At 42.6% G+C, this 71,601-nt stretch overlaps 2 protein-coding genes and 2 pseudogenes across 4 annotated transcripts; 2 read left to right on the forward strand and 2 right to left on the reverse strand.

Annotated features, from left to right (window-relative positions):
* Window positions 1-286: 286 nt before the first annotated feature.
* On the reverse strand, window positions 287-11,100 carry AICDA (activation induced cytidine deaminase). Of its 3 annotated transcripts, none has more exon segments than NM_001071809.4 (5): window positions 287-2,453; window positions 2,898-3,013; window positions 3,292-3,562; window positions 4,942-5,089; window positions 10,814-10,921. In NM_001071809.4, coding segments are annotated over 5 exon segments (597 nt in total). In that variant the 5' UTR covers window positions 10,822-10,921; the 3' UTR covers window positions 287-2,399.
* An 18,757-nt stretch (window positions 11,101-29,857) lies between these two features.
* Window positions 29,858-33,196, forward strand: LOC465376 (trifunctional enzyme subunit alpha, mitochondrial-like; annotated as a pseudogene).
* An 8,913-nt stretch (window positions 33,197-42,109) lies between these two features.
* Window positions 42,110-58,999, reverse strand: MFAP5 (microfibril associated protein 5). The gene is made up of 10 exons (XM_001136544.4): window positions 58,800-58,999; window positions 58,220-58,279; window positions 57,019-57,054; window positions 51,931-51,975; window positions 51,558-51,590; window positions 50,585-50,629; window positions 47,832-47,861; window positions 46,670-46,757; window positions 45,669-45,742; window positions 42,110-44,371 (listed from the first exon to the last, which is right to left on the reverse strand). Exons 2-10 carry the CDS (start codon window positions 58,275-58,277, stop codon window positions 44,259-44,261), a joined length of 522 nt encoding a protein of 173 aa, XP_001136544.2. The 5' UTR covers window positions 58,278-58,279; window positions 58,800-58,999; the 3' UTR covers window positions 42,110-44,258.
* A 6,318-nt stretch (window positions 59,000-65,317) lies between these two features.
* LOC100614325 (Fanconi anemia core complex-associated protein 24-like) overlaps window positions 65,318-71,601 on the forward strand; it is a 10,532-nt pseudogene continuing 4,248 nt past the window's right edge.

The raw sequence follows: 71,601 nt of genomic DNA on the forward strand, positions 1-71,601 counted from the left end.
GATGTCATAATTAAGAAGCTGTTGCCTAATCTAAAGCCATAAACATTTTTACCTATGTTTCTCTCTAAGGTTTATAATTTAGTCTCTAATATTTAGGTATTTGATGAATTTTTAATTAATTTTTATATATGGTGTGTAGTAGAGACTCAAATTCATTCCTTTGCATGTAATATCCAATTAGCTCAGCACCATTTGTTGAGAAGATCATTTTTTCTCCATTGAATGGTCCTTACACCCTTGTGAGAAATTAGTTGATTACAGATGTATGGGATAACTTCTGGACTCTCAAGTTTATTCCATCATACTGATTTTTTATTTTAACTTCATATAAATCACTTTTATATTATTTTATTTGGTATTTTATCTTCACAGCTTCCAAAATTATTTATCATTTATTTAACTGATTGAAAGTGAGCCAGAAGCAAATTTGCTGTCATAAAAGTTTACTAAAAATCAAGAGAAATGGCTTTGTAGCACCATTACTGCAATGTTACAATTACATACATTGTTATTAGAATCATTTCTAAAGTTATAAATTTATGAAGCTTTGAGACTCCATTTCAATATATCAGAAAAGGAAATCATGTTAATAAAAAATCATTAGACGCAAAATAATATAAAATATAAATGAATACATGAAGTAACAATTTTTAACTCTTTTACAAACTTATGTACAATAAGATTAAAATAAGACAGTTGTGCATTCAAGTTTTCCTGTGGATCTGCTCATCTTCATTGCAAGGGTTGCTAGGTAATAACTGCACAGGGATATGGTTATTCTGAATATTTTTCTCACTATCAAAGACAGTTGTTAGGGACAAATAGACACCAAAAGAGACAAATAGGGATCCCTTATTGGCTCCTTACATTTTGTTGGATAAAGCACAATTTCCTTGCAATGCTTCCCCATCCTTCTCTCCCAAATATTGTTCTCTTTCTCTCTCTCTCTCTTTTTTTTTTTTTTTTTTTTTCTGAGACAGAGTCTTGCTCTTGTCGCCCAGGCTGGAGTGCAACGGCACAATCTCGGCTTACTGCAACCTCCACCTCCTGGGTTCAAGCGATTCTCCTGCCTCAGCCTCCCAAGTAGCTGGGATTACAGGTGCCTGCTACCACGCCTGGCTAATTTTTGTATTTTTAGTACAGACGGGGTTTTGCCATGTTGGCCAGGCTGGTCTCAAACTCCTGACCACAGGTGATCCGCCCGGCTCGGCCTCCCAAAGTGCTGGGATTACAGGCGTGAGCCACCACGCCCGGCCCTCTCTCTTTTTTTTTTTTTTTTAAGACAGGGTCTTGTTATGTTGCCCAGGCTGGCCTTGAACACCTGTGTTCAAGCCATCCTCCCTCCTCAACCTCCCAAGCAGCTAGAACTATAAGCGTGTGCCACAGTTCGCAGCTTTATCATTCTGTTTTGTCACAACTCTCTTATATAGTTAATATACCTTTGGGAGAAGCATCACACACATACAAAATGTAGCAAACCTTGACCTGATTGGCATTTCTGAGATGAAGAGACCCACGAGAGCCAATAGATTTTCCTCTTTCCAACATTCAAGCAACTTCCTTCCAATTGTTTGCTAATTATGATATGTGAAGTTTGTGGGTGTTTCTAAATTAGGGACTTCCTTAAAAGAGTTTGTGTTTCCAGAAGATTTGCTACTTCAGACATCAACCCATTATTAGGGTGTCTTGTTCACAGTCCTCCTGCCCATTTTAAGATCCTTTATTAAAGTAGCTTGAAGGTGACCATGCATGGTCTATACCTCCATCCCCACGCATAACAATCTTCTTTTGTACAAACATAAAAACATGCTTCTGCTGATTAAAACATACAGCGCATGATTGGATATTAATGCTTTGGAGAGATGGTTTGGGGTCACAATCACCCAGATACTCTCATTAGGAGGTCCTGTAGATCATGGCCTGATGGAAGAGTTTGTGTTACTTGAAAGTAAACGTCAAGGGAAAAGAATAGAAAAATCTATCACTAACACCACTGTTAACTCAAATGAATCAAATAATAAAGGATGTTGATATAAAAACATTTGATCCTCTCACCATGCTTTTTAGGATCTACCTTCTGCTCTCATCCTGCCTAAAAGTCATAGAAAAACGTTGACACTTTAGGATGCTCCCAGGTCCTGCAGTTCTGTTATTCCCAGTAGGGGACAATGTTGCATTCAAAACTGCACCAATTGCAGCACGTCCCTGGCCAGACCTGTGTTCCTTCTCTATTTTCAAGACATAGATCTTTTTAAAGAGTCGTATATAAATATTTTTTCGGTAAACTCTAAGAAAGTGAGAGTTGAAGAAGAAAAACAGAGAAGACTTGAAGGACTGTTTTTTATCCACTGTCTTCAGCAGAGATATTTCATCGTGTGTGACATTCCTGGAAGTTGCTATCAAAGTCCCAAAGTACGAAATGCGTCTCGTAAGTCATCAACCTCATACAGGGGCTGTAGAGAAAGAGAGAAGCAAATTGAGTGAATGGCTTCAAAACTGGGTTGGGGGTCGGTGGGGCCAGAGAGGCTTCTAAACTCAGTGGATGGCTTTGTAACATGTTGGAAGAAAGTAAATTGGGAAAGAGTTTTTTTGGGTTTTTTGTTTGTTTGTTTAAAAAAAAAAAAAGGAGAAAAGAATTCTGACCAGGAAGGAAACGCAACCCTGGGGAGAGACGGAAATTTAAAGATGCGAAACAACAAAAGAAAGAAAAGGGAGGGAAAAGGAACCTTAGCAGAGGGCTCTGAATGGTGAAACAGCAGAAGAAAAAGCTGATGTGGAGGAGAAATAAAGTTTTCATCAGATGAAAACTGAAGTGATTGAACAATAAGAAATATACGAAACTCCAAAAAAGACTGTAGAGAAAGAAAGAAAATTTAAAAAGCGAGGAAGCCCCTTACCAAAAGGATGCGCCGAAGCTGTCTGGAGAGACGAACTGAATTTTCATGCAGCCCTTCCCAGGCTTTGAAAGTCCTTTCATGGTTTTCTACAAAAGTATTCCAGCAGTAAAAATAATCTTCAAAAAAAAGAAAGGAAAAAAAGGCGGGGATATGGGGGTAGAAGACAGTTCAGGTTCCAAATCGAGGGGAAAGAAAGCAACCCTGGCCCCATTTTCTCATTTCCTCGGGGCATTCACTCTTTTCTCTGCTTCTAATCTTTAATTTCGGCTCCAGAGGTGACCCAGAATCCCCGCCCACTTCTTCCCCTCGCGCTTCCCCACTAACTCATTCATTCTGCATCGCAATCCCGAATGCGGGCTGCTGCACTGCGCCTGCGCGGAAGGCCCTTTCGCACCTTTGAAGGTCATGATGGCTATTTGCACCCCGGCGCGGTGCAGCCGCCGCAGCCCCTCGGGCTCAGCCTTGCGGTCCTCACAGAAGTAGAGGCGCGCGGTGAAGATCCTCAGACTGAGGTTGGGGTTCCCTCGCAGAAAGTCGGCCACATGTCGGGCACAGTCGTAGCAGGGGCTCCAGGAGGTGAACCAGGTGACGCGGTAGCAGCGGCCAGGGTCTAGGTCCCAGTCCGAGATGTAGCGGAGGAAGAGCAATTCCACGTGGCAGCCGTTCTGGAGAGACAGAGAGGACCACGCTAAAATTCACTGACTTTTATTGCGGCTCTGGTAGCCTTAGTCATTGTCTCCTACAATGATCTTTGGGGATGCTTGCAGCTATTGTCCTTGTGTTACAGAGAGGCTAAGCAACTTGCTCAAAAGAGCACACCAGTAGGTAGAGCTGAACCCTTGGCAGCACTAGTCCTGCAGAGTGAAGGAAGGCTATGGGTTTTTGTGGAATGAGGAAGATGAAGTGCGCTGAGTTGGGAGGAAGCAGCATCACACTACCTCACCGAAGATTTAATTTGTGTTTATGAAGTTGCTTTTTGCACCTTTTGAGAAGGAAAATGGCTAGAAGTGCCTGTTGATGTAACATTGTGGAAATATACCTGGACCACTAGGTGGAGGCAGGACAGTTTATAAGGACCATTTGGGAGGATCTGAAAAGGGGAAATAGATTTTGGTAAAGCAGACAGATGGGTATTGTAAGAGAAGTAATAGGCACTGCCATGAGAAGTAAATGAAAGTGCTTGATAAAATCAAAGCCTTCTGAAATAGAATGTGTCATGTCACCGAATAGGAAGGAGATTGGGATGTATTCAATACAAATGTAGGCAAAGAAAATTGCATGGTAATGTAACCATCAAACAATGAGCCAGACGATGACCTTCCACCCCATGGATGCTTCCCTGAGATTCCACCAAGCCCAGACGTCACAGCGTGTTAGGAGAGAGGAGATACCCGTGGGCAGAAGTTTATGTAAACCCATCTGGATTTTGGTGAAGAAGTCTCTTGGAAATGTAATTCTCTCGGGTAGCCGAAAGATCAATTTAATTAATCATCAGCCGAGGCTTCTCTGAGTTTTCTGGGGATAACCATGTTGAATGTATTCACTGGCCTATGACCCATGTGAGTAGGAGGGAAAAGAAATCATTTGGAAAACAGAATTGAGCCACCGTTAATTTTTTCCCAAATTCTTCTTCCTTAATTTTCAAAAATGCTTAAGACACAATTTGTTTTTCACATTTAAAATTTTTGCTTGGACAAGCTGATAATATTCTCCCATATAAAAATGCTTTTAGCTTAATTAATCTCAAAGGCAATTCAGATGCTGAGGAAAGCTGGTAAACAGTTTGGGAGCAGTTGTTCTTGGCACTGAAGGAAGGAGTGGCATTAGGGTGCCCAGCATTACTGGGGAGGAATTAAATCACATGTTTTGGGCCATGTCTAATATGGGTGCATGGACATGGAAAAAGAAAGAAAAAAAAGGATTTGAGGAATGTGATAGAGACACAAATGCCAAAAAAGGATGGAAGTAATACCATCAGCAGGTGGCTCTAAAAGCACTCACAGTTGACCATTAAACTGCTTGCAAAGCCGACTTTAATTGATACCTTATTGCGAAGATAACCAAAGTCCAGTGAAAAGGATGTAGCACTGTCCCGCCTCTTCACTACGTAGCACAGGTAGGTCTCACGCCGACCCTTAGCCCAGCGGACATTTTTGAATTGGTAAAGAAACTTCTTCCGGTTCATCAAGAGGCTGTGGGTGAGAGGAGGGAGAGAAAATGCAAGAGTACAGTTTATTATCTGGTCACTCTGGATTTTCCTTCAGCTTTTTAAGGAAGTCATTACTTGGGCTAAACCAAAGAAGATGCTCTGACTTCCTCTGCTGGCTGCCTGAGACCTCCTGAGCCCTGCTGAGCCTGGAATCCATCATAAACTCCTTTTCCTGTTTATATTTAAGGCCAATTGAGAGATACTCATCAAGGACCCCAAACCCTTACCCACAAGACAGTCACCTCCTGCCACTGTCTTCTAGATGCTGATGACTTGGGATTACAATTAAATTTGTTCTTCAACAAGAAAACGAAACAAAAAATAAAATAAACTTGTTCCTCAGTCCCATAATTGTATATTCAGATTTCCCCTCCAGTCTTTACCTAAGTGTCCAACTTGTACCTCAAACTCAAAATGATCAAAACAATATTCCTCAACTGCCCCTGTCCTAAACTGCCACTCCTCCCGACTTTGCCACCTCAGGTAAGCAGCCTAGCAGCCTGGAACCATCCTTGACTCATTTCTTCTTCCTCAGTCCTCATATTTAATTAATCATCTAAATGTGTTGATTCAAACCCCCCAATATTTCTTGAATTTGTACCTTCCCTGTTTACTCTTCTCTGCTTCGGTCCAAGCCCTCATCTTCTTCCTCCTTATCTGTTGTGCTGGCCTTTTAACCGGTCTGTCTGCCTCCAGTCCCTCCAAAATAACATTCCGCACACTGTCACCACCATGATCTCACAAAAACCCAGGTGCACCATGCCATTCCCATGCTGAAGACCCCCTGATGGTTCTCTTCTGCCTGCAGAATAAACTCCAAACTCTTTAATGTGGTGTTTAGGCCACTTTTTACAGTTGGATCTTGATCTAAATTTCTTTTCTTAATTTTTTTTTTTTTGTTACGGTCTCACTTTGTCGCCCAGGCTGAAGTATACTGGCATGATCTTGGCTTACTGTAGCCTCAACCTCCCAGGCTCAGGCAAATCTGCCAGGCTCAGCGGATCCTCCTGCCTCAGCCTCCTGAGTAGCTGGGATTATAGGCGCCCACCATCATGCCCAGGTAATGTTTGTATTTTTAATAGGGACGGGGTTTCACCATCTTGGCCAGGCTGGCCTTGGACTCCTGACCTCGGGTGTTCTGCCCGCCTTGGCTTCCCAAAGTACTGGGATTACAGGCGTGAGCCACTGCACCGGCCTATTTTTTAATGTATAAGAGCAATACCTGGCTGGGCGCAGTGGCTCACACCTGTTTTTTAATGTATAAGAGCAATACTTGGCCGGGTGCAGTGGCCTACACCTGTAATCCCAGCACTTTGGGAGGCTGAGGCAGGTGGATCCTCTGAGGTCAGGAGTTTGAGACCAGCCTGGCCAACATGGTGAAACCCCATCTCTACTAAAAATATAAACACTAGCCGAGTGTGGTCGTGGGCGCCTGTAATCCCATCTACCCGGGAGGCTGAGGTGACAGCTTTGCTTGAACCCAGGAGGTGGAGGTTGCAGTGAGCTACGGTCATGCCATTCCACTCCAGCATGGGCAACAAGACCAAAACTCCATCTCAAAAAAAAAAAAAAAAAAAAAAGAAGAAAGAGTAATACTTGATCATTGTCAAACTTGAATACTATGGAAAAATAGAAGAGCTCTAAATTTTAAAATATTAAAGATTTTTTAAATCTCAAATATCATAGTGTCTAATAATAATAATTAGACTTAGTGTCTAATGACAATGACTGTTAAGATTCTTGTGTTTATTCCTCTAGTCTTTCTACAGGCACATATTTACATGATTTGGATTATACTGATTGCATGTGTGATTTTGTACTCTGCTGCTTTTTTAACTAGTCAAAATGATCTAAATATCTTGCTATGTTGTTCCCACATAATGACTGATTTCTCCTCCTCTTTGTTTTCTGGCTCCTAGCACAGTGTCTTGCATATCATAAGCACTAATTTGAATAGCATTTGTGGAAATACTCTGGTAACCCAAGTTTCCTTAAAGAAATCAAGAGTCCCCATTGCAGCTGCAGACAGCAACACAAGCTGTACAGCGTGGTTGATATGAAAGCACGAGTGATGCCTGGATTTTGTCTCTAGTCTTTTCCAGAAATGCATTTATCCAATTTGTGGAGCTAGTGCTGTCACCTAATGGTACGAGGCAGAAGTGCAGAGAATTTGCGAAGTAAAGGGCTCAGGAATTTGAATAACGTTTGCTGGCAAGAGAATTGAAACTTTTCTTACACATTATTTTTTCTTACATTGAGGTATAATTTACATACAGTAAACTTCACCCATTTAAGATGCATAATTCTACGAATATTTTTGGATGTAAACACCCCAAACTGCTACCACAGTCAGGATACAGAACCTGAATCACCACCCTCACCCCACCAGAGCTGCTTCTTCCCCCTTTGCAGTCCTTACCCTCCCCACAGGACAACCACTGATTTGCTTTCTTTTTTTCCCATTTTTGTGGAGAATGGAGTTTCACTGTGTTGCCCAGGCTGGTCTTGAACTCCTGAGTTCTAGCAATCTTCCCACGTGGCCTCTCAAAGTGCTGGGATTACAGGTGTGAGCCTCTATGCCTGCCCTGATTTGCTTTCTGTAACTATAAGTTACTTTCATTTTCTAGAATTTCGTATGGCATACATTATCTCCTCCTTCATGTCTGACTCTTTCATTTAGCGTCATGACTTTGGGATTCATCCCCAAGTAGCTTCTTCCTTTGTACTGCAGGGTGGTATTCCATTGCATGGATATAGCACATTTTGTTTATTTGTTCACTTGTTGATGGATATTTGGATAGTCTCTACTTTGGGGTTTTGTGAATAAAGGTACTATGAACATTCACGTACCAGTCTTTGTGTGGATATACATTGAGAATTGATATTTTAATAATGTAGTGCAGGTGACAGACCCTGACTTTAAAAGTTAAATACCAAAATATCAGCCTAACTAAGTAGCTCATCTAGGACAACAGCTCTTTGTAGTTGTTTCCATTTATTTTTAATTTTTCTTCTTATTTTTTTGAGGCAAGGTCTGGTCCTGTCACCCAGGCTGGAGTGCAGTGGCGCAAGCACTGCTCAGTGCAGCCTTGACCTCCTGGGCTCCAACGATTCTCCTGCCTCAGCCCCCTAGTAGCTGGGACCACAGGCACATGCCACCATGCCCGGCTAATTTTTGTTATAGAAACAGGGTTTTGCCATGTTGCTCAGGCTGGTCTTGAACTCCAGGGCTCAAGCGATCCACCCACCTCAGCCTCCCAGAGTGCTGGGATTACAGGCGTGAGCCACCACACCCGGCTGTCTGTTTCACTTTAAATGTCTCCCCTCACATACATGAAGCTTATTGGAAAGCACTTTAAACCTTAGGCAGCAAACTAGATTTATTACCAGTATACACATTATATAAGGTAAAAATTAGCCATATTATTTTAAAATTTAAAATGCATATTTTAATCTAAATGGATCCTAGGCCAGATGCAGTGGCTCATGACTGTATCCCAACACTTTGGGAGGCCAAGGCAGGAGGATTGCTTGAGCCCAGGAGTTCAAGACTGCAGAAAGCTATGATTGCACCACTGCACTCCAGCCTGGGTAACAGGGTGAGATTGTCTTTTAAAAAATCAAAAACATAAAAAACATAAAATGAATACTAAAAAAGATCCAATAATTAATAGCTTTATTTTAAAAGGATAATAATTTTTATGGTAATTACCATAGTACCAACCACCATTACTATTACTATATTAGCATATAATAACCCTTTGTATATATAAGCTCAACACATAATAGGTGCTTAATAAGTACAGAAGAAAAGAAATTCTCTCTTTGAGGCCCAGTGTTAAACAGATTAAGCATCATCTCTTACCAATAAATTCCTTTTATATTAACTTACCCTCCTGGGCTGTGTAGATGAGAAAGGCAGAGGAATCTACATCTTTTTACATGCACCTTGGTTGGCGGGGTGTGTGTTTGTGTGTGTGTGTGTGTGGAGAGAGAGAGAGCCTTATCATAAGGAAGAAAAAGTGTCCTGGAAGTATAGATAAGAAGGATGTGGCATAGATAAAGGACTTTGGGTGGATTTTTGGGTCCTACTCTACATGAAAATACAATAAGCCTACACTGTTTCTGTCACATGTTACCAGTCAGAGTGAAATGAATTGCATGATCCTGACCTGCTAGTTAACTTTGTTGATCCATTACTTCCCTTCTCTGGTTAGGGACCTGTTTCCAGCTCCCTGTTCTCGTCATTTCTGTCCTGAGTAGGAAGGACTTTACCGAGGGAGTGTTTCAGGCTTGCAGGCTGACAGCTGCTCTGGACAGCTGTGCTCCCTGAGGCAGAACCCTAGCTGCATCCCCAGCCGTGCAAACCAGAAACAAGCGGGTTAAAAATAATCCTGACCAAGTCATTTTGCCATCACTAATGAGCTCTACAGATACTGTCCTCCTTGATGATAATATATTTCCCTTCTGTCCTGTTGAATTTCATCTTTTCTCCTTTTCTGTCTTTCTCTGAATTTCAACTGCTGATTTTACCTTTGCTTTCCATTTTACTTTGAACAAGTATTTCCAATGGACCCTTCACAAGGACCTATGGCTCAGACTTGTTTTCAAAATCTCAGTGTAAACTGAGGAGACATTTGACATTGTCTGACCTCAAGAAAATTTTCTGAAGAACATTAAATCCTCCATTAAAAATCTTTATTCTGTATATTGGATGTGATGGCTCATGTCTATAATTCCAGCACTTTAGGAGGCCCAGGCAGGAGGATTGCTTGGGCCAGGACTTAGAGACCAGCCTGGGCTGGGCTAAGACCCTGTCTCTACAAAAAAATATATTTTTAAAAAATCTTTATTCTGTAATGTAAGTTCTTTATAAAGGAGTTAAATTGAGGTAAAGTATAAGGATTAGGTGTTATTCTCATACATCCATAGTAATCATAAATGTAGGAATAGAATAAGTTCTATGAGAATAACTTATCAAAAACTGCACATAAAGACATTATGAGGACCTTAACCAAATTCACACCTAAGAGGTAAGTTAAGCTACGTCTGAACAAATGGAAAGATTAGTTAATAGTAAAAGTGCCATTAACTGCCTAACAATTGGGCCTTTAACATTAAATAACTTGCTTGAATGAATTTTTCTCCTTATAATGGACACAATCATAGTGACTTTCAAGCAAGTAATTTAGAATGCTTGGCATTTCTAAAATTACAAATTTTCTTACTATAGCTAAATTATTTCAGTAACGTCTCCCTAGGAAAGTGTGTCTTCAAGTTGTTTTACTGTTGAATATTTACAAAATTATTACAAAAATTAACACTACCATTTTTAGTACAGTACTGCTATTACCTTTTCATGATTTGAGTCTCTAAAGATTTGCTATGTTAATATTATTACCATAAATTAGTTTCAACCATGGTACAAATCTCAGGACGAATCAGTACATTGTACGCACTACTTCTTTTGCCACATGAAAAAGAGAGAAATCGAGAGAAGTCTGAAACAGAAAGAATTGGGCTGACAGCGTATAAGATCTGAATAGAAGAAAAGGAGACAGATAAAAAATATATATGCATATTGATCAAGCTGATCTTATCAGTCAGACAGTTACATGAGAGAAAGGGATAGCTACCAGTCTCATTACTCAGATTTGCTCTGAGAGGAAGGCCAGTGCAATCACCTACGAGGAGACTGCCTCTTTACCTGTCCATAGTGGTGTCCAGAGTGTCTTCTTGCCTCCCTGCAAGTCTCAGGCCAGAAAAATCTCACTTCAATTAATGATGGTTCTCTGTCTCAGTCTGACAGTGCATTGGCCCTTCACATTCAAATTTGAGCTTGCCCTTTTGGGCTCCTCCCCTGACAGCATCACCCCCACCAGGTACCCCAACGGCCTTGCTCCTGATTTGGATCCAGTGAAGATGGGTGGGTGGGGCTGTCATAGGCAGAGTCACACAGGTTAAACCATTGAGGGCAGCTCTGCTTTAATGTTTAGGTTCCTTTGGGGCTGCTGCTGTAAAAGCCCAGTCCATGCTCCATAGCTAGCAAAGATCAGGAGGCAGTAACAGTAGACACTTCAATTATAATCATGATAACACAAAATAAAAGCACAATGAGAATAGTAATATTTATGTAAATACCTTAAAGAGCATTTAAATAGCTTCTTGGGTTATTGTGTTGAAGAGCCTCAGATAGCCTCTAATTCCCCCATATTCCCACAGTCTCTCTGAACCTCAGTACAGACAGGCACTAGCAGCTCCTGCTTTGCAGTTAAGCAAATGAACTCAGTTGTATAGAATTTAGAACACAAAAATTTTGCCTCCCAAACCATGGATTTTTTTCTTTCTGATTGCATTACAAGAATTGCTTGAAGACTAGATATTTACACCAAAGAGTGATTTTTGCATGAGCCATCTTTTTTAGAAAAAAAAAAAAAAATCCTTAATTTGGAGTCAGAAGCAGCAGCAGTCCCCCAAAATACAAAAATGCTTGTTTCACCAGACAGAATCAGTGTCTAACTGGCTGCATTGAATTTGGAAAACAGGCTAAGATCTTCAAATAAAAGACTTTAATTTTGTGCTCTCATAGAACTTGGTCTATTAAAGATTTTATTTCTCTCTCCTACTGTAGCCCATATGCATTCTATTTATTCACTGAGTAGATACTTCATGCCTACTGTTAATGGAAACTATGCCAGGTGCTAGGGATGCAATGGTAAGCAATGCAGCTAGGGTCTCTGCTCTCTTCCTGCCTCAAGCCTTTGATACCATCTATACCTTGATGATTTTCAAATCAATAGCCCTAGCTTGGACCATGTATTCGTCTGTTCTCACACTGCTAATAAAGACATGCCTGAGACGGGGTAATTTATAAAGGAAAGAGGTTTAGTTGACTCACAGTTCCACATGGCTGGGGAGGCCTCACAATCATGGCAGAAGAGCAAGGGACATCTTACATGGTGGTAGGCAAGAGAGAGCTCATGCAGGAGGAAATCCCTTTATAAAACCATCAGATCTTGTGAGACTTATTCACTATCATGAGAACAGCATGGGAAAGACCCACCCCCATGGTTCAACTACCTCCCACTGGGTCCCTCCCATGACATGTGGGAATTGTGGGAACTACAATTCAAGATGAGATTTGGGTGGGGACACAGGCAAATCTATCAGACCGCTTCTTTAAACTCAAGACAAGTGTGTCCAGCTTCCCTCTCAGAATCTCCATTTGGATGTCTGAGCACCTCCAGCCTGTCTAAAACAGAACCCCTGTTCTCTGCCTTACCTGCTCTTCTTGCCGTCTTTCCCATCTCAATAAACAGCAGTATTCTTCCAATTGCTTGGCAAAACCTGGGCAGAGTGTCTCTCAGCTCCTCTCTTTCTTTTAAATTCCATGCACACTCCATTAGCAAATCCTGTTATCTCTGCTTCCAGAATATAGCCACAAACTGACCACTTCTCACTACCTCCAGGTCCAAGCAACCTGGATTATTGCATTTTGCTTCCCAACTGGCCTTCCTGCCTCCCCCTTCTTCGATTACAGTCTGTTCTCCACATGGCAACTAGAGTATTCCTTCTGGAATATTTAAGGTCATGTCACTCCCCTGTCATAACCCTCCATGGCTTCCCATTCTCTCAGTATAGGCCAGCAGCCTGAGATGGCCCACAAGCCCCTCTACCATCTGCTCTGCTTCACCCCTCTGGCTGCATCTCCTTCCACTCTCTCCCTTGCTCACGCAAAGAGTGCATACTCCTTCCTCTGCCCTTGAGGTCCCTCTGCTGAAATGTTATTTTTTGTGTATGGCTGTGGCTTACACCATCATATATTTTATGTCCTTATTCAAATACTCTCCGGTATTTGAGATTTGTCCTAGTCACCATATCTAAAATGTCAACAAAATCTCACCATTCTGACACTCCCTTGCCTCCATCCCCTAAATTATTTTTCTCTTTAGCACTTATCACTTAAAATACACTCCTAAGTAAACTAAAGACAAGTAAAATAATCTGTTTAAATTATTTTTTAATTAGCCATGAGATTCAAAATAATAATTATAATTATTTCTAATAATTATGTAATAATAATTATTATTATTTTGAGGAGGGTCTCTCTCTGTCACCCAGGCTGGACTACAGTGACATGAACATGGCTCACTGCAGGCCTTGACCTCCTGGGCTCAAGTGACACTCCTGCCTCAGCCTCCCGAGGAGCTGAGACTACAGGAATGTGCCACCACACCCAGCTCATTTTTGTATTTTTCTTTAGAGACGAGGCCTTTCCATGTTGACCAGGCTGGTGTCGACTTCCTGGGGTCAAGTGATCTGCCCGCATCAGCCTTCCAAAGTGCTGGGATTACAGGCGTGAGCCACTGCACCTGGCCTTGTCTAAATTATTATTGCTGAAAAAATTCCTCAGGGCACCAGCAAGATAGTAGACGGTAGTTGCCTTTGGCACTCTCAGTTTTATAGGACAGTTGGTCAAGGAGCAGAATGGAGACTCCTAATTCATCTGCAGCGTCAACTGGAAGGTGCAGGAATTTGAAATCTAATCCCTTTAAGTTGTATCCTCAGATGCGAGCTGGGCTTTTATCATATTTTCACCCATTTGTCAAGAGAATAACACACAGGTACACACAATTGGGTTGTTTTATTGTTTTAAATAAAAACGGCACATATTTAAGGTGCATAACATGGTGTTTTGATATCTGTAATGAAATGATTACTACAGTCAAGCTAATTAACTTATCCATCTCCTCACATAGTAACCTCGTATGGATATGTGTGTGTGGTGACCGCGTCTGAAATCTACTGTCTTAGAAAATTTCCAGTATACAATTTTTTTTTTTTTTTTTTTTGAGACAGAGTCTCACTCTGTTGCCTAGGCTGGTGTGCAGTGGCACGATCTTGGCTCACTGCAGCCTTGACCTCCTGGGCTCAAACAATCCTCCCACCTCAGCCTCCCGAGTAGCTGGGACCACAGCTGCACGCTACCACACTGGGCTAATTTTTTTGTTTGTTTTTTTGTACAGGCAGGATCTCACTATGTTGCTCAGTTAGGTCTTGAACTCCTGGGCTCAAACAATCCTCCCATCTCAGCCAAAGTGCTGTGATTACAGGTGTGAGCCACTGTACCTGGCCCAATACAATATTTTTTAACTGTAGTCATCATGCTGTACAATAGAGCTCTAGACTTATTAATCCTGTATAACTGCAACTTTGTACCATTTGAGCAACATCTTCCCATTTTCCCTACCTCCCCAGGCCTGCTAACCACCATTTTACTTTCTTTCTTATTTTTTTTTTTTTTTTTTTGAGATGGAGTCTCACTCTGTTGCCCAGGCTGGAGTGCAATGGTGTGATCTCAGCTCACTGCAACCTCCGCCTCCTGGGTTCAAACGATTCTCCTGCCTCAGCCTCCCAATTAGCTGGAATTCCAAGCATGTGCCACCATGCCCAGCTGATTTTTGTATTTTTAGTAGAGACGGGGGTTTCACCATGTTGGCCAGGCTGGTCTCGAACTCCTGGCCTCAAGTGATCCACCCACCTCGGCCTCCCAAAGTGCTGAGATTACAGGCGTGAGCCACTGTGGCTGGCTCACCATTTTACTTTCTGCTTCTATGTGTTCAACTTTTTAAGATTCCACATATAAGTGAGATTATGCAGTATTTTTCTTTCTGTGTCTGGCTTATTTCACCAAGCATAATGTCCTCCAGATTTATCAATGTTGTTGCAAATGGCAAGATCTCCTTTCTTAAGGCTGAATGATATTCTTATTCTGATATATATATACATGCCACATTTTCTTGATCCATTCATCTGTCGACAGACACGTAGGTTGTCTCCATATCTTGGCTATTGTGAATAGCGCAGCAGTGGACATGGAGTTATCTCTTCAAGGCACTGATTTCGTTTTCTTTGGGTATTTACCCAGAAGCAGGATTGCTCAATATGGTAGTTCTGTATTAAAATTTTTGAGGATCATATAGTAGTTCTAGTTTTAGTGTTTTTTTTTGGAGAAACCTCCATACTGTTCCCTATAACGGCTGTGCCAATTTACATTCCCACCAACAGCGTACAAAGTTTCCTTTCGCTTCTCATTCTCACCAACGCTTGTTTTCTTTTGTCTTTATGGTAATAGCCATTCTAACAGCTGTGAGGTTAAGAGATAGGAAAAACTAAAAATTTAAAATGCAAACCCAATAATAGGGGCCAGGCGCGGTGGCTCACGCCTGTAATCCCAGCACTTTGGAAGGCCGAGGCAGGCAGATCACCTGAGGTCAGGAGTTCGAGATCAGCCTGGCCAACATGGTGAAAGCCCGTCTCTACTGAAAAAAAAAAAAATACAAAAATTAGCCAGGTGTGGTGGCAGGCAACTGTAATCCCAACTACTCGGGAGGCTGAGGCAGGATAATTGCTTGAACCCGGGAGGCGGAGGTTGCAGTGAGCAGAGATCGTGCCACTGCACTCCAGCCTGGGAGACAGAGTGAGACTCCGTCTTAAAAAAAAAAAAAAAAAAAGAAAGAAAGTATATAATAGGAAGAACTGACTATTTTTTCTTCCACATTCACACACCACTCAACACAGCCCTTCTGACACCAGATGTGTGCCGGTCTTTTCCCATACACCAAGCAGTTTTCCAGTGGACATCAACTGGGTGTTCTATAATTTAATTCAATTCTGGCATTATCTACCTGGAGATAGCATCAGACCTCACAGATTGTGGGTCAGTCCCACAAGATGGCCCCCACTTCAGATGCCAATCTCAAATTTCAGGCTGTGACCTGTACTTCTGATCAACTGGCTTAGAGGTTCCTACAACCCATGCCTTGGGTTCCATTAATTTGCTAAGCTGGCTTAGCAAACTCGGGGAAACACTTACTTAACTTTTAGCAGTTTATTATGCTAATGAAGGATATAATAAAGCATACAAGCCAGGTGCGGTGGCGCATGCCTGTAATCCCAGCACTCCGGAAGGCCAAGGTGGGCAGATCACTTCGGGCCAGGAGTTTGAGACCAGCCTGGCCAGCATGATGAAACTTCCATCTCTACTAAAAAAATACAAAAATTAGTTCGGCATGGTGGCTCACACCTGTAGTCCCAGCTACTCAGGATGCTGAAGCATGAGAATCGCTTGAACTCAGGAGGCAGAGGTTGCAGTAGCTGAGATCGCACCACTGCACTCCAGCCTGGGTGACAGAGCGAGATTCTGTCTCAAAAAAAAAAAAAAAAAAAAAAGATACGTATGAACAGCCAGATGAAAGTACAGAGGGTAAGAACTGGAGGGGTCTGAGCACAGAAGCTTCTGTCCCCTGGAGTTGGGGTGTGCCACCCTCCTGCTACACAGATATATTTACCAACTCAGAAGCTCTTTGAACTCCATACTTCAGGGATTTTTATGGAGACTTGATCATGTAGGCACGATTAATTATTTACTCTATTCCCAGCCCCTCTCTTCTCTCGGGAGAATGGGGAGTGGGGCTGAAAATTCCAAGCTTCTAGTCATGACTTGGTCTTTCTGGGGACTGGCACCTCTCCTAGAGCCTACCAGGAGTCATCTCATTAGAAGAAAACAAACTCCTGTCATCCAGAAATTCCAAGCTATTCGAAAGCTCTGTGTCAGATGCTCTTATCACTCAGGAAATTCTCAGGGCTTTAGGAACTCTGTGCCAGGAACCAGGGGCAGAGACCAAATATATATTATTCTTATTATTTCACAGAGATGATATCTCATTGTGATTTTGATTTGTATTTCCCTCACGATTACTGTGTTAAGCACATTTTCATACACTTGTTGGACAATTGTATGTCTTCTTTTGAGAAATGTCTATTCAGGTCCTTTGTCCATTTTTAATTGGGTTATCTATGTGAGAATAAATATGATTTAAAAGCTGTTTGTGGACCAGGCGCGGTGGCTCACGCCTATAATCTCAGCACCTTGGGAAGCTGAGGTGGGCAGATCACTTGAGGTCAGGAGTTCTAGACCAGCCTGACCAACATGGTGAAACCTCATCTCTACTAAACATACAAAAATTAGCTGGGTGTGGTGGCGCGTACCTGTAATCCCAGTTACTCGAGAGGCTGCGGCAGAATTGCTTGAACCCAGGAGGCGGAGGTTGCAGTATGCTGAGATCACACCATTATACTCCAGCCTGGGCGACAAGAGTGAAACTCCATCTCAAAAAAATTTTAAAAAGCTGTTGGAACCCCAGAAACACTGTAAGCCTTGAGAGAGATGTGACTGTGATCTGAGTCACATATGGTTGCAACATCTGCTTCTCAAGTTATAGACTAACCCACTTCCTTATTTTTCTTGTCCTGTACAGTAACTAGAGAAAATTAAATGACGTCAAGGACAAAAACCTCCTGCCTTGTTAATTAATGACCCTTATCATAGATTAACTTCTCCTTTGTCGTCTTGCTTTGCCTAGACCAGATGACAGAAAACATATGACTATTACACCATCTGCAAAAGATGCAATATGTACCCTTCCCAAAAAGAAACACTGCCTATAATCAATCAAATTGTTATAACTATGCACCAACCTTGTATGAAAAATGCTGTAATTGTGCATAAACTCCTGTGTCTCTGCCTATATAAATGATACTTTAACTTCCCTAGTTCAGAACACTGACTCCATTTCCTTGGAGTTGGTGTTTCTGAATGGACTGTCTTCAAACTTTGTCCTTGAATAAACTTTATTTAAATTAGATTCTGACCCTTTTGATTATTTTAGGTTGACATTTTTTTTTTGGTACTAAGTTGTATGAATTCCTTATATATTTTGGATATTAAACCCCTGTCTACCTTTTTTTCCTTTTTGAAACAGGGTCTCGCTCTGTCACCCAGGCTGGAGTCCAGTGATGCAATCACAGCTCACTGCAGCCTTGACCTCCCAGGCTCAAACAATCCTCCTGCCTCAGCCCCCCGAGTAGCTGGGACTACAGACACAAGCCACCAGGCCCAGATGATTTTTATACTTTTTTGTAGGAATAGAGGCCTCACTTTGTTGCCCAGGCTGACCTTAAACTCCTTGGCTCAAGTGATCCTCCTGCCTCAGCTTCCCAAAGTTCTGGGATTATATGGCATTAGCCACTGCACCTAGCCGGACATTAACCCCTTCATCAGATATATGATTAGCAAATATTTTCTTCTAACCTACAGGTTGCCTTTTCATGTTGATGATTGTTTTCTTTGCTGTGTAGAAGCTTTTCAGTTTGATTTAGTCCCACTTTTTATTTATGCTTTTGTTGCCTATTCTTTTGGTGTCATAGCCAAAAACATCATTGCCAAGGCCAACGTCAAGAAGCTGCCCATTCCCACTCCCATTTTCTTCTAGTAGTTTTACGGTTTCAGGCCTTATTTAAGTCCTTAATCCATTTTAGTTGATTTTTGTGTATGGTGTAAGACAAGGGTCCAATTTCATTCTTTTGCATGTGGATATCCAGTTTTCCTAACACAATTTATTGAAGAGACTATCCTTTCCCTACTGTGTATTCTTGGTACCCCTGTTGAAAATTAGTTGACTTGTGGGGTGTGGTGGCTCACGTCTGTATTTCCAACACTTTGGGAGGCTGAGGTGGGTGGATCACTTGAGGTCAGGAGTTCAAGACCAGCTTGGCCAACATGGTGAAACCCTGTCTCTACTAAAAATATAAAAATTAGTCAGGTGTGGTGGCTCATGCCTGTAATCCCAGCTACTTGGGAAGCTGAGGCAGGAGAATCACTGAACCTGGGAGGTGGAGGTTGCAGTGAGCTGAGATCATGCCACTGCACTCCAGGCCGGGCAACAGAGACTCTGTCTCAAACACATACACACACACACACAAAGAAAATTAGTTGACTTTGTATGCTGGAGTTTATTAGGGAGTTTTCTATTCTCTTAGTCTACATGTCTGTTTTTATGCCAGTACCATACAGTTTTGACTACCATGGTTTTGTGCTATAATTTGAAATCAGAAAGTATACTGCCTGTAACTTTGTCCTTCTTTCTCAAGATTGATTTGTGTATTCAGGGTCTTTTGTTCCATACAAATTTAAAATTGTTTATTTCTTTGAAAAATGGAATTTTGATGGGAATTGTGTTTAATCATTTAATCTCTATGTCCCTTTATTTAGTATAAACTTTTTTTTTTTTTTGAAGGAGTGGAGTGCAGGCTGGAGTGCAGTGGCACGATCATGGCTCACTACAGCCTCGATTTCCCAGGCTCAGGTGATCCTCCCACCTCAGCCTCCTGAGTAGCTGGGACTACAGGTATGTGCTATCATGCCCAGCTAATTTTTGTATTTTTTGTAGAGATGGGGTTTTGCCATGTTGCTCGGGCTGGTCTCGAACTCCTGGGCTCATATGATCTGTCTGCCTTGGCCTCCCAAAGTGTTGCGATTATAGGCGTGAGCCACTGTGCCAGGCCAATATAGACATTTTAACAATATTAACTCTTCTAATCCATGAACACAGGATATCTTTCCACTTATTTGTCATCTTCTTCAACTTCTTTCATCAATGTTTTATAAGTTTCAGTGTATATATCTCTTACCTCCTTGGTTAAGTTTATTCTTAACTATTGTATTCTTTTTGATGCTATCATAAATGAAATTATTTTCTTGATATCCTTTTCGGGTAGATATTTGTTCTTGTAAATAAATGCAACTACTTTTTGTATGTTGGTTTTTTAATCCTGCAACTTTACTGAATTTATTAGTTCTAATCGTTTTTTTGTGTGTGTACTTCTTAGTTTTCTACATACAGAATTATGTCATCTACAAAGAGAAATAATTTTACTTCTTACTCTCAAATTTGGATGCCTCTTATTTTTCTTGTGTGATTGTTCTTGCTAGCACTTCCAGCATTATGTTGAATAGAAGTGGCAACAATGGGCATCCTCGTCTTGTACCAGATCTTAGAGAAAAAGTTTTCAGCTTTTCCATTAATTTTGATATTAGCTGTGTGCTTTTCATAAATGGCTATTATTGTGCGGAGGAATTTCCTTCTATACCTATTTCGATGCGTTTTTTTTTTCTCTGCCATGAATGAGTATTGAAGTTTGTCAAATGCTTCTGCATCTCTTGATATGATCATGTGGTTTTTAATATGACATAGCACATTGATTGATTTGTATGTGTTAAACCACTCCAAAGGGATAAATCCCACTTAGTTATGGTGTAGAATCTTTCTGATGTGTTGTTGAATTTGGTTTGTTACTATTTTATTGAGGATTTTTGTATCTATCACATATTTCTTTTTCCTTTTTTTTTTCTTTTCTTTTCTTTTTTTTTTTTTGAAACAGAGTCTTGCTCTGTCACCCAGGCTGGAGTGCAATGGCGGGATCTCAGCTCACTGCAACCTCTGCCTCCCGGGTTCAAGCAATTCTCCTGCCTCAGCCTCCTGAGTAGCTGGGATTACAGGCGCCCGCCACCAAGCCAGGCTAATTTTTGCATTTTAGTAATGATGGGGTTTCACCATGTTAGTCAGGCTGGTCTCCAACTTCTGACCTCAAGTGATCCACCCACCTCAGCCTCCCAAAGTGCTGGGATTACAGGCACGAACCACCACACTCGGCCAATTTTTTTGTATTTTCAGTAGAGACGGGGTTTCACCATGTTGGCCAGCCTGGTCTCAAACTCTTGACCTCAGGTGATCTGCCCACCTCGACCTCTCAAAGTGCTAGGATAACAAGGCATGAGCCACCACGCCCAGCCTATCACGTATTTCTTAATGGCACCTCCTTTAAACACATACAATCACATCCTTACTGAAACTGAAATTATTTTTTAAAGCCCAATAACTTCCGTGACAAGGGCCCTCTTTTTTCCTGCTCAGCGTCTGACTGGGGAGTGATCCCATTCTCTACACAAAACGTCATTATCTAACAAGTTCAGCCAACAGCTAGAAAGCAGAAAAGCTGGGACTGAGATTTGAAAGCATCAGCCTTACTCCAAAGCCCATGCAATACTGTCAAGCTGGTAAAATCAATCCTACAGACCTTAATCTATTTGACCATATCAATTTAGAAACCTTCATCAGAGCTACGGAGAAAGATCCCCCTGCCGCCGCCACATAACTATATCATTTAGAATTGGTATATGTCAGGCAAACTCAATAAATGGCTTATGCAAGAAAGACTTTGTCTTCCACCCAAAAATGTAGACAGTTGACTTAGCAAGTATTAAATCTAAATCTAATTGAAACGTGGACCTTTACTTCCTTGGAGCTCCTTGCTTTATCAAAAGAGGCTCTGTTGGCAGAATTATCTGTGGATATTTGTTTATTCTATTTTATAAAATATATTTGATATAGTGTTGGCAAAACCTAATAAACACAACACAAAATACAGTCTACATTCCTGTATAATGTCTCCTTCTGTTTTGAAAATCTTTTCAGTGTATAGACTGCAAAAAAGATTCTCTCTAACATATATCAATCGGTTTTAGATATTCAGCATTTGAAAATAAAGTTCCTGGAGAGAAACAAATATTCTGTTTGTTTTGATGTTCTACCCCTTTGGGGGCAATTTAAAAAAGTGATTTTATGACAAATTTATGAAGATTACCTTTGAAAGCTGAAATTCATTCATCTAATTAATATTTATTAAAGGCCTATTATGAGAGAGCATAAGGGGAACATCGAAGGTGAATACTGGTGTGCATTATAGTTCTTCAAGCAGTTTATAATGTTGTTAAAAGCTTTAAAAATAGACATAATACTTAAAGGCAGGCATGGTGGCTCATGCCTATAATCCCAGCACTTTGGGAGACCCCGGCGGGCAGATTACCTGAGGTCAGGAGTTTGAGACCAGCCTGGCCAACATGATGAAACCTTGTCTCTACTAAAAACACAAAAATTAGCCGGGTGTGGTGGTGCATGCCTGTAATCACAACTACCCGGGAGGATGAGGCAGCAGAATCCTTTGAACCCGGGAGGCAGAAGTTGCAGTGAGCCGAGATTGTGTCATGGCACTCCAGCCTGGGTGACAGAGCGAGATTCTGCCAAAAAAAAAAAAAAAGACAAAATGCTTAAATGACTGATGATATTAAAATAAATAGCTATAAAAGACAAATCTAAAAATTACTGAATCATGACATCTCAAAGTTGAAGGAACTTTAGGTTTCTCTACCCTATGCTTTTCAAAATGGGACATGCATATCTGGAGATATGCTTATTTTTTGAGGGTGCAGCAATCGATCAAGGATAAGTCGAAGCCACAGGATGGATATGCCGTGCTTTCCTGGAACCTAAAGGTTTCCCAAAAATTAGAGGAAAACATTTTTATTTAAAAAATTATTTAGAGAAGAATGTAATATGCACATTAATTTCCTTATACTTATGTCTTTTCCCTATTTTTTTTTTCTTTTTTTGGGACAGAATCTCACTCTGCCACCCAGGCTGGAGTGCAGTGGTACAATCTTGGCTCACTGCAACCACCATCTCCTGGGCTATCCCACCTCAGCCTTTCAAGTAGCTGGGACCACAGGCACCCGCCACCACACCTGGCTAATTTTTGTATTTTTTGTAAAGATGGGGTTATGCCACGTTGTCCAGGCTGGTCTCGAACTCCTGGACTCAAGACATCCGCCTGACTGGGCCTCCCAAAGTGCTCGGGTTACAAATGTGAGCTACCGCACCCGGCCTTTCTTTTCCCCATGTTATCTTCTGCTCTCATGAGAAAAGGAAAAGGCCTCAAGACACGGAAGACTTCAACAATTTTTATTTTCCCCTGTCTGCAAAGTAAACCCACATGTAGCAGGCCTACCAGTGTGGTTGCTAATATAGCATCATGAAACTTTTAAAGATAAAACATAGATTCCAAGTAAGCTGAGTGATTTGCAATTATACCCTCAGATGCTCAGCATTTCTTAGTTTACTCTTCTTTATAGACAGTTTAATGGGGAAAAAACTGAGAAACAATGATTCTCTAATGCTCTGTAAAAAGCATGAATTCTTGCTAAAACTTTCCAAATTGTGGTCTCCTACCTTTTTTTTTTTTTTTTTTTTAGACAAGTTCTTGCTTTGTTGCTTTGTTGCCCAGGCTGGAGTGCAGTGGCACAATCTCAGCTCACTGCAGCCTCAACCTCCTGGGCTCAAATGATCCTCCCACCTCAGCCTCCCGAGCAACTAGGACCACAAGCATGTGCCACCACTCTCGGCTAATTTTTAAATTTTTTACAGTGACAGGATTTCACTATGTTGCCCAGGCTAGTCTTGCACTCCTGGGCTCAGGCAATCCTCCTGCCTCAGCCTCCCAAAATGCTGGGATTACAGGCATGAGCCACTGCACCTGGCCTCTCTTACTCTCTTGTACAAACCCAGCATAGTTGACCTTCTATATCTGTGAGTTCCAAAGGCTTGGATTGAAAATAATTGAAAAACAAACAAACAAAATAACAATTAAAAATAATATGAATTTTAAAAACAATATGGTATAGCAACTATTTACATAGCATTTACATTGTATTAGGTATTATAAGTAGTCTAGAGATGACTGAAAGTATACAGGAGTATGTGTGTAGCTTATATGCAAATACTATGCCGTTTTATATAAAGGACTTGAGTGTCCTCGGATTTTGGTATCTGAGGAGGGTCCTGGAACCAATCAATCCCTCGTGATTCCCAAAGGACAGCTGTACCAGGATATGCATCATCCACTTGGTGGCATGAGTTCAGAGGAAGAAGAAAATCATGGTAGATAGAAGCTATAATAATCAAAATAATTGAAATAATCAAAAGCTTCATGATAGGCAGTGCTTGATTGAGACTTTGATGAATAGATAGGATTTGCACATTTATTTATCATTTGAATAGTGAAATGCATAAAAAATATTTGACTCTTCATTTATCTTCATTGATGATGGGGCAGAGAATTCTGGGAATAGAGTATAGTGTAATGAAACCAGCATGGTCTTTGAAGACAGAGAGACTTGGGCCCAAGATCTGTCCCTTTTTTTTTTTTCTTTGAGGCAGGGTCTCACCCTGTCACCTAGGCTGGAGTGCACTGGTGCAATCATAGGTCTCTGCAGCCTCCAGCTCCTCAAGCAATCCTCCCACCTCAACCTCCTGAGTAGCTGGGACTACTAACGTGTGCCACCACACCCAGCTAATTTTTGTATTTTTTGTAGAGACAAGGTTTCGCCATGTTTGCCCAAGCTAGTCTCAAACTCCTGGGTTTAATTAATCTGCCTGCCTTGGCCTCCCAAAGTGCTGGGATTACAGGAGTGAGCCACCGCGCCCAGCAGATCTGGCACTGTCACTTAGGAAATGCATGGCATTGGGAAAGAATTCCTTCCTCACAAAGTCATCCTGATGGTTTTCTTAGCTACTGTGTGTGAATATGAAAGCATGGCATCTGGGATATGTAAAATATGCTTGATAAAATTTCTCATCTCTCCAGGTGACAGGAACAGCATGAGCTTGTTGTCCTCACAACCTTGCTGTCATCTTCTCTCCAGGCAACAGGAACAGCAGGGTTGTGAGGACTTGCTTCTGATATTTTAGCAACTGCTTGAGCTCAGTCTGGTTTGAGTGAAGGCTCATAGTAAAGCTATGATTACATAAAATTGAGATGTTATTCATATTTTACATAATCTTCTTAAGTAAAACTCTAATAAAATCCAGAGTTAACTAATTTACATGTAACCATAAAGTTCTTTATGTTAAGGCAACATGATTTGTCCAGCATAAGAAAATACTTTATTTCTTAGAAAGCAATATTCCTTGTTCACCTTGCTTCTTCTAAGGGAAGAAAAATTATATCTCTTATAATTACAGAATCATTTTCTGTTTTGGGGGATTTGGAGTTAGTGAGACTAAAAAACAATTTTGTGGGGTTTCATTCAGCTATTAGTTATTTTCCTTACAAACTACTGTCTCCCCTCACCAACTTCTATTGAAAAACCACAGCACAACCTGGCTAGTCCATTTTTAACAAAAATAACATGACTTGGAAATTGTGCTGCTGGTGCACATCTGGACTTCACCACTTAATCCTCACCATGAGAAGCACAAGGTGAGGTTTCATTATGGCCACTGTGTGAAGCTAAAATGGGGACTTCCCCTGGGAGTCTCCAGGGTGTACATTCCTATGTCTGAGGCCAGCATGCTCCGGCAGTGACTCCCCAGGCCACTATTTTTGGACACCAGCTAGATTGTTCAATATGATACTTTGTTGTTTTTAAAAAGAGCCCAAAAAGGAGTCTGTGTGGGTGAAAGTGTGATTTTTGGAGTGCTTCTACTTCTGCATTCCCCGATTTTTGTTTTTCTCAGTTTACTGCCAGCCATATTATAGAACTTCTCTGGGGTATGAAGAAGTTGAATGACAGGCCTTTATGCATATACAGGAATTACTCATTCAACTTCTGCTGTGCAGCTGCCCAGGACTCTTCAAGGATGAGAGAACAGTAAACAAGAATGTATCAAAAATCTAGGACTGGGCAAAGGGCTAAAACAAAAGAATTATTTTTAATGGGAAAATGAACTAAGGAACCTCCTCTGATCACGCACATATAAGACATAGAGTAGTGGGAAAAGTTAGGTTTTGTAATCTAGCACGTAGAGATTTGAATTCTGTCTCCACCATTTCCTATCCATCCTCCTGCTCCATATTTCTTTGAATGTGTTACCTAATGTCATATGTTTCAGTTCTTCCATGTATAAAATGTGATCAAATAATAGTGATAATAGCTAACATTTATTGTGTACTTACTTTATGGAAGATTCTGTGCTAAGCACATTGCACATAGTATCTCATTTAAATCCAAGAGGTAGGAACTATTATTATTCCTATGTTCAGGCATAAATACTGAGGTGGCTTAGAGGAGAAACAAGTATTTTACAGGATAGCTAAAGATATCGTAGGCCAGGCATGGAGGCTCACGACTGTAATCCCAGCACTTTGGGAAGCTGAGGCTGGTGGATCACTTGAGGTCAGGAGTTTGAGATCAGCCTGGGCTACATAGTGAGACCTTGTCTTGAAAAAAATAATAATAATAACATAAACAAGTGTCTCAGCATGTTGCACAGAAGTTACTCTATAAATAATAACTGTTTTTATAAAATATTATCTTACGATAACTGCCATATTTAATAATGGTATATTAGAAGATGAGATATTTCAACACCACACATCTACAACCATTTGATCGTTGACAAACCTGACAAACACAAGCAAGGGGGAAAGGATTCCCTATTTAATAAATGGTGCTGGGAAAACTGGCTAGCCATATGCAGAAAACAGAAAACTGGACCACTTCCTTACATCTTATACAAAAATTAACTCAAGATGGATTAAATACTTACATGTAAAACCCAAAATCATAAAAACTCTAGAAGAAAACCTAGGCAATACCATTCAGGACATAGGGATGGGCAAAGACTTCATGACTAAAACACCAAAAGCAATTGCAACAAAAGCCAAAATTGACAAATGGGATCTAATTAAACTAAAGAGCTTCTGCACAGCAAAAGAAACTCATCAGAGTGAACAGGCAACCTACAGAATGGGAGAAAAATTTTGCAATCTAACCATCTGACAAAGATCTAATATCCAGAATCTACAAGGAACTTAAACAAATTTACAAGAAAAAAAACAAACAACCCCAACAAAAAGTGGGCAAAGGATATGAACAGACACTTCTCAGAAGAAGACATTCATGTGACCAACAAACATGAAAAAAGCTCATCATCACTCGTCATTAGAGAAATCCAAATCAAAACCACAATGAGATACCATCTCATGCCAGTTAGAATGGTGATTATTAAGTTAGGAAACAACAGATGCTGGCAAGGCTGTGGAGAAATAGGAATGCTTTTACACTGTTGGTGGGAGTGTAAATTAGTTGAACCATTGTGGAAGACGGTGTGACAATTCCTCAAGGATCTAGAACCAGAAATACCACTTGACCCAGCAATCCCATTACTGGGTATATACCCAAAGGGTTATAAATCATTCTACTATAAAGACACATGCACATGTATGTTTATTGCAGCACTATTGACAATAGCAAAGAGTTGGAACCAACCCAAATGCCCATCAGTGATAGACTGGATAAAGAAAATGTGGCACATTTATGCCATGGAATACTATGCAGCCATAAAAAGAATGAGTTCATGTCCTTTGCAGGAACATGGATGAAGCTGGAAGCCATCATTCTCACCAAACACAGGAACAGAAAACCAAACACCGCATGTTCTCACTCATAAGTGGGAGTTGCACAATGAGAACACATGGACACAGGGAGGGGAACATCACACACCAGGGCCTGTTGGGGGATGGGGGGCAAGGGGACAGAGAGCATTAGGACAGATACGTAATGCATGCAGGGCTTAAAACCTAGATGATGGGTTGACAGGTGCAGCAAACCACCATGGCACATGTATACCTATGCAACAAACCTGCACGTTCTGCACATGTATCCCAGAACTCAAAGTAAAATTTAAAAAAAAAAAAAGAATAACCAAAATTTCGTCTTTCTACTTCAAAGCTTCCCTTAAAAAAACATAGAAGACGAGATATTTCAAAAATATAAGTTGTCACCATCAACAAGTTATCTGCACCCATAGTTCAAAGTTTTCTGATTAGTTATGAAATATGAGTAGATTTATGGTTCTCACATTTTGGTGTGAGTGAGTGAGTGCATAAAATTGCAGATTCTACAAATTTCGATTTCATGCATCCCAGGGCTCTGCCGTTTTGAAAAACATGCCAATAATTCATTCCAAATCTGGTGGTCAGTTTGGAGCCAAACTTTGATAAATATTGGCCTAGAAGATCTCCAAAGTCTCATCCAGCTCTAAAACGACAATATATATATTTTTAAACTGTCATGGGGTTATGGGGAAAAGGAGGTCGCTTTTCAACAAATTGAAATGCCAGGGAGAATTAGAGGTCCTCCAAATCACATGGAACTCTTCACAGGGTTTTTTTTCTTTGTGGGTAGATACAGTCCAAAGACCAAATTCCATATTAGTTGTTTGCTCAGAGATGCAATGTAAAGACTGATATGATTCCAAAGACTAGTAGAATAAATCTTGACCCAATTAGCTCTAAAATGGATGAGGGACAGTTCCTAAGGAAATTATAGCATATTAGAAACAACATGTTTTCTGTAGAATTGCCATTTTCATCTCTAAAGATATTTCTTTCTAGAGAGTCTCGAAGTCCTGGAACCATGTTGGTAAATTCTTCCTCCTTGGTTCTCTTTTTCTTTTAGGGTCTGCACGGGTGATTGCCTTTCTACTAATTAAATCACAACCCCTCTTGATTTCATTAAAATCAGTGTCCTTAATGAGATTTGAGAAGCAAACGAATTGACATCAGCAGCTCCAAATTCTTTTTTTTTTTTTTTTTAGACGGAGTCTCGCTTTGTCGCTCAGGCTGGGGTGCAGTGGCGCGATCTCGGCTCACTGCAAGCTCCGCCTCCCAGGTTCACGCCATTCTCCTGCCTCAGCCTCCCGAGTAGCTGGGACTACAGGCGCCCACCACGCCCGGCTATTTTTTTCTATTTTTTAGTAGAGACGGGGTTTCACCGTGTTAGCCAGGATCGTCTCGATCTCCTGACCTCGTGATCTGCCCGCCTCGGCCTCCCAAAGTGCTGGGATTACAGGCGTGAGCCACCGCGCCCGGCCAGCAGCTCCAAATTCTTTAGTTCACACTGCAGCCGGTTTCCCCCTCCCCACAACCCCTCACCCTTCTTACCCACCCGTCACCGATCCACACACTCCCCGCCCATATCCACACATTGGCTAAAATTACCAATCAATGAGGGCCTTTTCACTTTGTTACCAGAGGAGGAAAGGAAGAGTCAACCATCTCAGTATGGTTAGAAAACAACACTACTAACTCAGTACATGCCAGCACTTTGGGTAATTTATTCAGCCTGCCCCTACCTCCGTGCATTCAGGTTAATTTAGACCTCCATCCATAGGTTCCCTAAAGGAGGTATGGCCACAGCAAAAAATAAGTAAAATCAAAATTCTCCTATTGAGACAATTTTCCTGGATGTGCTCTGTAATTAGTTATTTACGCTCCAAGCAAATAATCCTAAAATCTTGATTAAGACAGACTAGAAAAGTCACATTGTGCATGATTTCATTTATATGGAAGTATTTAATTTATATGAAAATATATCCGGGATAGGTAAATCCCTAGAGGCAGAAAGCAGACTGGTAGTTGCCCAGGGGCTAGAGAGGAGACTAGGGAGTGGCTACTTAAGGAATATGAGGTTTTCTTTTGGGGATAGGAAAACGTTTTGAAAATAGAGGTGGTTGGGCCGGGCGCGGTGGCTCACGCCTGTAATCCCAGCACTTTGGGAGGCCGAGGCGGGGCAGATCACGAGGTCAGGAGATCAAGACCAACCTGGCTAACACGGTGAAACCCCGTCTCTACTAAAAATACAAAAAAAAAATTAGCCGGGCGTGGGGGCGGGCGCCTGTAGTCCCAGCTACTCGGGAGGCTGAGGCAGGAGAATGGCGTGAACCCGGGAGGCGGAGCTTGCAGTGAGCCGAGATCGCGCCACTGCACTCCAGCCTGGGCGACAGAGCGAGACTCCGTCTCAAAAAAAAAAAAGAGAGAAAGAAAGAAAATAGAGGTGGTAGTTACTCAAGTCTGTATGTACCAAACGCCACTCAATTGTACACTTTAAAATGCTTAATATTGTGTTATGTCAATTTCACCTTAATTTTTAAAAATCCTGATTAAGAGGAAAAGTCCTCCGCTCAGGCGGCCCTGCTAAAGTGCTCTTCACTGCTGTCCTCTTCAGCTCAACATGGTGGCCTACCGGGCGATTGGCATCCTCAGCCGCTTCTCTGACTTCAGGATCCTCTGATCCTAAGGTTATAGACGCCGCAATTTTACAGAGTCTTCTGCTTTGCTGACCAGAACCCATATTAACTATGGAGTCAAAGGGGATGTGGCAGTTATTCGAATTAAATCTTCCACTTCAAAGGTAAATACACTGAGTAAAGAGCTGCATTCAGAGTTCATGGAAGTTATGAATGAAGTCTGGGCTACTAATCAAATCAGAAATGCTGTCCTTATTTCATCAAAGCCAGGCCGCTTTATTGCAGGTGCTGATATAAATATGTTAGCCACTTGCAAGACCCCTCAAGAAGTAACACAGGTATCACAAGAAGCACAGAGAACATTTGAGAAACTTGAAAAGGCCACAAAGCCTGTTATAGCTGCCATCAGTGGATCCTGCCTGGGAGGAGGGCTTGAGCTTGCCATTTCATGCCAATATAGAATAGCAACAAAAGATGGAAAAACAATATTAGGTGCCCCTGAAGTCTTGCTGGGGATCTTACCAGGAGCAGGAGGCACACAAAGGCTGCCCGAAATGGTGGGTGTGCCTGCTCTTTTTGACATGATGCTGACTAGTAGAAACATTCATGCAGATAGCGCAAAGAAAATGGGACTGGTTGACCAATTGGTAGAACCCCTGGGACCGGGAATAAAACCTCCAGAGGAATGGACAATCGAATACCTGGAAGCAGTTGCAATTACTTTTGCCAAAGGACTAGCTGATAAGAAGATCTCTCCAAAGAGAGACAAGGGATTGGTGGAAAAATTGACAGCGTACACCATGACTATTCCATTTGTCAGGCAACAGGTTTACAAAAAAGTGGAAGAAAAAGTGCAAAAGGAGACTAAAGGCCTTTATCCTGCACCTCTGAAAATAATTGACGTGGTAAAGACTGGAATTGAGCGAGGGAGTGATGCTGGTTATCTCTCTGAATCTCAGAAATTTGGATCACTTGCAATGATCAGTGAATCAAAGGCCTTGATGGGTCTCTACCATGGTCAGGTCTTGTGCAAGAAGAATAAATTTGGAGCACCACAGAAGGATGTTAAGCGTCTGGCTATTCTTGGTGAAGGGCTGAAGGGAGCAGGCATCACCCAAGTCTCTGTGGATAAGAGGCTAAAGACTATACTTAAAGATGCCACACTCACTAGGCTAGGCCAAGGACAGCAACAAGTGTTCAAAGGATTGAATGATAAAGTGAATAAGAAAGCTCTAACATCATTTGAAAGGGATTCCATCTTCAGCAACTTGACTGGGTGTGGGGAAAAGAGAGATCAGACTGTTACTGTGTCTACGTGGAAAGAAGTAGACATAGGAGACTCCATTTTGTTCTGTACTAAGAAAAATTCTTCCGCCTTGAGATGCTGTTAATCTGTAACCCTACCCCCAACCCTGTGCTTGCGGAAACATGTGCTGTGTCGACTCAAGGTTTAATGGATTAAGGGCTGTGCAGGATGTGCTTTGTTAAACAGATGCTCGAAGGCAGCATGCTGATTAAGAGTCATCACCACTCCCTAATCTCAAGTACCCAGGGACACAAAACACTGCGGAAGGCCGCAGGGACCTCTGCCTAGGAAAGCCAGGTATTGTCCAAGGTTTCTCCCCATGTGATAGTCTGAAATATGGCCTCGTGGAAAGGGAAAGACCTGACCGTCCCCCAGCCCAACACCCGTAAAGGGTCTGTGCTGAGGAGGATTAGAAAAAGAGGAAAGCCTCTTTGCAGTTGAGATAAGAGGAAGGCATCTGTCTCCTGCTCATCCCTGGGCAATGGAATGTCTCGGTGTAAAACCCGATTGTATATTCCATCTACTGAGATAGGAGAAAGGCATCTGTCTCCTGCTCATCCCTGGGCAATGGAATGTCTCGGTGTAAAACCCGATTGTATATTCCATCTACTGAGATAGGAGAAAACCGCCTTAGGGCTGGAGATGAGACATGGTGGCAGCAATACTGCTCTTTAATGCATTGAGATGTTTATGTATGTGCACATCAAAGCACAGCACCTTTTTCTTTACTTTGTTTATGATGCAGAGACATTTGTTCACGTTTTCCTGCTGACCCTCTCCCCACTATTACCCTATTGTCCTGCCACATTCCCCTCTCCGAGATGGCAGAGATAATGATCAATAAATGCTGAGGGAACTCAGAGACCGGTGCCGGCGCCGGTCCCCTGGGCCCACTTTTCTTTCTCTATACTTTGTCTCTGTGTCTCTTTCTTTTCTCAGTCTCTCGTCCCACCCGACGAGAAACACCCACAGATGTGGAGGGGCAGGCCACCCCTTCAACTGGGCAGCTTGATTAGCAACGTTTTAAAGGTCGACATGGTGATTGAAGCTGTGTTTGAGGACCTTAGTCTTAAGCACAGAGTGCTAAAGGAAGTAGAAGCGGTGATTCCAGATCACTGTGTCTTTGCCAGTAACACATCTGCTTTCCCAATCAGTGAAATCGCTGCTGTCAGCAAAAGACCTGAGAAGGTGATTGGCATGCACTACTTCTCTCCCATGGACAAGATGCAGCTGCTGGAGATGATCACAACCGAGAAAACTTCCAAAGACACTCAGTGCTTCAGCTGTAGCAGTCAGTCTCAAGCAGGGGAAGGTCATCATTGTGGTTATGGATGGACCTGGCTTCTATACCACCAGGTGTCTTGCACCCATGATGTCTGAAGTCATCCGAATCCTCCAGGAAGGAGTTGACCTGGAGAAGCTGGATTCCCTGACCACAAGCTTTGGCTTTCCTGTGGGTGCCGCCACACTGGTGGATGAAGTTGGCGTGGATGTAGCGAAACATGTGGCGGAAGATCTGCGCAAAGCCCTTGGGGAGCGGTTTGGAGGTGGAAACCCAGAACTGCTGACACAGATGGTGTCCAAGGGCTTCCTAGGTCGCAAGTCTGGGAAGGGCTTTTACATCTATCAGGAGAGTGTGAAGAGTAAGAATTTGAATTCTGATGTGGATAGTATCTTAGTGAGTCTAAAGATGCCTCCTAAGTCTGAAGTCTCCCCAGGTGAAGACATCCAGTTCCGCCTGGTGACAAGATTTGTGAATGAGGCAGTGATGTGCCTGCGAGAGGGGATCTTGGCCACACCTGCAGAGGGAGACATCACAGCTGTCTTTGGGCTTGGCTTCCCGCCTTGTTTTGGAGGGCCTTTCTGCTTTGTGGCTCTGTATGGCCCCCAGAAGATAGTGGACCGGCTCAAGAAGTATGAGGCCGCCTATGGAAAACAGTTCACTCCATGCTAGCTGCTAGCTGACCATGCTAATAGCCCTAACGAGAAGTTGTACCAGTGAGCAGGTCTCATGCTTCGCTCAGTCAGTGCACTAACCCTAGCTTTGGGCAGTGCTGGTTTTCCAACAGAGTGGCATCTAGACTTATCAGAGTAACGAGAAGGAAGACAAACCCTGGCACTGGGTTTGCTCCCTGATTAAAGTGCCTTCAGCCAAGACCATCTCTCCCTCCTGGTGAAGTCTGACTGTGAATTAGAGTTTGCACTTCCTATCGGAAGGTGGAACCCGCTGTGCTCATTGTATAAGCCCTGAGGCCTAGAGTGGCAGCCAAGAGCCATCTGGAGCCATCTCTGCCTGTTCTTCCCAGGAGGCCAGGGTGGCCAGGGGTGGTGAGGGCAATTCTGCACCCAGCCAAACACATAACAGTAAAAACCGAACTCTGTGTCAGCGTCTCTGCCTCTCTGCCTGGTTGTTCCTTTTTCTTCTGTCTTTGTCCTTCTGGTTTAAATGCCTCCTTCGAAAAGCAAGCTGGAAGAAAGCCCTGTGCTTTGGGAGTAAGAATGTTCGTGCAGAATTCTAGGCAGCACCTTAGGGAGGGACTGTGATGAGACAAAGTGGGACCTGGTGGGCTCAAAACCACACACACCTGCCTGTGTAGATGCTTTGCCTGGGCTTCTGCTCACCATGGTGTACCAGGATATTAAAGCTCTTTCCCCAGAAGAAAAAAAAACTGATTAAACTCAGAGACTTCTAGGGACTGAATAGCCAGAAAAAAGAAACAAGCAATGACTGGGCTATTCTCTCTTTAGGGATGCTATTAGTTTGTACAATCGAGGAGAAAGTCCATAAATAAGGGGTGCAGAGATGACAAGTGCTCTGGGACTGAGGAGAAGAAAGAATAGATATGGGAATGGGAGGAAAGAGCCCAGGATATCAGTGGAAAGTTCACTTGGCCAAAACTAGGCAGCAGATGTGTAGAGGAGAACTAAAGGCAGTGAGCAGATGTATGCCTTCTCTGAACAGGAGGACACATGATAAATTTATAGTATAATTTAAAGCATTACTTTATTTTTTATTATCAAAAATGATAAAAACCTGAAAAGAAAACAAGACAATGAATGTCATTGTAGGAGGCAAAAGGTGTTATTAAAAACAGAAAGAAACAACTTGAGCAATAAAGAAGTGACTCTAGGCCGGCCGCGGTGGCTCACGCCTGTAATCCCAGCACTGTGGGAGGCTGAGGCGGGAGGATCATGAGGTCAGGATTTCAAGACCAGCCTGACCAACAAGGTGAAACCCCGTCTTTACTAAAAATACAAAAATTAGCCGGGCGTGGTGGTGCACGCCTGTAATCCCAGCTACTCAGGAGGCTGAGGCAGGAGAACTGCTTGAACCCAGGAGGCAGAGGTTGCAGTGAGCCGTGATTGTGCCATTGCACTCCAGCCTGGGTGACACAGCATCTCAAAAAAAAAAAAAGAAGTGACTCTAATTTAATCTTCAAATGCAGAGGCCATGTCTTAGTTAACTTTGCATCCCAGCACTGCCCTGGGCACTTGGTGTTCAAAAGTTGTTTGTTGACTAAAGGATAATGACTCACATTTACATAGGGCCTATGTGCCTGTGCTACCCTAAACCACTTAATTCATTTAATCTCACAGTAGCCTTAAGGGTTTTGTATCACTGATCTCTTTTACAGATAAGAAAAGTGAGGCATAGAATGGTTTGAATCATAACGGTGGGGCGGAGGCTAAAGTAACTCCATCTTGGCTGCTAAAACACCACGTTGACTTCTGATTAACCCCCAGTTCCAGTAATACCTCTAAGATCTCTACTTTATCTACTGTTAAGAACACATATTTACCATAAATCTAGCCCCTAGATTAAAACAACCTTGACGTTATCATAAACAGGCACTTACTATGAATCCTGCCCTTAAGCAAATTATAGGCTATGATTCAGGTAGCATTCTTGCCTTTCCCTGAGGGGTGGCCTTCAATTGTCCTACACATCCCTTCTGAAGCATGGATGCCCTTTCCCTATGGTATGTAAGCCCTGGGTCTGGGTTGGGGTAACAGCAAGGGGATCCATCATCTTGCAGATGTCTGGGACATGGCTTCTGCTTTTAAGTTCTTATTAAATGCTTTTTTTGCTGAGAAACTGGGCATGTCTGCCTCTTTATCTGGCCTTTCAGCTCCCTCAGCCTTTGGGGGTAGGTTTGCATAGGCCTCCTCCCCGTAGAAGAGGTGGAGTCAGGATTTGCACCCATATAGTCTAGCTCCAGAGTATGTGCTCTGACACATAGGCTATCCTTCCTGAAGGAGTCAGTCAAAGAAATCAGGATAAAGAGAAAGACTGATGAGCCAGTAAACACACTGATTCTCTACCCTTCCGAGAAGAGGAAAAATCGGAACCTCTTTGGCCTTTTCCAGGTTCTTGTTTCTGGCCAGATTCATAGCTAACAGCCACTGGCTGAGTCTCCACAGAATTCCTGGGGAGTGTATGTGATGTGTGAAAACAAAAGAGACACCTGTGCTCTGACTCAACTTGTTTTTTTGTTTGTTTGCTTGTGAGACAAGGCTCTCACACCTTTTGTTGCCCAGGGTGGCCTTGAACTCCTGGGCTCAAGGAGTCTTCCTGCTTCAGCCTGTGGAGTAGCTGGGATTATAGGCAGGAACCACCACACTAAGTTTCTCTGCCTCAGTTCTGAATAAGAGAGCACTTCACATCCAGTGGACATGAAAGCATTCTGCACCTTGAGGTAAGCAAGAAAACAAATAAGCAGGGCCATAGCCTCTAGTTCTAGTTTCCAAAATAAATAAAATCTTCAAGTCTCCTCCATAAGTTACTGACTCTGTCATGCAAACAACTGCACTCTGACTTTGCCAATGGCAATCTCTGAAGGTGGGTAATAATCTTTGAGGATATGAGAACCATATACAAAAAAAAAAAATCGGACAGGTTGTGGTGGCTTATGCCTGTAATCCTAGCACTTTGGGAGGCCAAGGCAGGAGGATCACTTGAGGCCAGGAGTTTGAGATCAGCCTGGCCAGAATAACGAAACCCCAAAATACAAAAACAATGAGCTGGGCGTGGCGGTGCATGCCTGTAATCCCAGCTATTCAGGAGGCTGAAGCGTAAGAATCCCTTGAACCTGGGAGGCGGAGGTTGCAGTAAGCCAAGATCACACCACTGCACCCCAGCCTGGGCCAGAGTAAGACTCTGTCTCAAAAAATTAAAAAATAAAAAATAAAAAATCCCACCACGAACAGATAAACAGTAAGTCTAGTGACTTTAGGAATCTAATTTGTTTCTCTTTCAGTAGGTTGTATTTTTCATTCCAGTTTTTCTAAGGTGTAGCCTCCCAAACAAGCCTTTGGCAAGCAAGTAAACTACTCCTTTGTCTTGGAGTCTTCCTTCTGCAACTGAATTAACTTTCAGAACTTTTAGATCTTTGAGAAGTTTTAGAGTTTTAGAATTCAGGCATGGGTCTGCTGCACCAAAACTGTGTGAACTTGGTCAGGTCTTATTAAACCTTTTTCTCTGTCTGAAAAATATGAATAATAATACTTCTGCTTCCCACCACACAGGGAATATGATGTTTGTTTAAAAAAAAAAGCACAGAACACTTTATTAAAAAGTTGTTGTTATTGTTGTTGTTGTTTTAGTCTATTTTGTGTTATTGAGTCTGTCACCAACTGAGTAATTTATAAAGAAAAGAAATTTATTTCTCACAGTTCTGGAGGCTGAGAAGTCCAAGAACATGGTGCCATCATCTGATGAGAGTCATCCCATGGTGGAAGGACAGCAAGTGCAAGCAAACTGGTGAGGCAGAGAGAAGAAATCGGGCAAAACTCCCTTTTATTATAAACCCAGTCTCGTGATAACTAACCTACCCCTGCAATAACAGCAGCAGTAATCCATTTATGATTGATTTGCCATCACCTAATCACCTCTTTTCTTTTCTTTTTTTTTTTTTTTGAGATGGAGTCTTGCTCTGTCACCCAGGCTGGAGTACAGTGGTGCGATCTCGGCTCACTGCAAGCTCCGCCTCCCAGGTTCAAGCAATTCTCATGGCTCAGCCTCCTGAGTAGCTGGGATTACAGGCATCCGCCACCACACCTAGCTAATTTTTGTATTTTCAGGAGAGACGGGGTTTCACCATATTGGCTGGAGTTGGCTGGTCTTGAACTCCTTACCTCAAGTGATCTTCCTGCCTCAGCCTCCCAAAGTGTCGGGATTACAGATGTGAGCCACTGCTCCCGGCCCTAATCATTTCTTCTTTTTTTTTTTAAGATAGAGTTTCGCTCTTGTTGCCCAGGGTGGAGTGCAATGGCACAATCGTGGCTCACTGCAGCCTCCACCTCCTGGGTTCAAGCGATTCTCCTGCCTCAGCCTCCCAAGTAGCTGGAATATAGGCACCCACCCCTACGCCTGGCTAATTTTTTGTATTTTTAGTAGAGACAGGTTTCGCCATGTTGGCCAGATTGGTCTCGAACTCCTGACCTCAGATTATCCCCCTGCCTCGGCCTCCCAAAGTGCTGGGATTATAGCATGCCCGACCCCTAATCACCTCTTAAAGACCTCACATCAATTAAAACTCAACATGAGTTTGGGAGGGGACAAACATTCAAACCATAACAATGCTGTCCTAGAGTTCCAAAGACCACATTTGGAATAATTCCACTTTTAAAAAAGGTTTACTTTTAAAAAATTGTTTTACAGACAGGATCTCACTCTGTCACCCAGGCTGTTGTACAGTGATACCATCATAGCTCACTGTAACCTCGGCCTCGTGGGCTCAAGCAATCCTCCTGCCTCAGCATCCCCAGTAGCTGGGACTACAGGGGCAGCTACCACGCCTGGCTAGTATTTTAATTTTTTGTAGAGAAAGTCTTGCTATGTTTCTCAGGCTAGCCTTGATCTCCTGCCTTGGTCTCCCAAAGCATTGGGATTACAGATGTGAGCTACTGAGTCTGGCCAAAAAAAAAATTTTAATTACATTTAAATTAGGACGAGGAACAGTGGCTCATTCTTGTGATCTCAACACTTTGGGAGGCCGAGGTGGGAGAATCACTTGAGGCTGGGAGTTCAAGACTAGTCTGGGCAACATAGCCAGACCCCCATCTGTATGAGGGGAAAAAAAAGGTACATTTAAACACACTTTAAACAGTAGAGAAACTAGTATTTGTGGTATTGCACATTTTTTGCAAGTTTCCTACTCATTGGCTAGCCAGCAAGATTCATCTATTTTGTTACAAGGGAAAGAATGGAAAAGCCAACCTACTCAAGAACAGTTTAACAGAAACCAATCAGCTTAGGTAGAAAAAACAAATCCTATAGTCTTATTATATACTTAATAGTCTTACTAAACCTTTGAACACATAATCTTGTTAATTCACGGAACCACCCCTAAGGCAGGTATGTTGCCACCAATTTACAGCTGAGAAGCTACTTGCTTAGCATCATGCCACTAGTGAGTGCCAAGTCTGGACTGGCACTGAAACAAATACCAATTATTTGAAATTAAAATGAACAGGATGATATAAGTGTCACTTTTATTGTACCTAGAACCATGTTGATTTGGGGATCTAGACATCCCATGTATCAATGATGTAATAATTTTTTTTAGTTTCTACATGACAAGAGAGAAATTACTGCTACTACGTCCAGCTGATTTTTGTGTTTCTAGTAGAGATGGGGTTTCGCCATGTTGGCCAGGCTGGTTTCAAACTTCTGACCTCAGGTGATCTGCCTGCCTCACCCTCCCAAAGTGCTGGGATTACAGGTGTGAGCCACCGCGCCTGGCCTGCTTATTTGTATTACTACTACTTCATTCTCCGTTCCCCTAAAATCTCATCCATTTTCAAGAATAGATGGATTTATAGACGTAATTTTATACAAATGGAAGAAATGTTTCTTTGTACAATTCTCATTACCCTTCATTATAACTCCTTGTGTTTGATCATTTGGGACAGAACCACATATTAGGAAATGGTATACAGTGACGCAGTTGATACCTTAACACGCATCAATCTCTTCAATATAATACAGATTATTTTCCATAAAATGAATTTCCTTATACTTGCTCAAAACTTATCTATTCTGGTTTGGTTTGGGGTTTTTGTTTGTTTGTTTGTCTGGTGGAGGAGGGAAGACAAGGTGAATCTCCCACAAATTTATGAGATCATCTTGAATCCCTATGGATTGTTACATAAATTTAACCAAACACTCCATAAAGCTACACAGTACAGATGTATAGCCAGGTAAGTACCCAGGAGAAAGGAAAAGGGAGAGGAAAGGGAAAAATACCAGAGGTAGAGAAAAGAACTGCAAGACCCAAGGGTTAGGAATAAACTAGAACCTTACTCTAAGTGATTGGACAAGTTGAAAAATAACACCAAATCATAATCAGCTATTAAAAAAAAAATGAGGGTTTGAGGTAAAGTGAAGTTCGATTTGTCAACAGGAAGCTGTGGGCTCTGCACCTCTATTTATATAAACATTTGCTTTTTCCATCTTGGGTTCTGCCCAGAATTTGTCGTCTGACTGCTGCTTCTGGGTCTGCTTGACTGGTTTTTAGAGAAAAAAAGAAAGAAAGAAAGAAAGAAAACAAAACTGTGGCCACCTGTTCCTCTCCTTACCGCAGTCTTAACAAGTCACTTTCCCTGATGTTTGGTTGGTGAAAATGCTCAAAGATACAAGGGCTTCCGTTTTTATCAGAGTATTGCTTTATTAAGTAAGGCCTCCCTGAGCTGACAAAGCTACAAGGACAGTCCTCCCTCTCCTCCACTGTGCTCCTGATGTCTTTCTGTTTTACCCTAAGTTTCCAGATCTCCCAGGACCCCTTCCCCACTTCTCAAATTCCCTTTGAATTTGGAATTTGACAGTTTCCATCTTTTAGCTTCCTGGCTCCCCAACCCTGGTGTCAGCCTGTTGTCACTCTCTCATCTGGCTATCCCCTGGTCTGGCGCTCTTCCATCTTTGTTCCCACTTCTTTTAGGATTCTTTTCCTTCTTCATTGTGTTACAGCTGCTTCAGTACAAAAGGAAGAGGGATCTTAGAGGTTGTTTGTGCCTTCTCACCAGGTGTAAAGTGGTTAGTTAAACATCTAACTTTGGCCACAAGTACCCTGAAGCAGAGAAGGGAGGAGCTTGTGTCTAGCAACATATACTGCTGTATATGTCATCAAAGTAAGACTCAGAAATTGGGAAACCAGCTGCGGTTTGCACTCTCTGCCATGAGTCAAAACAATACTGAGTGTGCATAGAACTGTATTTAGTGAGTAGAAGACACACTCGAATTTCCAGAATGTATTCATTTGAGGAGAAAGTAGAATTTTCTTGAATCGTAAGCATGGAATATGGAAAAAGCCTCAGAGTAGAATCAACTCAATTAGAGAAGGGAAAATAAAAGTGAATCTTTATGAATAGGTAGATGAGGCTGCTATCTATTCAGGATACCAGGAGGGCATTCAATATCTAATGATATTTTTACCAAATTCCTTCATTCTAACATTAAAGATCCATTATTTTGGTTTAAAAAATGGCTTTTCATTGAAAGCCATTGCTTAGCAAGGTTGTCATTTGGGCTCACCAGGAAAAAAAACATATTAACACCTTAATGAGTAAAAACTTTCTTCTGAATCTTCTTTTATTTTTTGAGACGGAGTTTCACTGTTGTTTCCCAGGCTGGAGTGCAGTGGCATGATCTTGGCTTATTGCAATCTCCACCTCCCTGATTCAAGCGATTCTCTTGCCTCAGCCTCCCGAGTAGCTGGGATTACAGGCACCTGCCACCATGCCTGGGTAATTTTTTTGTATCTTTCTTAGAGACAGGGTTTTATCATGTTGGCCAGGCTGGTCTCAAACTCCTGACCTCAGGTGATCCACCTGCCTCGGCCTCCCAAATTGCTGGGATTACAGGCGTGAGCCACCACGCCTGACCCTGAATCTTCTTCTTCAAAAAAAAAAAAGGACAACGAGTAAAAGGTTTCCAAATTCTTGGAAACAAGATTATCAGGGACCTGAGAGGGGATGGGGTAAACATCAACAACAACTAAGGGAGGTAATGGAATTTCCGCCAGTGGGGAGGGGAGGGAGTGAAGTAGCTGGGACCGAAAACAACCACCTGAAACTTGACCTGGGACCTTTCTCAGGGGAAAGTCAGAGGGGGAAATAAGACTTTATAAGGATGTGGAAAGAAAGCATGGAAAGCAGGTTAGAAATTTGTTTTACATAGTAAGAAGAGTTTAAAAGTGTAGAGAACATAAGAACAATGAGAAACGGCAACATACAGGAATTTGATCATGTAGAAGAGACGTGAGTATAGCATGAAACTTCACCGAGCAAGACTGTCAGACTTGCAGGGGACAGAAAAGAAAAAGGGGACCACATTTGGAGGAGTATAAATACATTTGGAGTGTTGGGGAACTGATTGTAAAGTTATGGAGTGAAGGAAAGAATAGAAGATAGCAGAAGAGAGACATTTGAGCAATATTGCTATATATATATATGTCTATATATATGTCTACATATATGTCTATATATGTCTATATATATGTCTATATATATGTCTATATATGTCTATATATATGTCTATATATGTCTATATATATATGTCTATATATATGCTTTTTTTTTGAGACAGTCTTGCACTGTCACCCAGGCTGGAGTACAGTGGCATGATCTCGGCTCACTGCAACCTCCGCCTCCCAGGTTCAAGCAATTCTCCTGCCTCAGTCTCCCAAGTAGCTGGGATTACAGGCACCCACCACCACGCCTGGCTAATTTTTGTATTTTTAGTAGAGACAGGGTTTCACCATGTTAGCCAGGCTGGTCTCGAACTCCTGACCTCAGGTGATCCGCCCACCTCAGCCTCCAAAAGTGCTGGGATTACAGGCGTGAGCCACCATGCCCGGCCGATACACATTTTTTAAAGTGGAATAAAAGTTCATAAATTCAGGCCTTTTTCGTAAACAGAGAAGAGAAAAAGAACCAGAACAAAAGACATTTTATTTTGAGAAATAAATTGGAAAAAAAATATTTTAAAATGTTTAATTTGCAATATACATAATACTGGAATTGAAATGCTGTCTGATGGAAATGTTGCAATGTGGAGTAGGAGGGTCAAGTTCGTGAAGATATTCTTAAAATTAATCTTGGAAACTCTGTGCCTATGAGGTTTCTCTAAAGTGGCTAAAATATGCATTGAATATGTCGTCTAAATGAGTACACTTAATTCTAGAGACTGTAAGGAGTAGACATTATATGCTTTGGGGCTTTTTGTAGCATTTTTTTTAAATCAGTTGTACAGATCCCATTAAACTAAATTGTTTCTTAACAGCAAGAATCTGATCATTTAACTAGTTTTCTCAGCAATATAAAAGGAATACAACCTCCACTGTCATATATAACTTGTTGTCTCCTAGCTCCTATTTGAATTCCATTGGCTTTTATAGAAAGTTATTGAGTTAGTCAGACAGAAGGATTCATGATATATAATTTGTCATTTGTTATAATGGGATTTTCTTCTATTCCATTGTGGACTGCTATCCTCACCTAGGATAAAGCAGATATGGTTGCTGTGAATTAGACTGTATCTAAGCTTCAAGAAATATGAATAATGCATTTAAATCCAGAGAATCATAGAATTAAAGGAAATCTTAGAACTAAGAATATATATAATATATATATATATTTCTTAAGATGGACTTTTGCTTTTGTCACCCAGGCTGGAGTGCAATGGCGCCATCTCGGCTCACTGCAACCTCTGCCTCCCAGGTTCAATTGATTCTCCTGCCTCAGCCTCCCGAGTAGCTGGGATTACAGGCACGTGCCACCACGCCCAGCTAATTTTTGTATTTTTAGTAGAGATGGGGTTTCACCATGTTGGCCAGGCTCGTCTCAAATTTCTGACCTCAAGTGATCCACCCGCCTCAGCTCCCCAAAGTGCTCGGATTACAGGCATGAGCCACTGCGCCCAGCAGTACTAAGATAAATTTAACCTTCTCATTTTAAAGATGAGGAAATTAAACCAGGACCTAATGAAGGAAAATGGCTTATCCAAGGCTACGTGGTTACTGCTAGAGCCAGGATAAGAATGTGGGTTGTCTGAATATTGTGTTTCTTTCCTCTTTTGTATTAACTATTAGGCAAACTTTCTGTCTGCCTATTAAAATTCAAGTCTGAATGCCCTTCTTAGGCCCCAATCAGGATATCCAAAAGCCACTTGCACAGTAATTCTACCGTGCACTTGTTAAGTTGTGAAGATGAACGAAGTAGCAACTCAAGGAAACGTCAACCAATGGTATGATTTCACATTAAGTTGTCTAATTTGCTTTGTGGTGGTGGGTTCATCCCAGTACTACCCATAAACGAATCAGTAAATGAGACTTATTTTCCAACCTTACTTCCCGACTAGACAACTGCATGAAAAATTGGATAGCAAATTATGAGTCCAAGCTCTATAGCTGGCATAGTCCTCATGCTTTAGCCCCAGCCTCTGAGCTTAGCAGAAGACATTTTGGGTCCTTATATATTGCTAGTAGGATTGTATAATTCTTGACTGTGTTGCAGAATCTTACAGGACTACAAAACTTACCATGATGTGTCTTATAAGGAAGACTTGCCAGGCAAATTTTCGGGCAAGCCAGCAAAATAGTTAAAGTAAGAGTAAAGAGGAACATGTGAATGATGGGGAGTTGGTCTAGGAAAATATTGTGAGGAAAATAAATGAAATTCTATGGTTAGCCCAAATAGACAAAGATAGCTTCTTCAACCCTAAGATCTATATCAGACAGATTCAATAGTAAAGATTATTAGCCTAAAGTTTAGTCTCCCTTGAAATTGTACATAGAATGTTTGTATATAAGCCATATAGTCATCATCTATTCACTGTGTCTATGATATTGAGAAGCAGCAAAATTATGCAATAATATAGACTTTGTATTTTAAGTGCTAGAAAATGAGATAAATGTTATCAGTTTGGGTGAAAAAGTAGAGAGTAGGGGTAAAAGCTGGACATTGCAAAAGGATTGGTTTAAGAAATACTGTCTAAGGGTTAGCTGTCAATGGTTGGAGAAGAAGGAGATCCTCCTTCCTCTCACCCATATATTTTTTTCTTCTTTCCTCTTTTTCAATGATCACAGACCATTGGGTCTCTGCAAATCCACATTTTCACAGGGAGGAAGTCGGAAGTAATTGGAGCGACGGAGTCTCCTAGGGGGCAGACCAGCCATCTGACGGCAAAGCTCATCTAGAAGAGAAGCAGAACATCATGGGAAGAGAATGCAGAAGATAACAAAGGCTCTTGTTTTAAGGGATAGAGAAGACTTTTCAGTGTGGTGTAGTGAAAAGGTTGGAGAGAAAAAGATCTGGGTTTTAACCAGCTCTGCCACTTACTTTAGTTATTTGCCACTTCCTAGAAAGTTTCTTAAATTTTATAAACCTCACTATCCCTTTCTGTAAAATGAGAATTAAAATACCTACCTCAACAGTATATTTCTGAGTATTAAAATGAAATCATGTATGCAAAGTACCTAGCACAGGTGAGCAGTAAATGTTAGTTTCCTTTATATATCCAGCTGCCAATTCTTCTAATCATGGATCTATTAAATAGAAAAATGAGATCCAATCATTCAGTATACATTTACGTGCTTTCTATGGGCAAACAGCTAACTTTAGTAAGTCCCTTGAGATACTTGAAAGTGCCTAGAGTCCCAAATACCCATCCTCAATCTCAAGGTGCTTCCCTTGCAGGTGGCCTGCACAAAGCCAATGGGGGCACACAGCAAGTTTCCTTCTGCGAAGTTAACTACAGCTCTTACTCAGGAACTCAGCACAAAGCGGGCTGCTGAGTCAGAAATGGCTTTGTCTGTGGTGTTTTCACCAACCACAGCCATCGTTCGGGGCTGGCCATGGGGAAGGTGAGAGTATCTTTGTTTCCACCATGTATGGTCTACAACCACACATTTTGGGCCCTCGTAATTGCCCCATAACATCTTTCTACCTTTTTCTACCTGAAATGTCACAGTAAGAAATGTTCATTGTTCTTGGAATTGGTGAACTATTTACAACATAGCTGATTTCTAAATGTCCCATCTATTTTTTATTTATAGGCCCTATCCAAACCTTACTGTCTCCAAATTAGTGCATGTGCGTGTGTATGTTTTATTTTTAGTTATGAACATGGCTGCGGACTAGCAGAGTCTATTATCTGTAATGGCTGACTTGAAATTTTCCCTAGAACCCCAGTGAATGATCTTTAAAATAGCCAGAGTGTCAGAAAGCTCTCTAAGTAGGAGACACTGTGGGGTTACAATCTGGTAGGACAGGGATCTAGGGGTACTTTTCTTAGGGTTATGTTTGTATATCAAGCATACTGCTTTATGTAGATTGTTTATTTGAGATAACTTCCAGCAGGAGCTGATGGAATCTAAGGGGGTAGCCTGAAGCCCTCCTCTAATACCAGATTTTGGATATAGTAATATAATGTCCGTATCTACCCTTCTCATAACTGCTTCTCTCCATTAAACATCCAGACATCATCTTACCTTTCATAGCTTCGTGTTCCTTACAGACAAGACGAGAGCAGATCTCCTTGTTGACGATGTACATACGTCGTGAACTGCAGACGTCCCAGTGTCATAGGCAAGGAAGGAGATGGAAGAAAGCCTTGAGAGGAGAACTCACCTGGGTCTGGGATGCCTCTTCAACTCTCATATTCCCCACTTTCCCTATCTGCTTTTCCCCAACTGTATTTTCTTAAGTATTTCAGACTTTTGCCCCCCAGCTGGAAAATAGGGGAGGGAATGGTATTAATTACTCTTCTGTTTTTTAAATTTTATTTCAATAGTTTTTGGTGTACAGGTGGTTTTTGGTTACATGGATAAGTTCTTTAGTGGTGATTTCTGAGATTTTGGTGCACCCGTCACCCAAGCAGTGTACACTGTACCCAATGTGTAGCCTTTATCCCTCATTCCTCTCCCACTCTTTCCCCTGAGTCCCCAAAGTCCATTATATCATTCTTACGTTTTTGCCTCCTCATAGCTTAGCTCCCACTTATAAGCGAGAACATACAATATTTGGTTTTTCATTGTTTAGTTACTTCATTTAGAATAATGACCTCCAGCTCCATCCACGTTGTTGCAAAGGCCATTGTTTTAGTTATTCTTCTTAGTGACACTTTGCACACTCTACCTAGAGTCAGGCTTAATATTCCTCCCCGCTATTTTCTACCTTAGAGCTGGGCCATTTTCTTCAGTCTCCTTCTATCAGGTAATAAATTGAGCATGCCAGTATTTCCCTCATGACCCTTCTTCCTCCAGCCCTCACCTTCATTTCCCTTCTAAGTTCTATTACTCTGCCTGTTCTTTGTACACTTCAGCCCAGACTCCAGGTTCTAGTTGGTACATTCAGAAATAACTAGGAGGGTTGTGCTAAAAACTTTGGCCCCATCAAAGTTTGCAATTCCATAGTGGGTGCTCATTAAATAGTTATCAACACAAAAACACTACCATGGAAGATGCTTTTTGGGCATTCTGGGATCCCTTACCTGGTGAAGCATAACTGATGAATGCATTGTTTAACCGGCCGATGCACAGAGTAGAGCCTTGTGCAGGTAAATTTCTCATCCCAGCACTCTGAGGAAGCCCAATACAAAAAATAAGGAGGTCCAAATAGAAGCAGCATAAATGAAGGATTGAAGGAATTGGGAAGGATAGATAGAGTAGGAAAAAAATACAGAGTAATCTCTACAGAGAATCATTATAAATTGGGCTACATCCTTTCTGTCCACCAAAAACACAGCAAGAGGGAATTGACTAAATGAAGTTTTGGCGCTTCCCTACTTGGAAGTAGAAGTGGATAAAATAATCTCTGAGAGCACTTCTAGGAATAAAGTCTTTCTAGGATTATCCGTTATGAAATATAAAATAGGCTGGGCACGGTGGCTCATGCTTGTAATTCCAGCACTTTGTGGGGACGAGGCAGGCAGATCACCTGAAGTCAGGAGTTCGAGACCAGCCTGGCCAACAAGGTAAAACCCCGTCTCTACTGAAAATACAAACATTAGCCAGGAGTGGTGGCAGGTGCCTGTAATCTCAGCTACTCGGGAGGCTGAGGCGGGAGAATCGCTTCAACCTAGGAGGCGGAGGTTGCAGTGAGCCAAGATCACGCCACTGCACTCCAGGCTGGGTGACAGAGTGAGACTCCATCTCAGAAAAATAAAATAAAATAAAACAAAATAGTAAAATAAAATAGAAATGCTGATAATCCCATTCTGAAAAAATCAGATTTCTTAGGCAGGTTGCTATTTCTCTGTTCCAGTAGTTTTCAACCCTAGCTATATATCAGAATTATCAGTACATTAGGAAATGCAATTTTAACCATGGCCTCCGTGGTAATATGGAGTCCTTGAAGTTAAATTGATTTCACTTCCCAATCCACTAACCACCACATAATGTGCAAGGGTACTTTAGGGAGAGGGCTATTTGGGGACCATGCAACATTTGTTCCATTCTTTCCCCTTGACTTTTATGACAGGTGCTCATTTTTTTTAAAAAAAAGAGTAAGGGAGTGAAGAACACTAATACTCTTTGAGAAATAATTGGAAGTAAACTAGAAGATGTGCCAAGTACCCTCCAAAGAACAAGGAGGTAAGGAATCCACAGGAAGAGAAAAGGCTTAAGAAGAAGGCATGCAAGCAACAATCATACCTGCAGTGGTATTTTTTTCACTGAGGGAGGCTGAAAGGCAGAAATTTTATTCCATTGTTACGAATTCTAGAAGTTACTACTTCTGTAACTGCCACACTGCCTCACTTAGGACCTGCTTGGAGTGCCCATAAATGGGGAGCAAATGAATTAATAACTCTTAGCAACTTCTAAAAGAAAACCCTTATTGAGCTGATTTGCTCCACAAAATTGAAGACATTAGGAGGCAGGATGGGATTTTTTTCCTTTCTCCTTTCCTTTCTAAAGAGTTGAGAATTCATTGTATTGTGAGTATCTCTGTATTGTTGACAAGAAGCAAATTTAGTAGGAACACAAGGCAAAGAGTTACATGCCCAGAGGAGCTTCTTCCTAGAGCTAAGTAGAGAAAAGATTATTATCCTGTACAAGCTCTTCCTTATAAGAGAAAATTTATTTTCTGTAGATTAGATACATCATCATAAATTCTCTTGATAGAAGCTGTTGGGTAAAGAATAATGAGGGTCAGCTGGGCACAATGGCTCACACCTGTAATCCCAGCACTTTGGGAGGCCAAGGCAGGTAGATTATTTGAGGTCAGGAGTTTGAGACCAGCCTGGCCAACATGGTGAAACCCCCTCTCTACTAAAAATACAAAACTTAGTTGGGTGTAGTGATGTGCACCTGTAATCCCAGCTACTCAGGAGGCTGAGGCAGGAGAATCACTTGAACCTGGGAGGCAGAGGCTGCAGTGAGCCAAGATCGTACCATTGCACTCCAGCCTAGGTGACAGAGGGAGACTCCATCTCAAAATAAATAAATAAATAAATAAATAAATAAAGAATAATGAGGGTCATCCTAACCTAGGGGCAAATTTAATATGGGCCTTATTCACAGAATGAAGAACAAGTCAAGGAGTTAGATGAATAGACTAGTCAGGGGAGTTACCAGGGAAAATGTCACTGGAAGTGTTGCAAATAGAATACTAGGACCTGTGTTATGAGATCTCATCTATCCCATGGTTTCTAAGCAGGTGTATATGCTGATAATTCCCAAACCTGTATTTCCAACCTCATCTCTCTCCTAAACTCCAGACCTATAAATCCAACTGCCTTTTTATGGAAGAGTTCTTGAATATTTCAAAGATGTTTCACATTCAATGTATCTCCAACAGACTTAATTATCTTTCCCTTCACTAATTCTAGTTGTTATACAGTGAATGAGACCACCATCCACCCAATAGCCACATGTAGAAAACTGGTTGTCATGGCTGGGCGTGGTGGCTCATGCCTGTAATCCCAGCACTTTGGGAGGCCAGGGTGGTTGGATCACCTGAGGTCAGGCGCTCAAGACCAGTCTGGCCAACATGTTGAAACCCCGTCTCCACTAAAAATACAAAAAAATTAGCCAGGCTTGGTGGTGGGCGCCTGTAATCCCAGCTACTTGGGAGGCTGAAGCAGGAGAATTGCTTGAACCCGGGAGGCGGAGGTTGCAGTGAGCCAAGATCGCGCTATTGCACTCCAGCCTGGGCAACAAGACCAAGACTCTGTCAAAAGAAAAAAGAAAAAGAAAACTGGATGTCAACTCAACAATCCCCTCTCCCTTATAGCTCACATTTAATTCTCCCTATCTCTACCTTGATTCAGGGCAGCATCTTTTATTGGGAACACTGCAACAGTGGCCCTGCTGGTTTTCCGGGTTCCAGGCGATCAATCACGGTCAAATCAGTTTTCCACACTGCCCTGGGAGTACAGTAGGGGGTTTGGAGGTGGGGTGTGATCCTTCCAACGCACAAATCTAATTATAATCTTACCTTGCATAAACGTCTCTCTGGTTGGTTTTCATGTCCAACCTACACCTTTTGATTTATATTGTTTTCCTTACCTAAAAGCTCTTCCCTCTTCTATTAACTTAGTTCACTTCTACTTGTCTTTCAGGAAGCAGCTTAGTCAAATGTGCCCTCCACAAAAAACCTTTTCTCACCCCCAGCACCGAACCTAGTCAAGAACTCTTTCTGTGTCTTCCATAGCTTCTCTTGCTTATCCTGATTATCGAATTTTGTGAAACTGAATAAAGTTATCTGTTTGTCTATCTTGTATATTACACAAAAGATGTCTAGTAGAAGAAAACCAGTTTTGTTCACTTTTATATCCTTGGCACCTAGTAGCAAGTTTTCAATAATGATTTGTTAAAAAATAATCTAGCCGCCTATAATCCCAGCACTTTGGGAGGCCGAGGCAGGTGGATCACCTGAAGTCAAGAGTTCAAGACCTGCCTGGCCAACGTGGCGAAACCCCATCTCTACTAAAACTACAAAAAATTAGCCAGGCATGGTGGTAGGTGCCTATAATTCCAGCTACTTGGGAGGCTGAGAAAGGAAAATCGCTTGAACCCAGGAGGCGGAGGCCGCAGTGAGCGGAGATCGCGCCATTGCACTGCAGCCTGGACGACAAGAGCAAGAATCCGTCTCAAAAAAAAAAAAAAAAAAAATTCAGTCAAAGCATTACTTCTTCTACCCTTTATCCTCCAAAATGTGTTTATACTTTTATCTTGCCTTTACCCATCAAGTCTTGAAACTTTGAGAGAAAGATTAGCACAGTTCCTGTTTGTCAGGTGTTCAACAATGTCATTAATTTGAATTGAACTACTGGAAATATGTGCTCCATAAACTGTCATCCTGTCTTTTTAGGATCCTTCAGCAGCTGCACACTATCCAGAATGGGCTCTGGGGAAAGCCTAGAATGGCCCTGATGACCTGGGGGTCCCAGATCTGAACTTACCCAAGTCATCTGTGGAAGGTGCAATATCAGCCAAAACAGCCAAAACTGAAAAGGCACAAAACAGCAGGTATGAGGAGGGCTTCAAATTGCAAACACAAGGCAGAGTAAGAAAAGGGAGAATGGAGATACCGTGGCAGGTGGAAGACTATGTCTGGCTTTGTGTTTTATGTACAAGGGAATAGAATTAATTAAATAATTATAAATTTTTTTAAAGAATATTAGTCCTGGGTGGGGCGCAGTGGCTCGCACCTGTAATCTCAGAATTTTGGGAGGCTGAGGCAGGTGGATCACTTGAGGTCAGGAATTCAAGACCAGCCTGGCCAATATAGTGAAACCCCATCTCTAGTAAAAATACGGAAATTAGCATGGTGGCAGGCGCCTGTAATCCCAGCTACTCAGGAGGCTGAGGCAGGAGAATCACTTGAATGCTGGAGGCAGAGGTTGCTGTGAGCTGAGGTTGTGCTGCTGCACTCTAGCCTGGGCTACAGAGCTAGACTCTGTCTCAAAAAAAAAAAAAAAAAAATTAGCACTGTCACTGAACAACACTCTCACGACCTCAGTATCCAAAGATAGAAGCAGGCTGGACGCTGTGGCTCATGCCTGTAATCCCAGCACTTTGGGAGACTGAGGCCAGGAGTTCAAGACCAGCTCGGCCAACATGGTGAAATCCCGTCTCTACTAAAAATACAAAAATTATTCAGGCATGGTGTCGGGTGCCTATAATCTCAGCTACTCAGGAGGCCAAGGCAGGAGAACCACTTGAACCCAGGAAGTAGGGGTTGCCATGAACCAAAATTGTGCCACTGCACTCCAGCCTGGGCAAAAGAGTGAGACTCCCTCTCAAAAACAAACAACAATAACAAAAAACAAAAGCAAATATAAAAGCACAGAATGAATTCAAGAGCTGGAATAAACATTGTGAATATTAACAAGAACCATGCCATTTTTTTTTTTTAACTGCGGTAAAACTTACCTGTTTCATCTGTAGTGGGATCATTCACCAGATCTGCAAAGACACATAACAAGGAATGAAAAAATGCAGTCAGGAAAAGTAGCTAAGGAAAGCAGGATAAAGGGACGATGATCTCAAAGGAGGCAAGAAAGGCTGAAGTGAAAGCCTGTGGACTCGGGCAGATGAGGGACTATCGCAGAAAGAAATGGAAGAGAGAGTAAGACTGGGCATGCGTACAGAGATGCTGGCATCTAAGCTGACAACAGAACTCTGCATGAGCTCAGAGCACCCACCAACCCTTCTGAAGTCTATTTTTCTTTATATAGACATGACCCTTAATCTATCTATCCCCAATAAAACAGCAAACAAACAAACAAACAAAAGTGTAGCTTACTAGGATCTTCTGTGAATGTTTCTGGAGTCGTTTGAGTCACATCGTCTGAAAAGAAAATTAGAAAACAATTTCTGAGATTCTCTGTCTCCCTGCCACCCTTGCACTTCCGGTAAGTTAAATTACGAAGCATAGTGCCCAGCGGAGTTGAGTATCCCACAAATGTTTTTCCTTGACTGCTTACAATAATGACAAACGATTGATGACTTCTTTGCAATACTTATTTAAAATGAAATCGGGTATACCAAAGGCATTGTGATTTTGACATTCATAATTCTTTTATTTTTATTTATTTTTTTTTTTTGAGACGGAGTCTCGCTCTGTCGCCCAGGCTGGAGTGCAGGGGCGCGATCTCGGCTCACTGCAAGCTCCGCCTCCCGGGTTCACATCATTCTCCTGCCTCAGCCTCCCAAGTAGCTGGGACTACAGGCGCCCGCCACAGCGCCCGGCTAATTTTTTGTATTTTTAGTAGAGACGGGGTTTCACCGTGGTCTCGATCTCCTGACCTCGTGAACCGCCCCCCTCGGCCTCCCAAAGTGCTGGGATTACAGGCGTGAGCCACCGCGCCCGGCCCATAATTCTGATATAATTGGGTATGAATTTGCTGATATGCTTATGAGTGTTCATAAAAGGTAGTATTGATTTTTTTTTTTTTTTAAGAGTCTCGCTCTGTCACCCAGGCTGAAGTGAGTGGCCGGTCTCGGCTCACTGCGACCTCCGCCTCCTGGGTTCAAGCGATTTTCGTACCTCAGCTTCCCAAGTAGCTGGGATTACAGGCGCATACCACCATGCCTGGCTAGTGTATATATATATATATACATACACACACACACACACACATATATATATATGTATATATATATATATATATTTTTTTTTTTTTTTTTTTTTTTGAGACAGAGTCTCGCTCTGTCTGTCGCCCAGGCTGGAATACAGCGGCGCACGATCTCGGCTCACTGCAACCTCCGCCTCCCGGGTTCAAGCAATTCTCTGCCTCAGCCTCCAGAGTAGCTGGGATTACAGGCGCCCGCCACCACGCCCAGCTAATTTTTGTATTTTTAGTAGAGATGGGGTTTCACCATATTGGCCAGGCTGGTCTTGAACTCCTGACCTCAGGTGATCTGCCCGCCTAGGCCTCCCAGAGTGCTAGGATTGCAGGTGTGGGCAACTGCACCTGGCCTGTTTGCTAAATATTTAAATGTTTGCTAAGAGAGTAAATTTCAGGTGCTCTTATTATACACATACAAAAAAGGAAACTAATGAGGATATGGATATGTGAATTTGCTTGACTGTAGTAACCATTTCACTTTATACACATCTATCAAAATGTCATGGTGGATACTGTAAACACATACAATATAATTTATATGTAAATTAAAAAATAAAAGTAAATGTTAATGCTGTTTTGTTATTTTGCTTTTTAAAGTAGAGACCATTGGTTTTAGGAAGTGCTATTATTTACAATTTCCTGTAAATACAAAATTAGCCTGGCGTGGTGGCGGGTGCCTGTAATCCCAGCTACTCTGGAGGCTGAGGCAGGAGAATCGCTTGAACCCAGGAGGCAGAGGTGGCAGTAAGCTGAGATCGCGCCATTGCACTCCAGCCTGGGTGATAAGAGAGAAACCCTATCTCAAAAAATAAGAATAAAATAATAGTAACAACAATAAAATAAATATTAAGCAAACATTCCATCGGCAATTACCCTTCAATGTAAATAGCTTATAGTCATAATCCATTCTACCCACTAGGGGTCAGCAAATTCACATAGTTTGCTTTGACCTTTTTTTTTTTTTTTTTTTTTTTTGAGACGGAGTCTCGCCCTATCACCCAGGCTGGAGTGCAGTGGTGGCATGATCTCGGCTCACTGCAACCTCTGCCTCCCAGGTTCAAGTGATTCTCCTGTCTCAGCCTCCTGAGTAGCTGGGACTACAAGCGTGTGCCACCATGCCCGACTAGTTTTTGTATTTTTAGTAGAGACAGGGTTTCACCATGTTGGTCAGGCTGGTCTTGAGCTCCTGACCTCAGGTGATCCAACCACCTTGGCCTCCCAAAGTGCTGGGATTACAGGCATAAGCCACCATGCCCGGCCTGACTTCTTTTTTTAACTTCAGATTCTATTAATAAATGTCAGATGTAAATCTGATGGGAACAAATATTTTTATAAAGCATATCAGAGTTATGGATAATTATAAAAAAGGTGAAATACAAATAAAGCATTTCATAGGAATTTCCCTTGCTTACCTCATCCTTTTTTCTAAATTCCAGATAGAAATTCATCAGGTTTGGCTGGGCTTCATGGTTCATGCCTGTAATCCCAGCATTTTGGGAGGCCAAGGCATGCGTATCACTTGAGGTCAGGAGTTTGAGACCAGTCTGGCCAACATGGTGAAATCCCATCTCTACTAAAAATACAAAAATTAGCTGGGCATGGGTGGTGCATGCCTGTAGTCCCAATTACTCAGGAGGCTGAGGCAGGAGAATGAATTGAACTCAGGAGGCGGAGGTTGCAGTGAGCTGAGATCTTGCCACTGCACTCCAGCCTGGGACAGAGTGAGACTCTGCCAAAAAAAAAATTCATCAGGCTTGACAAAAAAGCCTCTTAACCTTTCACACTCATTATGGGCTTTCTTCTTTCAGAACACTTTTTTTTTTTAAGTAGGATGTCATTGATTGGAAGAATAATCTTTAACAAAAGGAATCCAAGTCTGTTCCAATCCCACAGGATATTTGAAAAACCACTAACCTGAATCATTCCAGAGACTGCAGGAGAGGAGTGGAGCCTCTCCCGGGTGCAGCCCAATCCTTCCTGGTTCCCTTTCTCCAGAGGCCTAGCTACATTCCAGTCCAGCCACTCACAGAAACAGGAGCAAAGCAATGGGAGAACAGAGGGCTTGAGAATGTATCCTAGCTGTCTCTGGGATTTCAGGGCAGAGTACTGCTTTTCTGCATATATCTCAGTTTAACCAACTGTCCCAAGAGCTATCACCATATAAATGCTTTATCTAGTATTCATGAAGTTCTCTCTGAAAAAAAAAAATTAACGTATTTTCTTTTCCCTTTCTTTTTTTGAGAGAGTCTCACTCTGTTGCCCAGGCTGCAGTACGGTGGTGCCATCATAGCTCCTTTGCAGCTTCGAACTCCTGGGCTCAAGCGATCCTTTCACCTCAGCCTTCTGAGTAGCTAGGACAACCAGCAAACCACCACACCTGGCTTTTTTTTTTTTTTTTTAAGAGATAGGGTCTCAGGCTGGCAGCAGTGGCTCACACCTGTAATCCCAGCACTTTGGGAGGCCGAGGCCTGCAGATCACCTGAGGTCAGGAGTTTGTGACCAGCCTGACTGACACAGTGAAACCCTGTCTCTACTAAACACAAAAAATTAGCCAGTTGTGGTGGCGCATGCCTATAATCCAAGCTACTTAGGAGGCTGAGACAGGAGAATCACTTGTACCTGGGAGACGGAGGTTGCAGTGAGCCGAGATCGCGCAATTGTACTACAGCCTGGGTAACAAGAGCGAAACTCTGTCTCAAAAAAAAAAAAAAAAAAAGGGTCTCACTATGTTGCCCAGGCTGATCTCAAACTCATGGCCTCAAGTGATCCTCCCACCTCAACCTCCCAAAGTGCTTGGTATTACAGGCATGAGCCACCACACCAGGCAAGACAGTTCATCATATCTTATGATATGTCTGCGAGAAAAGCATCTAAAGTCTTAACACAGGACTGGTTCCTAATCAGCCCAGAAAAATGAATTCCAACTTTCAGTTTTGCTGGTACTAAAATCTCGGGAGGCCTTTCCCCTAGTCTGAAGTCTAGTCACATTCCTGCCCTTTTTTCCTAGATTCAGATTTAGATTCAGAAACTCGGGGATTTGGGTATTTTTACCAACAACAGAAAAAAAATTTTTGTATTTTTATCTTCTGTACCAGGACCCACTGCAAGAAAAATATATTATACTGTACCCTGGTATATACATATGGAAAACTAAGAGAAGTTTTATTAAAGTTGTATGAAATAATACTTTACTCTTGCAAAACACATGCAATGCATCCTGGTATATTGGTTTTCGTCTATCTTAATTCATTTTAAAAATTAATACCAGTTGTGACCCACTAAACTGATTTCATGATCCCATTAATAGGTTGCCTACTGGAGCGCTCTGTCCTCTAACTCTCCTGGGATGGGAGAAATAAAGAGATAAATTATAATTATGTTGAATGCCTTGAGGCAGAATAGAGTTTTCTTCATGAAGTCGAAGGAAGTGGTCCTCTAGGGGTCACAACTTTTGGGATTTTTGTTATAGAGAATGGTGTGAGCAAAAATTACCTAAAAAGCGGAAAAACCAAAAAATACCTTTTGGGTTTTGCCCAGTTGTGCCACAATTTCACCTAGGATTGACATGACTTCTTTTTTTCTTATTTTTTTTTTTTTTTTTTAGTCAGTTCCACTCTGTTGCCCAGGCTGGAGTGCAATGGCATGATCATGGCTCACTGCAACCTCAGCCTCCTGGGTTCAAGCAATTCTCATGCCTCAGCCTCCTGAGTAGCTAGGACCACAGGCATGCGCCACCATGCCAGGCTAATTTTTTTTTTTTTTCTAGAGATGAGGTCTCCCTGTGTTGCCCAGTTTGGTCTCAAACTCCTGGGCTCAAGTGATCCTCCCGCCTCAGCCTCCCAAAGTGCTGGGATTATGGGTATAAGATGACTTCTTATCCTGTCTTTCATTTTTCCACTGTTACATGAATTAAGGAATGCTTTTTGTAAGGACTAGTAAGCATTTTCTGAGTAAGATAGGAGATGCATAAAGAAAAATGAAAACAGAAATGGGCATAGAGGATGTCTTGGGAAGGTGTTTCGGTAGTTTAAAAACACACACACAAGAAGCTTTTATGAATGGGATAATAGGATAGTGGAAACTGGTGAAGTTGATCCTATTTCTCACACTTTGGCAATGCATCTCTTTGTTGTAGGAAATATTCTTTTTTTTTTTTTTTTTTTTTGGCAGCGATAGATAAGCAGGAAGGATTTTTTAACTCTGTTCATCTAAATTTTCCTGATAAGAACCCCAACAGAGCCGCTATCCAAGGGTTCACCTACCTCCTCGTTGACTATTGACCCCCAGGGGTATCCAGTCTATAGCAAAGGAAGAGAAAAGAGATGTGAGTGACTGCAGCTCTATACCTTGTAACCCTTTTATGAGACAAATCAGAAAATCATGGAGAAATGGTTATACTTTATCTTTGTGACTTATTCCTACATAGCTCAATATAAAATTACTGAGACCATTAGTGCTATGAACAAAACCAATAGGAATAGAAAGACTTCAGAAAGACAAGTTCCTTCACTGCTGTGCATTTGTTTGGTAAAAAGAAAAAAAAGACAAGTTCCTGAGAACAAAGCCCTGCTGCCCTCTTACCCTCATTCCTGGCCAGGAATGAAGTCCAGCTCCACTGAGAGGCCTGGCAGCCCTTCTAGTGTTTCCTGCCCTTCTAGCCCCACGGCTTCCCCGCTAACTACACTAGTGAACAAGACAGAAGAATTATTTTTCTCAATCTGTATCGGAAGAAGGAGGGAAAAAAATAGAGTAGGACATCTTTACAGCCTAAAGTTCACTTTCTGTGGCCAGTCTTCTAGCCAGATTCTGGGAAATCTGTGAAGATCACTTTTCTCTTGTGTGTCAGTATGGCATATATTTTTTGCATGCATGTGAGTATACCTGCATGCATGATGGTAATAGTGTATGTATTCCCACTGTTCTTCTTCAAGATTTACATTTGGTCCAGTTTCTTTTTTTCTTTTTTCTTTTTTTTTTTAATGGAGATGAGGTTAACTCGTCTCACTATGTTGCCCAGGTTGGTCTCAGTGATCCTCTCCACTCAGTCTCCCAAAGTGCTAGGAGTATAGGTGTGAACCCACCATGCCCAGCCCAGGTCCAGTTTCTTTCTAGGTAGTCCCTCCTCTATGTTTATGTATGCATTTGTATATCAGCTTCTTTTTTGCTTTGCAATTTGTTTACTCATATGTGACCCTCTTTGGGTGGTTAATATGCATTTGTGTGTATCTCAGTTGCACCTTAGTTTCATAATTCTTGGGAGGCCTTTCCCCTAGTCTGAAGTCTAGTCACATTCCTGAACTTTTTTCCTTAACACAAAATCTGTTCTTCTAATAGGAATTCCAGAGCTCAATACCAAGCATCTCTACTGCTATTCCTCTTCAACTTCATTCCATCCCATCTCCTGCCACACACGTGTATAGCTGAGGAGCTGAGGGTTTAGGGAGCAAAGAATAAAGGACTCACCAGAGGTGATGATGAATGCAGCAAGAAACAGCAGCACCTTGGGTCCCAAGAGCGACATATCTATAGGGGTGGTGGGCATAGCAGAGAATGTGATGCTCAGAGGCACATCAGCATTTCAGTGCCAGGGAAAGATGCCTCTGAGGTCCCTGTCTCTTTGTCTTCCCAGAACTTTCTTCATTTTCCCTTATGACTCAAACCCTTTCTCTCTTTTCTTACCTTTCACCCAACATTCATTTCTCCCTCAAATCTATTCCTTGGTCACTTACCATTATTCTTGCTTTTATTATTCTCTGCTACCAAGTCAGAGGAAATTTTACATTCTACACGGTCCGTACTTGGCCCTACCCTTTGGCCTCTTTCACCCCTGATGTGGAATCTTCCTTTCTCATATGCGTGACTTTTTCATATCATCTGCTCATCTTGGCGTCTCCTTCATCAGAATTCCACGGTTATTTGGGAGGTCTGCTCAAGACTAAGTTCAGTGACATTCCCCATTGCCCCCTCCAGCCCTTTCACACACACACAGACATACACACATTCCCTCTGTCTCTTTAGGGTTTTAGGTAATCAAATAACTCACTGTCTATGGTGTTCTGCTCTTTCCACCGAGTCCTTTGGCTGCTGAATGTGTCTCTCTCTTCTTATGCTGTTCCTACTTTGGCTGGCGAATAAGATGAACAGAGCCACTCCCTGGAAAGGACTTCAGATTTGGCCTCCGCTGAAACAATGAGATGAGGGAGAGCAAGAAAGCCAGGCTAGGCGTAGAATGTGTGTTACAATGAGGCTGGAATGAGAAGGGAGATGGGAATTTGCAGTTGCTCACACCCTCATTCCAAATGTTATGACTACACTGGTGAGAGCTCTTGCTGCTCCCTGGAAGTGTTGGCCCCAGCTCATGTATTGCCTTTCTTCCATTAGCCTATTTTCCCTCCTCTCACGATCTGGTCCCAGCTCCCCTTTGTTCCTTGGGTTCTTTCTTACCGAAAAGTTCCGTCTCCTCCTTGGTGTGTTTTAATGCACATTATAGATGCTGTTTCTCTCTCTCTGGCTATCTTCTTCTTCTTTGTTTTTTGTTTTTTGTTTTTTTTTAAGACAGAGTTTTGCTCCTGTCACCCAGGCTGGAGTGCAATGATATGATCTTGGCTCACTGCAACCTCCGCCTCCTGAGTTCAAGCAATTATCCTGCCTCAGCCTCCTTATATTCCATATTTGAATCATTCCTTCATCCCTCTTTCTCACTTTCTTTTTCAATATTCGTCTCTTCAGCACTAACAAATTTCTTTTTATTCCTGTATTTCTTTTTCATCTCTGCCTCTTTCTTGACCTACACATTTAGACTCTTCTTGTTTTTTTTCCCCTTGGAATATCCTATGTATTCTCACAACCAAGCAAACACAGATACCTTATGAGTTTTGTCCAAGAGGAAGGCTGGCTACCTTAGGGTTATAAAAAGTTGAGGAACTTTTCAGAACTCTCCAAATCATTTTCAAATGTAGAGAAGCTCTGTGAAAGGGGTGCCAGCCTTACTTTGTCTTTTGGCTTTGTTTGAGCTTAACTAAGAATCTGGGTTTCTGGGCTCTTAAGGATAAAATGCAATCAGATGCCCAAAGAAAATTGAAAGGCAAGGTTATTATGCTTTCCTCATTTTCTACCAATATTTTTCCTTAGATCATATAATGTGTAGATAACACTTTCTCTGATCCAGGAATTTTTCTTTTTTTTAAGATAGGGTCTTGCTCTGTCACCCAGGCTGGAGTACAGTGGCATGATCACAGTTCACTGCAGGCTTGACCTGGGCTCAAGTGATCCTCCTGCCTCAGCCTCCTAAGTCGCTGGGACTACAGGTGCATGCCACTATGCCAGGCGAATTTAGATGTATTTTTTTGTAGAGACAGGATTTTGCTATGTTGCTCAGCCTTGATTCAGGAATTTTAAAGGCTTTGTATTTCTTCTTATTCACAGAGACTCTAGTGGTTCAACCACTAAAACATTCCTGCTTTGGATTCAAGAGCAAACTTGAATTACAGAAACTCAAGTCTGAGGAATGGTGGACCTTGTATGCCATAGAAATATGTAAGTTTCAGGTTTCCTGTTGGCTCCCCTTTAGTCTACATTATATATCTCCCTGATGAAATAAATTAGAGAAGAGTACAGGTAGACAGAGAGCAGATAGTATTAATAAATTACATACTAGAAGAATGTAAAAGGGGGTATGATGGAAGGAAGGAAAGAAGGAAAGAAGGAAGGAAGGAAAGAAGGAAGGAAGGAGTCTAGTTGAGAGGAAGAAAGAGCAGTGGACACAGAAATAAGCAAATCGCACTTTGTAAGCACCTCTGGGACCTCCGAGGGAGCTGTAAGTGCTACATCTCTAAGATACATGGAATCTGGTCAGTCCGCAGAACAAGCTGAGTGCTACGCCCAGCCCTTCCTGATCTTCCTGCCCCAGAACTTGCTCTTCTTCCATCTGCTCCCCAGTGAGGGGGCTGAGACTAGAAAACAGATGTGATTCTAGTCTGAGGAGAGTCAGGGGAAGAAAAGGGTGTTGGGAGAAGAAACAAAAAAGCAGATGCAAAGCAGGACATAGCTAAGGCAGGACATAGAATAGAGAGCCTAGAGCAACAATCAAGTTTTCCATGAAGCTCAGACAGATGGAGACACTGAACTCAGGCCAGTCATTTGGCAGGGAGAGCAATGACCTCAATGTGCTGGCCTGGCTAGAGGCTATAGTTTAGGAGAGCCTCCCCAGGCAGTGGGAGGGGGCGTTCTCCTGGGGTTGTAGGAGGTAGTCTGGAGTTGGGGCAGTGAAAATAGGAACAGAATGTTCAGAGCAGGGCTGAAGAAGAGAACAGGCAGGGAGTAGCATCCTAGAAGGAAAGGAGAGGTAGTGAGACAGGAACTGGCAGAAGAGCAGGACAACCATATATTGTTGGGTTTTAAAGACTTTTGAGAATGCAGTTTGTTTCAAGGTTGGTTAGTTTCTTTATTTTCTTTTTTTTTTTTTTTTTTTGTGAGATGGAGTCTCGCTCTATTGCCCAAGCTGGAGTGTAGTGGCGTGAACTTGGCTCACTGAAACCTTCGTCTTCTGGGTTCAAGTGATTTTCCTGCCCTAGTAACTGGGATTACAGGCACCTGCCACCAGGCCCGGCTAATTTTTGTATTTTTAGTAGAGAGGGGGTTTCGCCATGTTGGCCTGGCTGGTCTCGAACTCCTGACCTCAAGTGATTTGCTCCCCTCAGCCTCCCAAAGTACTGGGATTACAGGTGTGAGACACCACACCTGGCCAAGGTTGGTTAATTTTTTCATGGCAACTATGGCGGGCCCTTTATTCTACTACAGTTCCCCATTTGTTTTCAGAGCCCAGGTTTGGATCCCCAGGCTTAGAGATCCTCAGATTTGCTTTTCTCAGGGTGATTTTGTCAGCCTCTGTTGCATTGTACATTAATTAATCATTTAATGACATCAAGTCAAAATCAGCACCAATGGTCAGAAACGAGCAAATGCCATCCAGAGTTACAAGTCCATAATTTTCTGGGGTTCTTTTTGACTCACTGAGTAGCAATCCATACTTCCATCCCATGTAGGCTGGATCTCCTGAGGGTAGACAACACATTCTCCAGCAATAAGAAAGCCCCTCATGGGACTGACTGGCGTGTGTAGAAGTGACTTAATGAAGGCAATCTATGTTTGAGTTACCCAGGAAAATTTTCGTTTTTATAAAATGTCTATGAAAGATGGGCAAAGGGCAAAGAAAGAGGGGAGAGACAGAGATGCGAGATGTCAAGCTGGTTTTATTCATCTGTTTATTGGCCTGTAAAGAATACACCCATTAGCTGAAGGCCTCTGGGCAAATGTACAGAAACGTTATTACTACAGTCCCATCCAACTAAATTAAACCCAGGAGCTAAACACACACAAAAAAAATTTCCCATAAAAGGAAGGAAAAGAAAGGGGGAAGGTTATATGAGGCAGGGAGGGCAGGGAGAGGGAGTGGTGTGTGTAGAGGAATGAAGCAATGAAGTAGTAACAGCCAAACGCAAAAGATGGACTTAGATGCCAAAAGACATATGTCCTTAGAAAACTGAAGCTAGGGAACACTTGTTTGTCCATCAAAATCCGGCCTAGATGTCGCCTCCTGCCAGAAACCTTTCCTGGTCTCCTCTGCCTCTAAAGAGTTCATCATTCCCTCTATTAAACCAACTCTTTGTTTATTTGTATAATTATATAATCCACTTTATTAAACTCTTTTACATATCTTTAATCCTTATTAGGCTGAGGGTTTCTTTTTCTTAGTTTTTTATTTTTTATAGAAATGGGGTCTCACTATGTTGCCCGGGCTGGTATCGAACTCCTGGGCTCAAGTCATCTCCCTGCCTCGGCCTCTCAAAGTGCTGGAATTATAAGCGTGAGCCACTGCCCCTAGCCTAGGCTGAGTGTTTCTTGATGGAAGAGGCTGTCTTACTCCTCTTTAGGTGACATAATGGTTAGCACATTAAAACTCAAAATTTGCAGCCTGGGCAACATGGCAAGACCTTGTCTCTACAAAAAAAAAAAAATTGTTTTTTTTTTGAAACAGAGTCTCACTCTGTCACCCAGGCCGGAGTGCAGTGGCGCAATCTCATCTCATTGCAAGCTCTGCCTCCCAGGCTGACGCTATTCTTCTGCCTCAGCCTCCCGAGTAGCTGGGACTACAGGTGCCCACCACCATGCCTGGATACTTTTTGTATTTTTAGTAGAGACGGGGTTTCATCGTGTTAGCCAGGATGGTCTTGATCTCATGACCTCGTGATCTGCCCACCTCCGCCTCCCAAAGTGCTGGGATTACAGGTGTGAGCCACCGCGCCCGGCCTTTTTTTTTTTTTTTTTTTTTTTTTTTTTTTTGAGACAGAGTTTCACTCTATCACCCAGGCCAGAGTGCAATGGCACAATCTCAGCTCACTGCAACCTCTGCCTCCCGAGTTCAAGCGATTCTCCTGCCTCAGCCTCCCAAGTAGCTGAGATTACAGGCACCTGCCACCACACTCAGCTAATTTTTGTATTTTTTAGTAGAGACAGGGTTTCACCATGTTGGCCAGGCTGGTCTCAAACTCCTGACCTCAGGTGATCCACCGACCTCTGCCTCCTGAAGTGTTGGGATTACAGGCATGAGCCACCACACCTGGCCAAAAAATTGTTTTTAATTAGGCATGGTGGCATATGCCTGTGGTCCCAGCTACTTAGGAGGCTAAGGCAGGAGGATTACTTGAACCCAGGAGGTCTAGGCTGCAGTGAGCTATGACTGTGTCACTACACTCCCTCCTGGGCAACACAGTGAGACCCTGTTTCAAAAAAAAAATTATCTAAATTTGGTCAACTGGATTGAATTGAGATGAAGACTTGAAATAGTAGCTTCCTATTTTTGAAATATTAACGTTCAATGACTTAGTCAAATGCAAGGGGGTAGAGGATAACATTTTAGGGAAGTAAGCAGTTTGAGAGTATACATGGAGTTCAGCAAGTGGAACAAGCAATCAATGTATTGAAGTGATATGGGGGCAATAGAACAAAAAGGAATAGGCTCCCCCAAAGCAGAAAAATTGGGCAACAGCTAGTCTTAAAGGAATTTTAGCAGTAAGACTGTAAAAGTTATTTCACGTAAAACATATATAATTTATATCTACAATAATTAGTGCTTCTGTCTCATCATTTTGCTTTGTGTAAATTTTCTGATGGCACTGGTAGTCGGTCTTACACTGTTACAGTCATACTTTCTTGACCACACAGACGTAAAATGTTTGATCCAGGTTTAAGATTCTGCTCAAGTTCCTGAACCCACAACTAAAAAGATATAAATAACTCTGATAAAACTGGCTATAGACAAACAAAACAGGACAAGTTCTAAAAATTCATTCATTCATCCATCTTCTCATTCTACCTGCCAAAATAAAAAAGAGAGAGAGAGAGAGAAACTCTGGAATTTGCAAATATGGTTTAAAACAGGAAAGTTCAATGTATATAGTTATTAATAATAACTCATATAATTAGTAATTTAAGCACATCTATATAATATAGTTTTATAAATTATATGTATTAATACTAGGCAGCCTGTAAGACAGTCCCAATGATCCCCGTCTCCTGTTTTGTTTTGTTTTGTTTTTGAGATGGAGTCTCTTTCTGTTGCCCAGGCTGGAGTGCAGTGGTGCGATCTTGGCTCACTCCCAACCTCCACCTCGCAGGTTCAAGCAATTCTCATGCCTCAGCCTCCCGAGTAGCTGGGATTACAAGTGCCAGCCACCCCACCATGCTAGTTTTCGTATTTTTAGTAGAGACGGTGTTTCACCATGTTGGCCAGGCTGGTCTTGAACTCCTGAGCTCAAGTGATCTGCCTGCATCAGCCTCCCAAAGTGCTGGGATTACGGGCGTGAGCCACTGTGCCTGGCCTCCCACCTCCCGTTCTTCATCCCCTGTGTGATCCTCCCGCTTTGAGTGTGATCTTAGGTACTACTAGCAAATAGAACATAGCAGAGGTGATGGGGTGTGACTTCCCAGATTATGTAACAGGAAGACTCTGGCTTCTATTTTTGGTGCTCCCTCTTGCTCTCCTGCTTTCTTCTTTGCTCTGAACAAAGCCAGCTGCCATGCTGTGAGCTGCTTTATTGAGATGCCCAAGTGGCAAGGCACTGATGTCTGTAGCCAAAAGCCAGCAACCCAAGGCCTGCCAAAAGCCACGTGCATGAACTTGGAAGTGGATCTTTTCTCATTTGGGCCCTGAGATGATGACAGCACCAGCTAACACCTTGATGACAGCCTTGTAAGATACCCTGAGCCAAAGGTACCCAGCTAAGTCATGTTTGGATTACTAATCAACAGAAACGTTGGGAAAATAAATGTTTTTGTTTTAAGCTGTTAAATTTTGGGCTAGATAGATAACTAATATGTTGTATAACTACAATACAGGATTATTTTTATCTACTTATAAATTTTATATATATATATATTTGTAACTATATATAGTATATTTCTTAGTCCATTTGTGTTGCTGTAAAGGAATACCCAAGGCTGGGTAAGTTATAAAGAAAAGAGGTTTATTTGGCTCATGATTCTGCAGGCTGTGCAAGAAGCATGGTGCCAGCATCTGTTTCTGGTGAGGAACACAGGGTTCGTCCACTCATGGATGAAGGGGAAGGGGAGCTGGTGTGTGCACAAATCACATGGCAAGAGAGGAAGGAAGCAAGAGAGAGGGGAGGGAGGAGCCAGGCTCTTTTTAACAACCAGCTCTCACAAGAACTAATAGAGTGAGAACTCACTAATTACTATGGGGAGAACACCAAGCCATTTATGAGGGATCTCACATCATGATCCAAGCACCTGCCACTAGGCCTACCTCTAACATTGGGGGTCAAGTTTCAACATGAGATTTGGAGGGGCCAAACCATATCCAAACCATAGCAGTATATAATAATTATACAATATAGTATCAACACAGTTATATTAAGATGAAATACTATAAATTACCTCATATATTAAATATTAATGTAAATTAGTAATAATGGCTAATATTTATGGAGAATTTATCATGTGTTAGGCTATGGTAGCTAAAAAGTAAGTACAGTATGATTATGCTACATAAATTATATACCCCCTTTGGAAAATAATACATTCATAGGAAAGCAGAGAGAAAAGAAGGAAATGAAAAGAAAAAATAAAGAAGAGATAAGGGAGAAGGGACAGGACAGAAGGAAGAGACATGGAGAGTAAGAAGGAATCGGCTGGGTGCGGTGGCTCATGCCTGTAATCCCAGCACTTTGGGAGGCCGAGGCGGGCTGATCACGAGGTCAGGAGACTGAGACCATCCTGACTAACACAGTGAAACCGCGTCTCTACTAAAAATACAAAAAATTAGCCGGGCGTGGTGGCGGGTGCCTGTAGTCCCAGCTACTCGGGAGGCTGAGGCAGGAGAATGGTGTGAACCCGGGAGGTGGAGCTTGCAGTTAGCCAAGATCACGCCACTGCACTCCAGCCTGGGCGACAGAGCAAGACTCCGTCTCAAAAAAAAAAAAAAAAAAGAAGGAATCAAGAACCCCAGGATTCAGTTACCTCCCCCGGGTCCCTCCCACAACATGTGGGAATTCACCGAAGTTGAGATTTAGGTGAGGACACAGCCAAACCATCTCATTCTGTCCCTGATCTCTCCAAATCTCATGTCCTCACATTTCAGAACCAATCATGCCTTCCCAAGAGTCCCCCAAAGTCTTAACTCATATCAGCATTAACCCCAAAGTCCATAGTCCAAAGTCTCATCCAAGACAAGGCAAGTCCCTTCCACCTATGAGCCTGTAAAATCAAAAGCAAGCTAGTTACTTCCTAGATACAATGGGGTACAGGTATTGGGTAAATACAGCTGTTTCAGGTGGGAGAAATTGGCCAAGACAAAGGGGTTACAGGGCCCATGCAAGTCCAAAATCCAGTGGAGCAGTCAAATTTTAAAGCTCCAAAATCATCTCTTTGACTCCAGGTCTCGCATCCAGGCCACAGTGATACAAGAGGTGGGTTCCCATGGTCTTGGGCAGCTCTGCCTCTGTGGCTTTGCAGAGTACAGTCTCCCTCCCAGCTGCTTTCACAGGCTGGCGTTGAGTGTCTGCAGCTTTTCCAGGCACAAGGTGCAAGCTGCTGGTGGATCTACCATTCTGGGGTCTGGGGGGCCATGGCCCTCTTCTCACAGCTCCACTAGGCAGTGCCTCAGGAAGGACTTTGTGTGGGGGCTCCAACCACACATTTCCCTTCTGCACTGCCCTAGCAGAGGTTCTGCATGAGGGCCCCACCCCTGCAGCAAACTTTTGCCTGGGCATCCAGGCATTTCCATACATCTTCTGAAATCTAGACAGAGGTTCCCAAACCTCAATTCTTGACTTCTGTCCAACTGCAGGCCCGATATCACATGGAAGCTGCCAAGGCTTGGAGCTTCCACCCTCTGAAGCCACAGCCCAAGCTGTATGTTGGCCCCTTTCAGCCACGGCTGGAGTGGCTGAGACACAGGTCACCAAGTCCCTAGGCTGCACACAGCACAGAGACTCTGGACCCAGCTCATGAAACCACAATTTCCTCCTGGGTCTCTGGGTCTGTGATGGGAGGGGCTGCCATGAAGGTCTCTGACATGGCCCGGAGACATTTTCCCCATGGTCTTGGGGCTTATAGGCTCGTTGCTACTTACGCAAGTTTCTGCAGCTGGCTTGAATTTCTCCCCAGAAAACAGTTTTTTCTTTTCTTTCTTCTTTTTTTTTTTTATATGGAATTTCGCTCTTGTTGCCCAGGCTGGAGTGCAATGACACGATCTCAGCTCACCGCAAATTCTGCCTCCCAGGTTCAAGCAATTCTCCTGCCTCAGCCTCCTGAGTAGCTGGGATTACAGTCATGTGCCACCACCTCAGATAATTTTGTATTTTTTAGTAGAGACAGGGTTTCTCCATGTTGGTCACGCTGTTCTTGAACTCCCAACCTCAGGTGATCTGCCCGCCTCGGCCTTCCAGCGTGCTGGGGTTACAGGTGTGAGTCACCGCACCCAGCTGGGTTTTTCTTTTCTGTTGCACAGTCAGGTTGCAAATTTTCCAAACTTTTATGCTCTGCTTTCCTGATAAAACTGAATTCTGGCCGGGCGTGGTGGCTCACACCTGTAATCCCAGCACTTTGGGAGGCCCAGGTGGGTGGATCACGAGGTCAGGAGTTCAAGACCATCCTGGCCAAGATGGTGAAACTCCATCTCTACTAAAAAAATACAAAAATTAGCCAGGTGTGGTGGTGGGCGCCTGTAATCCCAGCTACTCGGGAGGCTGAGACGGAGAATTGCTTGAACCCGGGAGGCAGAGGTTGCAGTGAGCTGAGATTGCGCCATTGCACTCCAGCCTGGGTGACAGAGTGAGACTCCATCTCAAAACAAAACAAAACAAAACAAAGCCTGAATGCCTTTAATAGCATCCAAGTCACCTCTTGAATGCTTTGCTGTTTAGAAATTTCTTCCACTAAATACCCTAAATTATCTCTCTCAAGTTTAAATTTCCACAAATCTCTAGGGCAGGGGCAAAATGCCACCAGTCTCTTTGCTAAAACATAACAAGAGTTACATTTGCTCCAGTTCCCAGCAAGTTCCTCATCTCCATCTGAGACCACACAGCCTGGATTTTATTGTCCATATTGCTGTCAGCATTTTGGGCAAAGTCATTCAACAAGTCTCCAGGAAGTTCCAAACTTTCCCACATTTTTCTATCTTCCTCTGAACCCTTCAAACTGTTCTAATCTCTGCCTGTTACCCAGTTCCAAAGTTGCTTCCACATTTTCGGGCGTCTTTTCAGCAATACCCCACTCTGTTGGTACCAGTTTACTGTATTAGTCCATTTTCATGCTGCTGATAAAGACATATCCAAGACTGGGAAGAAAAAGAGGTTTAATTGAACTTACAGTTTCACATGGCTGGGGAGGCCTTAGAATCAGGAGGAGAAAGGCACTTCTTACATGGCAGCAGCAAGAGAGAATGAGGAAGAAGCAAAAGTGGAAACCCCTGATAAACCCATCAGATCTCATGAGATTTAATCACTACCACGAGAATAGCATGGGAAAGATGACCCCCCCATGATACAATTACCTCCCCCTGAATCCCTCCCATGACACATGGGAATTCTGGAAGATGCAATTGAAGGTGAGATTTGGGTGGGGACACAACCAAACCATATCAGTTCTCATGAGATCTGGTTGTTTGGAAGTGTGCTACCTCCCCGCCTCCCCGTGCTCCTGCTTTCACCACGTGAATGGCCTGCCCTTGCTTTGCCTTCCGTCATGAGTAAAAGCTTCCTGAGTTCTCACCAAAAGCAGGTGCCGCTATGCTTCCTGTATAGCCTGTGGAATCATAAGCCAATTAAACCTCTTTTGTCTACAAATTACCCAGTCTTAGAGTCAAGTGGTGCCGTCTTGACTCACTGCAACCTCCACCTCCCGGGTTCAAGAGATTTTCATGCTTCCGCCTCCTGAGTAGCTGGAATTACAGGTGCCCGCCACCATGCCCAGCTAATTTTTGTATTTTTAGTAGAGACAGGGTTTCACCATGTTAGCCAGGCTAGTCTTGAACTCCTGACCTCAGGTGATCTGCCTGCCTTGGCCTCCCAAAGTGCTGGGATTACAGGCCTGAGCCACCATGCCTGGCCTCTGACCGGGTATTTCTTTAGAGTAATGCAAGAACAGCCTAATACAGTGACAGAGCTATGCTGAGAGCAGTGACAGGTAGAGGTACAGTGCTGGTCTTTCAAATACTCCTTACTGACAAGTTTTCGTGAATCACTGATACCTTTCCATTTGAAGAGCATTCTCCTCAACTCCCTGAATGGTGCTATTTAACAAATTACACCAAAAACTTAGTGACTAAAACAACAATAATGATTATTTTTCTTGATTTTGTGTGTTGATCAGGCAGGAATTCTGCTTTACATAGTGTTAGCTGGGCTGCGGGGATGGCTGAATGGCTAGTTCGTGCTAGCTGCCAGTGGGAATCCCAAATAGGGTTGTTGGCAGAAGCCTCAGTTATCTTCCATGTAGTATCTCCACCAACTCAACTCACTCGAGCTTCTTTTTTTTTTGAGATGGAGTCTTGCTCTGTCACTCAGGCTAGAGTGCAGTGTTACAATCTTGGCTCACTGCAACCTCTGCCTCCCAGGTTCAAGAAATTCTTCTACCTTAGCCTCCCCAGTAGCTGGGACTACAGGTGCGTGCCACCATGCCTGGCTAATGTTTGTATTTTTTAGTAGAGACGGGGTTTCACCATGTTGGCCAGGCTAGTCTCGAATTCCTGACCTCAGGTGATCCGCCCGCTTTGGCCTCCCAAAGTGCTGGGATTACAGGAGTGAGCCACCGCACCCGGCCTCACTTGGCCTTCTGACAGCACAATCATGGGTTGAGAGAGTATGTGAAGAAACACATACCCAGGCACAGTCTCAGAAGTCCCCACCATGTTCTGTTGGTTCAAATAAGCCACAGGGTCGGTTCCAATTTAAGGGAAAGAGAAATAAACTCCACCTTTTACTGGGAAGAGTGGCAAAAAACAAACATGCAGTCATCTTCAGTCCTCCACAGCATCAGAGAAGTTAAGCCTCATCGTTTTAACAGACTAGGGTTAAGTGTCAGATAGTCAACATTTACATTTTGCCCTTTCCCTGAAGCCTAACTCACCTCTTCTCACAATTCTTTTTTTTCTTTCCTTTTTTTTTTTTTTTTTTGAGACGGAGTCTCGCTCCATTGCCCAGGCTGGAGTGCAGTGGCCTGATCTCGGCTCACTGCAAGCTCCACCTCCCGGGCTCATGCCATTCTCCTGGCTCAGCCTCCCGAGTAGCTGGGACTATAAGTGCCCGCCACCACGCCCTGCTAATTTTTTTGTATTTTTAGTAGAGATGGGGTTTCACCGTGTTTGCCAGGATGGTCTCGATCTCCTGACCTCGTGATCCGCCTGCCGCTCGGCTTCCCAAAGTGCTGGGATTATAGGCGTGAGCCACCGCGCCCAGCCCTTTTTTTTTTCCTTTTTTATGGGACCAGGGGTCCAGCGTCTCGCCCTGTTGCCTAGGCTGGAGTGCAGTGGCGATATCTCAGTTCACTGCAACCTCTGCCTCTCACATTCAAGCAATTCTCCTGCCTGAGCCTCCCAAGTAGCTGGGATTAGAGGCATGTGACACCATGCCCAACTAATTTTTGTGTTTTTAGTAGAGATGGGGTTTCACCATGTTGGCCAGGCTGGTCTCGAACTCCTCACCTCAAGTGATCTGCCCACCTCAGCCTTTCAAAGTACTAGAATTACAGTCATGAGCCACTGCGTCCAGGCTTTTGTCACAATTCTTTTTTTTTTTTTTTTTTGAGAGGGAGTCTGGCTCTGTCTCCCAGGCTGGAGTGCAATGGCACGATCTTGGCTCACTGCAACCTCCACCTCCTGGGTTCAAGCAATTCTCCTGCCTCAGCCTCCCGAGTAGCTGGGATTACAGGTGCCTGCCACCACACCCAGCTAATTTTTGTATTTTAGTAGAGACAGGGTTTCACCATGTTGGCCAGGCTGGTCTTGAACTCCCAACCTCAGGTGATCCACCCACCTTGGCCTCAAAATGCTGGGATTATAGGCGTAAGCCACCACACCTGGCCCTTTTCTCTCAATTTTAAGAAAAGCTGTCACACAAGAACCTCTTTGTTGCTGAATAATACAGACACATTTCAGTCTTATTTTCTTATTTTCTGAAACTTTAGTCATTGCTGACCAGTCCCTACTTTTGAAATGTCCCCTCCTCTTGACATCTATAATATCACAGTCCTTGTTTTCCTCTTAACACCTCTCTACTGTTCTTTTACATTTCTTTTTTCTTCTTCTTCTGTTTACTCTTAAGTGC

Source organism: Pan troglodytes, chromosome 10 (assembly GCF_028858775.2).
Source record: "Pan troglodytes isolate AG18354 chromosome 10, NHGRI_mPanTro3-v2.0_pri, whole genome shotgun sequence".
In the NCBI taxonomy this organism is placed as follows: Eukaryota; Metazoa; Chordata; class Mammalia; order Primates; family Hominidae; genus Pan; species Pan troglodytes.

What these genes read in the sequence shown, in the direction of transcription:
- AICDA (XM_063784860.1), bottom strand. Translation starts at nt 5,082, where the DNA reads ATGAACCGGAAGAAGTTTCTTTACCAATTCAAAAATGTCCGCTGGGCT. An exon ending in TTGGTTATCTTCGCAATAAG is followed by an intron (nt 3,563 to 4,941) that starts GTATCAATTAAA and finishes CTGTCTCTCCAG; the next exon opens with AACGGCTGCCACGTGGAATT. An exon ending in AGCTTCGGCGCATCCTTTTG is followed by an intron (nt 2,454 to 2,897) that starts GTAAGGGGCTTC and finishes CTTTCTCTACAG; the next exon opens with CCCCTGTATGAGGTTGATGA.
- MFAP5 (XM_001136544.4), bottom strand. Translation starts at nt 58,277, where the DNA reads ATGTCGCTCTTGGGACCCAAGGTGCTGCTGTTTCTTGCTGCATTCATC. An exon ending in CATCAGTTATGCTTCACCAG is followed by an intron (nt 45,743 to 46,669) that starts GTAAGGGATCCC and finishes GGACGTCTGCAG; the next exon opens with TTCACGACGTATGTACATCG. An exon ending in GGAACACGAAGCTATGAAAG is followed by an intron (nt 44,372 to 45,668) that starts GTAAGATGATGT and finishes CTTCTCTTCTAG; the next exon opens with ATGAGCTTTGCCGTCAGATG.